The sequence below is a fragment of the Pinus tabuliformis genome, chromosome X (assembly GCF_031772625.1).
Source record: "Pinus tabuliformis cultivar Carrire ecotype Pingquan chromosome X, CPIR1, whole genome shotgun sequence".
Classification (NCBI taxonomy): Eukaryota; Viridiplantae; Streptophyta; class Pinopsida; order Pinales; family Pinaceae; genus Pinus; species Pinus tabuliformis.
In genome coordinates this window covers 1,520,511,292-1,520,583,380 of record NC_142308.1, presented here as the reverse complement: position 1 = coordinate 1,520,583,380, position 72,089 = coordinate 1,520,511,292, and the positions used below count along the sequence as shown (strand labels likewise).

Genomic DNA, 72,089 nt, shown 5'->3' with positions numbered 1-72,089 from the left:
CCCAACTTTAGGAATAACCCTAACACTGGAAAGAATGCTATACCTGATCAACAAATTAGACTCCCCTTCTAGGAGAACTATGTTGAGGGTCTATAGGACCAATAAGGAGAGTATGATACCCAGATAAACTTACTCGAAACCAAAGACGGAGATGTTGTTTTTCTTACTCAAGAAGAACATGAGTTATACATGTTGCAACGGTTTCAGTTAGAATATGGTGAATCCTTTTACTTTAAACAAGGATATGAGTCAGCTATATATGAGGTACACAAACAATATAGCTTAAGAAGTAAAAAGAACAATGAAGCTCCCATTAAGAAATCAATCCAGACCCAGACTAAGAAAATAACAGAAGCTCTTATTTCCAAAGTCTTACAAATCCTCACTAGGGGAACATTGAAGACTTCTACCCCAAAAATTGTAGATATAACCTCCACTGAAACTCAAACTGAAACAATCACTAAAAGCATTCCAAACAAGAGAAATCAAGGCAAAATATATGAAACACGGATTGAGATTCCTAGTATTGAAAAACAAGATGAAAACACACAGACTACATTTCTTAAGGAAGATCTCATCCAAACTAACAAAGCTCAGCTCCCTTTCAACATCAAGACTAAAATAGTAAAACTAAAGATATCAGTTCCTTTGACCGAAAGTAAAGAATGAATCCTATAGATCATAGATAACTGAAACTTTAAATATAGGAGAGGGAGAAGATGTTGTTAATTTGAGTGATGATCAACCTAAATTATTGTTTGGCCATGAGGTCAATGGTACTCATTAGCAAGGGGTAATCCCTCCTTTCTACATTAGCCTAAACATTCATGACAAAATATTACATAATGCTATGTTAGACTCAGGGGCATCACATAACTTGATGCCAAAAGCAATCATGGAGAGACTGAACTTAGACATTACCAGACCATATAAGGACTTGTTCTCCTTTCACTCTAGCCAAGTCAAATCCCTTGGTTTGATCAAGGATTTATGTGTGACTCTAGTCCAATGCCCAACAAAAGGTATAGTAATGGACATAGTAGTTGAACGCATCCCACCCAAATATGGAATGTTTGTATCTCGCTCATGGGGAGAAAAATTGCAAGGATCCTTGCAGTTAGATATGTCTTATGCCACCATATCTATTTTTGGCCAACAAAGGAAATTATATAGAGAGACCTTGATGAAATACATGGTGAGTAGTGCTGAAAAACCACAAAACTTTCCCCTATACTCCATGCATTCTGATATGGACTCTTTCATCTTGTACAATTCAGAACATGACAATAATCAAATCACAGCTAAAGAACTGAAATACAAAACAACTGATAGTGAGAACACTTTTCATGAGTCCCTATGGCATCTAGATTTTTATGGATCTGTGAATAGGTTAGGGGCTAGTGCAAGAGTGTGGATCCATAATATATAGAATAATCATTCTAAGGGACATGCATTCAGATTAAACTTCAAGTGTACCAATAACATGGCTAAATATGAAGCCCTAATATTAGGGCTACAAATTGTTAGAAAACTTGGAGCCAAAAGAGTTTCCATACTTGCATACTCAGAACCAATTATTAAACAAATTAATGGTGAATACTCTATAAACAATCCCAAAATTAGTCAATATAGGGAGACCATCCTAGATTCCATTAAAGACCTTCCGGAAACAAACTTTGTTGCCATTCCTAGAAAATAAAACATGCAAGCCCATAGTCTTGCCACTTTTGCTAGTACTTGCAAATTTCCCTTTCAACCCAACCATCGCTACACTGCAGAAGTGAGACATAGGCTTGTTATACAAAAAAACTTGAAGTATTGATAGATTTTCTCCCAGGATTCTCAAATTTATAACTTCATGAATGCTGAAGGTGAGTTTCAGAATTGTAAAATAGATACAGACTATACATTAGAAAATAATGTAGGTAGTGACATGATAGTGACATTGATGTAAATATTTTAGATATAACTAAACCTACTAATTTCACTAGATTAGAAGTAGATAACTTAGAAAATGTGGAGATACAGGAAATAATGAATGATGATCTTGAAATTCTTAATCTTAAAATTAATTTTTTTCCTAAGGGATTAGTCCCCTTAGAAGATTTGTTTGACTCAAATAATGTAGCTAGGGAACCAAAACTAGAGCCTTTGAGAGCAGACGTAGAAGAACGTAACGTAGGAATTGAGGAAGTACCAAAACTCATTAAAATATCAAAAACCTTACCTCTAGAGGAAAAGGTAAAATACATAAATCTGTTTAAGGATTTCCAAGATGTATTCGCATGGAGTTATGAAGACTTGAAGTCTTATGACACCGACATAATACAACACAAAATACATCTCAAAGAAGATCATAAACCTTTCAAACAGAAACTTAGAAGAATTAACCTAGTTCTTATGCCATCTATTCAAAAATAAGTTAAAAGAATGTTTGATGCCCAAATTATAGCTCCCATTAGATACTTAGATTGGATTTTAAACTTAGTCACTACCAGGAAAAAAACTGGAGAAATCAGACTTTGTGTGGATTTCATAAATTTAAACAAGGTCTCATTAAAAGACAACTATTGTCTACCAAAAATGGACCATATCCTTCAGAGGGTGGTAGGTTTATCCAATATTTCATTGCTTGATGGATTTTCTGGATATAACTAGATCATAGTTCAACCAGAGGACCAAGCCATAACTGCATTTACTACTCCTTGGGGTACATTCATGTATTTGAATATTCCTTTTGGATTAATGAGCACAAGAGCAACATTTTAGAGAGCTATGGATATAAATGTTTCCAAGGAAATCCATGATTTCCTAGAGGTATACCAAGATGACATCATTGTCTTTTCTAAATCTGATAATGAATACCTAGACCACTTGAGAAGAGTTTTCATCAATGTAGGAAATTTGGGATTTCATTAAATCTCAAAAAGACTCTCTTTGGTTTAGAAGAGGGAAATTCTTTGGGACATATCATATCTAAAGATGGAATTAGAATAGATCATTTTAGAATAGAGGCCATTTTGACCATTTCCCATCCTAGAAACATTAATGAGTTACAGTCATTTTTAGGCAAGATAAATTTTCTCAAGAGATTCATTTCAAATTTAGTAGAATTAATTAGAGGACTAAATAACATGTTAAGAAAGGACTTAAAACTTAATTGGACAGTGGAGGCCAAATGGTCCTTTCAAGCCATCAAAGGAATCCTTAACCAAAACTCCAGTCCTTATAAGTCTTGATTTTCAGAAAAACTTTATATTTTTTTCTTTTGCTTAAGAAAACACCATTGCAGTAGCCTTGCTCCACAAGAATGACCAAAGATATGAACAACCAATTGCATTTTTCAGTAAATACTTAAGATATGCCACACCCAAATACAATATTATGGGAAAACAAGAATTAGCTTTAGTATAGGCCATCTAAGATTTTAGAGTCCACATTATGTACTCTCACATCATTGCTTATGTTCCAAACTCTGTAGTTAAGGACATTTTGAGACAAAATGGGCGTGAAGGAAAGAGAGGCAAATGGATTGCCACAATATTGGAATATGAAATAGAGATAAAGCCTACTAACCTTATCAAAGGCCAAGGTTTAGCCAAACTCATGAATAAATTGAACTTTCAGGCCCTAGATATCAATTTCATTGGTGCCATGGATGATTAGGAAGAGATGGAAACTCCACAGATCAATGAACCTTTTACTAATTCACCCTGGTATGCAGATATTATATTTTCATTACTAAACTTACATGCTCCTCCTGGACTGACAAGGACTAAAGTTAGATTTTTGAAAATTAAGTCATTGAGATATTGTATTATAAATAATGCTTTGTTTTGGAAAGAAATTAGTGGTATTCTTTTGAACTATTTACTAAAAGATGAAGCTGATAAAATTATGCAAGAGTTTCATGCAGGGGATTGTGGAGGAAACTTATATTGGAAAACTACTACTGACAAAATTCTGAGGGTTGGTTTCTACTGGCCCACCTTTATTGCATATGTTAAGAAACATGTGACCTCCTGTCATAAGTGCCAAATATTTGAGGTAATGAGAAAACTATTACCCTTGCCTCTTAAACCAATCTCCACTAAAATACCATTTCAGCAATGGGGGTTATACTTCATTGGAGAAATACACCCACCCTCCTCAGCCTAGCATAAGTGGATTCTGACAGCTGCTAACTATTTTACCAAATGCATAGAATCCATCCCTTATAGACAAGCCACAAACACTGTCATTATCTCCTTTCTAGAGAATAATATCCTGTCAAGATTTCGATGCCCCCAAAAGCTCATTACTGATAATGCAACTCCCTTTAAATACAATAGAATGATAGATTTCTGTAACAAATACCACATCACCCTTGGCCACCCCACTGCATATTACCCTCAAGGTAATGGACTTGTAGAATCCTTTAACAAAATCCTGGTTAATATCATTAATAAATTACTAGAAAATAACAAAAATACATGGAACAAAAAGTTATTCAATGCCCTATGGGCAGAGAAACTAAATACCAAGAAGTCCATCGGCACATCTCCCTATCATTTAGTATATGGGATGGATGTTGTTTTCCCATCATCTTTTGGAGTTACAGTGATGAAGATCATCCAGATATTACAGGTCGGACCAAATGATATCCATAGAAGGATAAACTAGACCATACACCTTCAGTAGACCAAAGAAGAAGTATATGTAAAATCACAAGTAACCCGAGACAAAATAAAAAAGGTATTTGATAAAAAGAACTAAGAAGATGAGTTTTACATAGGTGATAAGGTTCTTAAGTGGGATTTAAGAAGAGAAGACAAAGGAAAACATGGCAAATTTTACTTTTTATGGAAAAGGCCTTATGTCATTTATGGTTACAGGGGTAACAATGCCTTTTTCTTGAGAGAGATAGATGGATCAGAACTACCAGGAGGACCTGTCAATGGCAGAATGTTCAAGCATTATTTTTCTACTGATTGACCATAATTCACCTTACTTTGCATCATTGTACATAACATTGTAGAGTGTTAGATTGGATTGGATGGTGATCTTTTGAAGTTGAAGCCTAAAGAGAAGGCCTTGAGCTTTAAAGGGTTCACCATCATAAGTAACAATAAAGTAGAAATCATAGAAGAACAATTTACAAGGTAACTTCAGTCCCAATTCAAAGGCTACTAATATTCAGAGTTAATGACATTTCACTAGGAAATGTCATCCCCATGTGGAGCCACTATTAGTGTCCTATATTAATAGGGTTCATAATTTTGAATTGGTTGCGATTAGTCTTGTAATATTGTACATACCTTTGCTTTTCTGCAAATGTTTTCCATATTAAAAATTAAAAAATGTAAAGAGGGTATGTCCTAAAAGAAATATCAAAGGAAAAAAATAATAAGAAAAGATAAAAAAAAATCAAAATATATGAACCCCAAAAAAAAAACAGATCATGAAAGTGTGCAAGTCTAAGTTCCACTACTTTTTACTTTACTATACAAAATAATGGTTGTGTGTAGTTTATCATAAATGCCACAACCCATGATAGTCAAACTGTTTAACCTTGACTACCTCATGCTTTAAGTTTCATGTTTATAGTTAGAGAATAAAAGATCTTGCCAAACTGTTTAATCTTGGTATATCAGTAGTTAGGTAGAGAAATAAAATGTTCTCATAAGCTTAATCTGAGCCATTGGAAGATATAAGGTTAGAATTAGATAGTTTACTTTTTAAAAGAAAAATGAAGGAGATGGTCTGCTAGCTTAAATGCACCCAATAAAGTGAAGAAAAAATGTTAGTGTAAGTAAAGGGTAAGTAGAAGAAAGGTTGCAAAAGTACAAAGTTCATTGAAACAAAAGCACATTTATCATGCTTAGTCATGTGTTTCAGTGTGCAGGAATAGTTTTGAAAGTCAAATAATGTTCACAAGCTGATTTGGCTAACTCCACCTCACTTCATTTCATCCCCCACTACATACTTAATAATTTCCCCTTTATCCCATCATTACTGGTTAGAATACCCTTTTCCCTTCATTTTCACCCTTGCCCCATGGTTCAACACTTTTCCCTAGCAAACTACCCTCCAAAATTCATTCCCATACCCAAAACCCCTTTTCCCTAGTGTGAAACCTATTCCCCTTTGAAAAGATCATTTTCCCCTTATTGGTTTCCCTTGAAAACCCATAAAACCCCCTTTATCCTAATTTTTATCCCTCCCCGCTCATTATTTAACTAACTACACAATTCACATTTTCTCCGACTATAAACCTTTTAACCCACCACCCTAGTGCAGTTAACAAGTGACCCTGCTGACTCATTAGTTAATTATGGTTTAGTGTAATTAATTCCCCCGGGCCCCGTAAATCTCCGCCCCTACTGCTGCCATGTAACTTCAACGTTTGACTACTGTTAGATCTATCAGCCCAAAATCTAATGGTGCACATCCATATAGCGTTCATTCACCTCTGGACCTTTACTCGCCTGAGAGTGTGCGAGATTTGTGGTTTTGCTTGGGCCCCTTTTGGCTACATGGAATCTCCTCATTAACTCCTGTGCTCTCAAGAAAATACGACCCCACTACCAAAAGTGGTGTGATGAGCAATGAAACCACCTCCCTACGTAAGCCCAAAACCATCACTATTCATTATGAAATTCCCCGCCAATTTCTAACCGTTGCCAGTTAAAAGGCAGATGCCCATTTTCACCCTTTTTCACTCATCTGCTCAGTGAAAGCCTCCTAAGCTTTCCTGTGCCACCCCGAGCCTCTGCAACTAGATTTAACTACCAACTGCCTCCCAAACATGCTCTGGAAGCCCAATTCAGCCCTTCGGTGCACAACTGCAGCCTACACCACCATTTACAGTTATTTTAACAAAAAACTAAGATAACCCTCTCAGTTTAAAAATGCATAATGAATTTAAGAAATAATTAATTTAATTTAATTAATTTCCCCTAAATTGAGAATATTTCCCTACTGAAATACCCAAACCCCTCTACTGCGAACTACCAATATCCTATCATTGTAGAGACTTATTCAAAGCTTCACTTATACAATCTGTACAAGCCTAATTGGCACATTTTATCTTCAAGATGGTTGCCTAGACCTCTCTAGATGTCAGACCTTGTTGCAACCCCTCACCTGGACATTGACCATTTGGACCTAGCAGACAAAGATTTCCAAATAAAAGGCACTGCTACTCTAGGCCACCTTCTGAAGCTCCAATGCTGGAGTAAAGATAGGTTCCTAAACCATGTTGATGACATCAACCATTGGGAATCCAATTTTCCCAAGTATATATTCCTAGAAGTTCACCCATTCCCAGACATTGTACATTTTTTTCATGCCTGTTATATCCCTAGCCAAAGGGCTATTGTTGCCCCAAACCATGAGTTATTATTCACCATTACACCTGAGTCAATCAACTAGATGCTTCAAATCTAATCTAGCCCCAGTCTAACCCCTCCATCCATTGGACACCTATTAGACTTATACATCACATTAGACTAGGTGAAAATCAAGAAAATCTTCCATAATTTTATCATTGAAGACAACCATGCTCCTACAGATACCCCACCCTATGTTGCCACTTTTTTCTCAGAGACTACCATGCACATAATCACCATTCTCTCATGCATCCTTGGATATACCACAAATGAACATGTCGATGAGTTCATCTTGGCCTTTTCTATTTTTACTCTAGGAAAGCCTCCTGCTATCATGTTTGATTATTCTCAGTTCATTGTAGATAGAATGCATGAACAATTCACTAGAATCCCCACTGAAAGAGTTTTCAAATACTCTTAAGTGTTGTTTCATATGTTCTTGTATTACCAGACAGATAAGTTGGTTTTGAGCATCCATAAATTGGATTACAAGGGAAAGGAGAGATGAGTCATCTACTGGACACACTTGGTCCACAAGTTTTCCATAGCATTCAACTACAAAGACTTCATAGACTCCTTTGCATACCCTGTCATGAACATGCTGACCTCCAAGACCTAGCATAGAATTAGCCCAGAGATCAAGAGAGTGCTACAATTGGCAAAGAACAACAAGGTGGGAGACTGGTACCTCTACCAGAACCACACTGAGATCAGAATCTATGGCTGTCAATTAGCCCCCTATAAGCTACCTAAATACTTCCCTATGAGGATTTTTGCTCTTGAATACTTTAGACAAATCATCAAATCTGATGAGGTCCACTTCCTAGCTTATAGGAAGAAAACACAGTTCAAAGTGAAAAACCAATTGGGCCCATTCATTTGCAACAATAGAGAGGTTGGACCAGAGGCTGACAGTTTACTGCAAAAGATGAAGTTCAAAATCAACTTCATATGGAAGTATGACCCTCAGGGGGTTATAACTAAACATAGAATCAGGGTAAAGTTAGGAGCATACATCCACCACCCATGATCTGACATTGAACAGTGGGTGGAGAACACCTTGATTGATATGGACAACACTGCTACGGATGTAGAGAACGCACTCATTTATCTTGAAAGACAATTTGATCACAACTCTTTCCTGCAGGTTCCAGAACAATGGGAGCCAATGAACATTCCTCCTATCCTCTAGACCCCAGCCAATCAAGAGAAGAATCCTAAGAGGAACAAGGAGGAGGCATCTACCTCTACCAAGGAGACTACTGATGAGATGTTTGAGCCAAACAAAAGGCCCAAGTTGAATCATGTCTTTTAACATGAGGAGAACATTGCTTCAGAGGAAATAACTGACACTGAGGCAGAGAAGTGAAAAAATAGCTGCATCTGTGGAAACACAACGACCATCAACCTCCAACACACATATGATAGAGAGAAAACAAAGTTTGGAGGTTTCTTCCTTTGTCAAGCTAGATGACAAGGAAAATGATATCAAAGATATATTCAAAGAGATAAAGATGAGGAATGAAAAATTGAAGGTAAAGACATATGCCCAATACCTCAAGCTTACACCACCAAACCAGACTAGACTGATGTAAGCCTTTGAAATCAAAGCAGGGAAAATGCAAGTATCATTTTTGCAGCCCATTGTACAATAACCAAAGACCTCAGTAGATTACAATAAGACAAATTTTGAGCTATTGGCTAGGGATGTTCATCCCATTTATCAGATAGAGTTCCACAAACGGGCTGGAGAAATGATTTACTCCACCCTCACAGGAAAGGCCATGGAAGCCTACAAACTTGCAGAGTCATTGGGAAATGTGACAACCCAGTACAAATTGGAGAAATCCTCCTCACAGGCCAAAGACACCAAGATAAAATCCTTGGAGGACTTGGTCATTGAACTGGGCCATCACCCAAGTGATATTAAGGCTGCAAAGAAACTAATAAAAAAGAACAATGATCACATAGTAGCCCTCAAGAAACAACTGAAGTTACCTCATTTACAACACACATAGACAAAGGAGGTCCTGGAAAGTCATAGCAATCATGAAGAGATGATGGACATAGTGTTGCAACTGAATGATTAGTTGAAAGAGATAGAGAAATAACTAGATAGCTTGATGCAACTCAAACACGCTAGTCTGAATGATGCTCCTAGAACAGTCGTTCCAACAGTTACTACTATGGTACCTTCTACATTGGCAACATCCTTAGCTCCCACTGCTCCAATAGCCACTGCACTATCGGAAACTACATCAGCAACAAGATCAACAACAATAGGCTCCACAGGAGATGAAGCAAACAAGCTAGTCAAAGCAATGGAAGAGATGTCCATTTAGACCACTGAGATAAAAAGATTTAAGGAGAAAGTCACCAGCCTGGAAACATATTAAAAATTGGCCCAAATCATGCATAGAGAAGAACATCAAAAGGCCACAAGGATGACTGAAAGAATCAAAAGCCTGGAGAAAGAGCTGCCACTGAATGAACCTCTAGGTCAGGCTAAGGAACAACTATGGGCCAATATCATTGACTCTGTCAATGATATTTGGCCATCCATTTAGGTTATATTTTAACAAATTGATTTGATAAAGTAGGTTGCATAAACCACTCAGAAAGTTAAAGAAGAAATTGGAGATATGCCAGAGGAGGCTGCAAGGATCATTCATTTCCTCAACTCTAAGAACAAGTATGAGATGAAAGAACTAGAGATATGTGATAGGACAGGTACAATTTTGGAAGTTAGAAGAGTCCTCACTAAGAGGAATTTGATGTTTAACTTGGAGGGCAAGTGTCAAAACATGCAATTGGCCGTTGACATGTTCATGGTTAAGTTCGAACTTTTGAGGCAAAATGGATTACCTAATCCCTTAGTTATAAATGATAAGTTAATGACACATTAGGATTACTATAAGAAGATTAGGGAAGTGTCCAGAGATCAGGTAAACACTTCATCCATGAGGGTATACCAATAGGAAAAGTATTATACCAAACGTCTGAAAACTTGTTTTAGCTCTAGCGTGAGGTAAAAAATCTTTTTGTCAATAAGCCAGTTTTTCCAAGTATACAGAGGCAGATGAGATATACCGAAAAATGCTCAATATCTAATTACCAGATGAGGAAATATGGGAAAAAATGAATGATTTATTGTAGTAAATACATAGTAAAAATATAAATGTATAGTAAAAAGTAAAATATCACAGTAAAAGGATATTGACAGGTCAACAAGGTCAAAGTATATCAGGTCAAAGTGTATCAGATGAAAGATCATTAGTAAAAGTGACATCCAGTGTGAAGACCAAACAACCAAGCAACTTAAAGGGGCAAGATAAATGAATAAAATACATCATTTAACCCAAATAAAAGGGAAAACAAACATCAGTTCAATAACTATCTCTATCTTCTTGCATGAAGATATTTCTTTTTCTTAGATTAGTTCTCAATGTAGTTTGAGATATTTTGTAAATTATTTTTGCATAAATACTTCAAAATTCGAAGTATTGGGAATGGATTGCTATAAATTTGTAGAGTTATTTTGATCTTAAACCTAAGGGTGATTGTACCAATTTTCAAGTCAACAGACTGGAGCAAGTAATAAAAAGATTGCACTAGAGGATTCATGAGATGAGCTATTGTAGTGAAGTATCTTCTTTGTCTGATTTTGTTACCTTCTTATATGTTTCATAAAATTAATTATTTTGTAAATTTGAATGAATTAACTGGAAATATCATTCAGAATTTTTTTAAGTACACTCTTTTTTGCACAGTTAGTGATTTATATGTTTTCCTCCGATACCCGGATTTGAGAACCATTAATTTCTCTCACATCTTGGTTGACCTCTTTCATTCTCTTCATGATCCGGCCTAGGGAACCCTTAATTTCTACTTGGATCCAACTGGAAACCATTTCACCTTCAAGCCTTTGAGATCTGTTGTAACTCTTCTATCTTGCCCTCTAGACACTGTTTTTAGAACTTAATCTAGTCTTGTTTGTCTGACATTTGACCCCATAGCCCAATGGTAAAATACAACCCTCTTCGTCTAAGTAAGTGATCCCACCACCCAAATTCAAATAAAAAACCCAAGCACAATCACAACTAGCCTAAAATTAATTAACTAAAACAAAGTTAAATCACAAAGAGAGAGCCCTCTCTCCGATTAAGAAGGCTAGGTCTTGATCTCCAAAAGTGGTTAGTGGTTACCTCTATCATTTTTTTTCTAAAACTTTGAACAAAATTTGGAGTGATAAAAACTACCATGATTGGGTTGGTATATATCATGTATTTAAATTTTATGTGGGTTTTGGGTGTCATTGCATGTAATATCATGTTTTTCTTATGGGACATTATTTAAGTCATTTGAGTGATGTTCATGCATGAGAGAGAGCATGTGTTGGCATGCATCATAGTAAGTTTATTTCTTTAGCCATGCATGAAATCATGTGTGCAAGATCGACGTTGCAATTAATATCATTAGTGCATTGGTTGAGTGGTCCATGCATTCGTGAGAGTCATGTTTTGGCCATGGAGTCATCTTGGTAATAAGCATGCGTTGAGGAGAGTCTTGAGAGATGGTTCAACCATGTGAGGGCTTATTGATGTATTGTATCGACATTGTATCTCATTCACATAGGCATGTATTAGGCCGATGAAGCCTTGTAATCATTTCATAACTTTTGGTCTATTAGAAGAAAGCCTTTTATATATGACAAGAAGGAATTAGCAGTAGGTGATAGCATGTATAGCAACATAGTGATATTGTTTTCATCCCCATTACATGCTTAGGGGGAATTTGTTCACCCTAGCAATAGAAGGAAGAACATGGTGTTGGCATAGAATAATGTTCTATTGGCATGGTGTTGGCATGTTGAAATGAGGAATTAATGAATTTTCATCCATTTATCAGTTCATATCAGCATACTTGTCCTACTTTTACCATTGATGTCAAAGAGAAAGAGTGGCACCCATGGGAGGATAATGATATCAATTAGGCTGAGGAGTTCATGGAGACTAGTGTGGTGTTGTGGTTGTAGGTTGACATCAGTGCAAAAGCTGGATAATGTTGGGAATGTTGTCTCATGGATTTGGCATCGATATCAACCTATGATGTCAACCTAGGATGTTTTCCGAAGGAGTTAGTGGTGGAGACAATTGTTGTTGGATTTCAACCTAGGATGTCTACATGAGGATTCAACTAAGGATCATTTGTGTTGGAATTGATGTCAACTAGTTTGGAGTAATTTTCTTGGTGATTACAAGATAAGAGGTTAATGACATGCTAATGAGAATTTCCTAAGGCTTACAAAAGATCCACAAGCTAGGGAAATGCTTATAACGAATATTGGAAAACTTATAGATTGCCTAAGCAATTTGAATGAGATTTTTGTAGAAAAACAGGGTAACATGGATCATAAGAGGACAACAAGCATTGTAACTCACCCTAGTATGATTTTCACCTAAATTAAAATGCACTTCCAAAGTGCAAAGGGTCCGTTATTGCTTCTTAGTAAGTGGATTTCCTAGATTTTGTGTGCATTCCAGTGAATTCTAAGGGCACTTGTTGTGGTTTTTGCATGTGGTATTTGGTTAGACATATTCAGGAAGTTTTCTCCACACTTTAGAAGGTGATCAAGTGAAATATAATTAGGATTAGTGCATCCAATTGATTTCATATTTATTCATTAATAAAGGTTTAAAGTTTTAATAAGATGGGGTTGGAGAAAGATAAAACATGAGCGAATATTGTGCAGAGATAATGTGCATATCAGAGCTCAGATTTGGAACATATGTTAGAGGATGACACGGTTATGCATTTTTGGGTCTAATATGTTTTTGGTGCATATTGTTTTATGTCAGTTGCTTTTGATATGGAGATTGGGTTATTGTTTTAGTTATTATTGTAGAGATAAAAAATCATATTTCAAATTATTGATATGTTTTTGTTACAGGGGTTTTGTTGGGGAACTTATTATAGTAGACTTTATGTGTTGTTATGCAGATTCTGATCCATGTGTGTTGCAATAGTTTTGAGTGATGGTTTTGTATGATGTTGTGTATGTGGCCAAGTTGATTATATGAGGATTGATTCATTCGATTATGGAGTTTTATATGGATATTGGTTGTTGTGTTGTAGATTGTGTTCAATTCCTTGAGAATAGAGGATATTGTTAGTCCATTATGAAAATGAATGGAATGAGGCTCATAAGTGCTTGATGTCAATGATTGTGGATCCAATATGAAACATTACTAAATGTGATCCACAAAGGAGCTCGAAAGTTGAGGTATTTAGTGAGGTAAGTAGTGGCCTCTTGTGATAATTTGTAGCCACATCCTTCAGAAAATAAACTGAGAAATTGGGAGTGGTGGCTATATATTCTAATGCTGGTTGGGAAGAATTATTAGGAGTAGTGGCTTCTAGTAGGTGGTGCCCTATAAAATAGAGGGAGTGGTGTCTTCCTATAGGTGGTGTCCAGTGATCTTATGTAAATAAATATTTACAGATTAATAACAAAAGACAAAGACAAAGACTATAAGTTGATGGTGGTTTTTACCCTATGGGTTTCCACCTTATATCTTGTGCCTTCTCTATCTCTGATTATATTGATAGTTATTCCTATATTTAACTTCTTTGTTTCTCTCATGGTTATGTTTTTAGATATGTTTCTTATATTATCATGTTTATTCAATGTGATTCTTATATATTGTAATGTGTTGTTGGTAAACTAATGCAAAAAGGTGAAAATTGTTAATAAGACACAATGTTGAGTCACTTCCCACCAATTATTGATCTACATTACCAACAAAAATTTGAAAAGTTTCTAAAGGGACATAGGGATGTGTCTCAAGACCGTAAAGGATTACCACCTATGAGGGAAGTGGAGAATGAGATCCAACTATTGCTGGACACCACATTGCCAAACATTTGGTTGTAAAGGAAGTTTGTAATATAAGCAATTAAGGTGAAAAAATAGTTGTAGTACCTACTGAAACAAGGTGTCATTCTTCCAGGTACATGACCTGTGGGCCACCTATCATCATTTTTCCAAGGATGGGACTCTATGTATGTGTATATAGTACAAGTTTAATGCCTATGATACTGTGACTTGAAAACTCTTCGACCAAGGTGTGTTAGATGTTATGTTTTGGAAAAATTTAATTCTAAGAATTTTATATCATGGAATTAATTAGAACGTTTGACATTAATATGTTATGTTAATTAGAAATTATGTCTCCCTAAGAAGGCATTCAATGTTTAATAAATAATTGAAATAGTTGGAAAAGATAAGTGTGTTAAAACTTTTTGGAAGAGTAACTATTTCCTGAGTCCAAAGAAAATAATTAATTAGTTATTCTCCCCGAGATGGAAATAACGAAATTGGGATCCCCAGTATAGGAAAGAAAAAAAGGAAAATAAAAGGTCTCTCTTAGCTTCACAAAGATGCGAGGGAGATAAAAAAATATATCGAAAATACAACTAGGCAAAAGAACAGCAGGAGAGAAATGTTGTTCATCTAGTATTCTGATAGAATTCATTACGCGAGAGAAAAGCAATGAATTCCCTACACTGGTTGGAGATAGATGCTAGTGAAATGCCAATTTGTGTGGAAGCTTTTATCCTACAAGAAAATATTGAATAATTATTGTTGATATTGACTAAGGGATAGTGGTTCAGAGGAAGCTAAGAGGAAGCTAAGAGGAAGAGTTAGCTTATGGTTGGGTGGTCAAATAACTTTAATATATTTTCTGGTAAGTTCTGAGATAAGTATTTAACGCCTAAAAATAACTTGTGGATTTGTAGAACTATTCGTTGTTAGGTAACATGTTGGGAAAAGTGTCAAAAACTAAAAAATAATAAAAAACAGTGAATATGAATGATGAATACCAAGTTGTTGCGTATAATTAAACTAATGATAAGCTCTCAAAAATTTTATAGAAATGAAAGGAAACAAATTTGTAGTTATTAAATATGTATTGGTTTCGAGTATTATATTGAATTATGTGTGCAATACATACAACTTTGTTGTATAACAAGTGTAAATCATACTCTGTCAAATCAAGGAATGGGATGGAAGGGTTTGGGAAGAAGGAAATGTAGTTGTATGAAGAAAAGTCGTGTTCATTTTCCTTTACGAAAGAGTTATGAATAATTGTTATCTTTGTGGTCATAATGTTACAACTACCATAAAAAAATAGGATTTTATTACTCCTTGTAGAGTATTAGGGTCCTGTAATTTTTTATAAAATCATTTGATTATAGCTAACCATTATTATGTTTGAGATGTTGTAAATAATATTTCATCCTGCAAACTATTTCCAAAGCGACACCAAGTGCTAAGATTTAAGGAGTTTTTTTGCATGACAATGTTTGGATCATATTAGACTGCAAGTGTTTTCATCAAAAAGGGCTCATAAGAAGCTTTCCAACAGTATATCCCGCACTTAAATCTGATTCCTAGATTAAAAGATAAGCCATAACGAAGTTTTCACTTTAGAAAATAGATAACGGCCTAAAGATTATTTTAAATTCTACAATTTTAAATTGTATATGCATGCATCCTTTGTTAAAATATAATTTCCCCCATTTGAATATGAAATATGATTTTTAATTCTAACTGGGACCGACATAACCACAACCTCATTTCCATGATTTATTGTAAACTCTAGTCGAAATGCATTTGATATGCGAACCATACCAACTCTAGCCACATTTCCATTTCCATTTGAAACATTTTAAAAATATTCACAAACCATGGCCACAAGTTCATTTTATTATATATATTACATTATATATAAACCACCATTCTCGATATAATAAACTAGCCCTGCAAGCCACGTGTCGCCATATTGCATGATCACACTATCGCGTGTCATATGAAACAATAAAAAATCTACCCATCTCCCCTTCCTGATTATGATGAATCCTCCCCTGTTGATTGTGATATCGCAATCATGGATCACACCATTCTTAAGTCCCTCCCCCACAAATTCTTTCTACCGATTGCGATTGCGATGTGGTAAGACCCCTCTCGACATGATATTTTTTATCTTGCAATTTGTTACAGCTTCAGGTCCAGTCCATTCACAATGTAATATGGAATAGGGTAAATATCCCTCTCCTCGATGTGATTTTGATCAATGGAAAGCCCTTGTAGATGCAATAATTTATATAATGGATTTGAAAGAATTTTCAGGTCTGGGTTTATAGTTCCACTTCTATGTACCCTGTTCGATTGCGATGTGATAAATTCAGAGAGATGGGATAGTTCAAACAAAGGATTTAAGTAGTTTTCAAGATTACTCCTTTTCAAAGGCCCATGAATTAAAAATAAGCACCTCCGCTTACGTGGTAAATTCCTATGTAAATAGGATTTACCCACCTCCATATAATGTGATAAAGGACGGGTCGTGTGCCTAATTAAAACCCAACGATTGTAAATTCATGACCCTATTGTGATTGAGATATTTAAAAGCAGCCACTAGCTCCTCGTTTTTGAACAACCTAGTTTAACTCTGCCTAGATCGACAACTACCAAGCCTTCCCCCCCCACCTTGTTTCCTTTTATCGATAAAGGCCGGGGGGCAGTTCCGAAAAGAGTTTTCCTCACCTCCAGTCCCACCACTACGTGTTGCCACTGTAGCATATCGCACCCCCTCCTTTCAATATTGTATACCACTCCTACCCCCCTTTGAAAGTATTTTTTCATCGCTCCTGCTTGATCCCACCCCCACTTACCATTCCATTCTCCCAACCTCCATTCCTGCAGCTATTATAACTCGCTATCCCAACTGTATTCTTTTCCCCCAATCTCCTGCTGGCACGTGGCCCATCTTGCTTGAATGATTTCTAGAGAAGTGACCCTCCTGGTTTCCTTCATAAATGCAAACCACAATGAGATTTCCAAAAGAATTGGCCCGCTTTTCTACGGATATATTATGATTAAAAATTATTTCCATAAATTTCCCAATAGTCTATAAATGGATAAATTCATGTAAAAGGGGAAAATGATTAAACTAAAATAACAACAAAAGGAGAAAAGGAAAAGAAGACAATGAGAACCTTTCTAGCACATTTTAAGCAGTAAACAACAAAAGGATAGATGACAACATTACACATTCATGAGAACAGTCATAAAAAAAGAATGTAGTGAAAAGTGGGACAACACAACATATCTCATTTAAAGCCCAAAAAACAATACCAACACACAAGCGACTAATATTTTTTAAATAATTTAGTCTATTTTTATACATTTTGTAATAAAATCTTGAATTCTATTCCAAGATATTTGTAATAAATCTTGATATTTTTTCAAGATATTTTAGTTTAGAATTTGTATAAATACTTCACATTTTCAAGTATGAATGGTTGGTTTTTATATAGAAGAAAGCTAATCTATATTTTTCAAGCCTTAACGGGTTGATCAGTAATAAAAAGGACATTCTTCAGAAGATTCATGTGTTGGACTATTTGGTGAAGTGCTTCTCTCACTGTCTATGAGTTTATTTCTTTGTTTCCGTACTTATGTGTTCTTAAATTTGAATTATTTTACATAAAGTTGATGAAAAAAATTTGTTGAAAAAGACACCCTAATTCTGGTTGTAAATACTTTAAATATTTTCTTCTGATAACATGTTAAACAATTCTTAACTACTCTTTAATTTCAATTGAACATATATCTTTTCTTCTATTACATTTCATTTAACTCTAATATTTTCAATTAGTTCAGCGACATTTCCCTATGAAACATCTTTGAAAATATGAGACAAATCTTTGTTAGGCTGTAGAATCCATAGCCCAATGGAAATTTTAGGCATTTAATCAACCAAACCACTTTGAAAATCAAAACCTAAACCTAATAGCTAGCCTAATATTTTTCAGAAGAACATAGCTAAATCAGATAGAGAGATCCCTCTCTAGAGTTGGAAGGGCTAGATTCCCAACTCCCAAAGTGTTTTTGTGGCTATCTTTGTGTTTTTCTTCACAACCTCAAAAATTACAGAGTGCTAAAATAGAGACAATTTATTTGGGTAGGGAGGTCCTTGGGAGAAAACTCTTTTGTGTTGGGCTAGTACCGAACTAGGAAGCATGTAAGTGTAGTGGTTCGATACAATCCCAAGGTAGCGTAGACATCGTAAGTAGTAAGAACATTATGAAAGAAAACAATTCTAGAATGAGTATTGAAGTTATAGAATAGAGTAACGGTAGGTACAGGAAAACATAAGAATCTTGCAATTATAAGAAAAATGAGAGACAACCACTATTTTATGTATAATACGAAACAAAAAAATACAATATTTTCTTATAACCCAAAATAGAGAAATCACAGAGAGGCCAATCGAATAAAGAAACAACTTTAAGACACATTTTTAGCATAATAGTAGTAAATTATGTACCCATTAAACGGAACAATAATCTAAATTAAATTCTTCAAGGAAAATTTTATACACATATACATCGTTAAAATATTCAAGAAACCAATCATCGGGTTTGTGCCCAAAAAATTATATTAAATTATTACATTCACCAAATAGAGTCTGGACATAAGAGGTCATGTCTATTGTCCAACCTCATGATTTCCATATCTACCTTTGGAGGTTGAGGCCTACAGTTCAGCTACATAAGATTTTATTTATAAAATTTGAATCTCGCAATGGGAATCCAGAATAATTTATTAATTAGGCATGAAACAAAATGAAGAAAAGCGGTTTGGAAAATTCCATTCCGAAGGCCATATCAACAGCAAGCCTAGAATAGTAATATATAGAGATAGCAAATGAAAATTAGTAGCTGGAAAATCCGTTCAGGGTAACCAAAAATCAGAAACCAAAATTGAAGTGTACATATCACTTACTCGAGAACGGCTTGTCCTACATGAGGAAAATGAGAGAAAAGCCTCTTAGTGTCGAGTAAAGTATGAAAAGAGTAAACAAGAAAAAAAAGAAGAAACAAGAACTTACAAACATTATTATCAATCAAACGAGAACATTATTGATTACCCATTTTTCTGAGGTAGCAAGAAGATTAGCCTATTTTGAAAAGTGGTTATTTAGAATACACATTTTTTTTGGAGCATATTTTTTGACAATTTAAATCTTTTTATGTATCAAGAATGAACTTTTTTTTCAATGTTGATGATTTTCGTGTTAATTTTGAAAAGTGTTGATGCATAATCAACCAATTTTTCTAGAGGGCCTATTTTTGACACTTCAATTTATTTTATGTATCAAGTATGAACATTTTTTTTATATGTTAGTGATTTGCATGCTGATTTTGAAAAATATTGATGTCCCATTAACCCTTTTTGTTTAGAGGACTTATTTTTTACACTTTAATTTTTCTAATGTATTAAGTGTGGATAATGTTTTTCTGGATGTTAGGGATTTTCATGTTGGTAATAAAACATTTAAAAAATAATAATAAAATAAAACATGACCCTAAATATATATATATATATATATATATGTATTTATTTTATAATTTTTAGTTTATATATATATTTCAAAAAAACATATAAGTTATGGAAAAAAAACATTAAAAAAATTGTTTTTAAGTTTAAAAGGAAAAAACAAATAAACAATTAAAATAAACCATACAATTAAAAAATTAAACAAAAAACAAAAACTTAAAAAATAATTTAAATTTAAATAAAATAAAAAATTAAATTTGTCCCTCGGCATGCGAGGTCAATTACCGGAAAGGACCTGGCCACTTAGGGTCATGGCCCCATGGGCCTGGGCGGTCATGGTCATGCGAGGATGAGCCTTGGCCACCCAGAGCCGCAGGGCGTCAAGGCTTGGTGAGGTGATGCTTCACAGTGCTGCCTCACCTAGGTCAAATTCCATGTTGCCGTAGGTGGCAGATAGATTGTCGAAATCGACCTCAATCCCCAGGACCACGACCCTAAGCAACCAAGTCAATTCCAAGGATTGACCTCGAGTACACGAGGCCCAATTTTTTATTTTTTTAATCATTTAATCATTTTTATTTTATTTATTTAATTTTTTAATTTGTTTTAAATGTGTTTTTTTTTTTCATTTCTCAACTTCAAAAAAAATGTTTTAATGTTCCTTTATTTTGGGTTAATTTAATAAAAAAAAATTAATAATCTTAAATTATGTGTTATATATATATATATATATTTCACAAGTTAATTTTTGGTTTTTTTTTACATTTTTATGTTTTTTTTTAATATCTTTTTTATTTATTCTTTTATATTTGATTATTTTTGGGTCATGTTAAAAAAAAATAAAAAAAATTAATGCTTTCATACTTGTTATTGTTTTTTAAAACTTTGTGCTTTTATTTTTTTTTCAATAGTTGAATTTTTGTTTTCCTATGTATTTTTCATTTTTATTTATTTATTTATTAATTTGTTTAGTTTTTTATTTTTTCTACAGGCCTGTGTTCATGCTCTAGCTATGTAGGATTTGATAGTTTATTTTAAATTTTTCGTTATAATGAATCTAATATGCACCCACAATGTGTCAATTTCATTGTTTGTCTTTAATTTTTCATTAGAATGGGTCGAGTTCACCTACACTATGTGTCAATTTGATGGTTGATTTTCAAATTTTTGTTGCAATGTGTCAGGTTGTTTTAGGCTAATATTGTAAAATCGTTATACATTTAGCATTTAAAGAAGAAAATACTCTTGGTATAATGACTCTTTCATTCACTTGTTCATTTTTAAAGTTTTTTAGTCATATATGTTTTCCATAATGTCATGCTTGAAATATTTAGAAAACTTGTGGTTTCTTTCTAGTAATAATCTTTGGTTTTAATTCCATGGTTGAAAAATTGTGAATATTTTAATGTTTTTTAAGTCGTGATATTTTATCTTTAATGCTAGGGTTGGAAACAATTATAAGTATTTTTTATTTAGCACCATGACTAGAAATTATTGGAATTCTAAGATTCTTAATAGATGTGATATTTCATATAAAATGTCTTACCTAAAACCATTGGAATTTTACGGCTTTTCAAAAATGTGAGATTTTATCTTTAATGTCATGCTCGAAAATCGTTGGAACTTTAAAGTTTTGTGGAGTCATGATATTTTATCTTTAACGTCATTATTAGAAAATGTTGAAAATTTACCTTGGAAAATAAAACAACCATTCCAACATCAACACTTTTCATTTTCAGGATGACTTTTGAACAAAAAAATGGTTTTTATTGGATTTTACTTCCATTTTTAAAAAATGTTGAAATTTACCTGCAAATTATATATATATATATATATATATATATATATATTTGTTGATGCTCTTTTAGGGTTTTTTCACTGGAGTTCTTGTTTTAAGGTAATATTTTTCATTTGATCAGTAACTTTGTTTACAACCTAAGAACCTTCGAAGAAAAAAAATTAATATGATGCGTATACATGACAACAGGGTTCCTGAGAAAAGCAACCCTCACCTACACACCATTGATGTTGATGTGGCTGTTTCGCTAAGGAACAACTCAAATTTATTTCATGTCAAACACTAGAATAGATGAATGACCAAGGATTCAGAAAAAATTATGTTCAAAGGGATAGGAAGAGCAAGATTTCAACATAGAAATAGAGTTTAACTCGTCCAAATGGTGGAGACACCAAAAATATTTAAATGAAAACCTATTCCCCTCATTCAGTTAGCAAAACCTAACTAGAAGGAAGGACTACCATTCGATGGAGTCAGTCGTGGTAGAAGGGTCGAGATTAATAAAGCCATCTATTCCTAGATAATTGTGCATGTAAGGCTTAATAGCTCATGGGTCCAGGAAATTTGAAAATAAAGATTTCATACCTATAAACAATTCCCATGGTTGTCAGGAAAATATAGATTATGACTTCTATTGATGCCAATAAATACCTGTTGTAACGGCTACAACCACCATCCAAAATTTTTCCTAAGCTTTGTTTTAGAGCCTCCCTACCAACAATCGTAGCAGCACGTCTTGCACATTCAAGTACATAGGCTTCATCGGTTTTTCTGTGGCCTGCCAACCTGTGCATGCCAGTTTTCTTCACTCCTTTCACAGGGTGTCATTCGTGACTTAAGCTAGTTGCTGGTTGAGCAACTCAGAAAATTGCGCAATTTTGGAGGGGAACTAGCCTTCCCTCTAGAAATTGCACAAATCTGCAAGGCAGTCTGCTAGGCTCAGAAATTGCACAATGCAGTCAAACATGCTTCATTGAGAAAACTGCGTAATCTGGCCCAGCACTGCAGCTTAGCCCAGAAATTGCGCAATTCTAGGTAGCAATCACTTACTGACCCTAGAAATTATGTAATCCCTCTGAGATAACTAGCCCAACTCCTCACAGAAATTGCGCAAAACCCTCTCTCAGTCTTGTAGGCTATTGCATGTGCCTTCAAGTTGAGAAGTTCTACCCGAGATCCAGCAAACCTAATTTACATGCATGGATTGTTGTTCCTGCAATAGCAAAAGAAACATGCAAAAAAATCCCTATGTTTTAGGGATTTATTTTTGGTAGCTAGAGGTGACATGCAAAGATCATTTTAGAAACTTTCCTCCAAGTGTCGATTTTTCCTAGATTTGTGGCATGCATGTCATAAGCCTAAAATTTGTTTATTCGACGCTTCAGATATCATTCTTCACATCGATATTAGAGCTTTGACATCCTATAATACATATAGGAGTCTTCGACACGTCCAGCTCAACTATTTATGGGTCAGTACGCTTTACTTGTCTTTTACAGCGTTTCTGTCACCTTTTTTGCTTTAGCTTGTGTGAGTGTTGTGTGCTTGATTTCAATGAATGCTTTCTGTCATTTGCATGCATGTTATCCTATACAAGCACCGTTTCAGTTTTCGTTTGCATCTCACTGTTGTCACATGCATGACATTGTTTTGCATGGACGGTCACCGATTTGGCAACTCATTTAATGCACATCCCATTTTATGAATCTTTCATTCAATGTTTGCATGCATGACCATTCACTTTTGCCTACACTCAGTTTCACCATGCATTCAGATCTTCATATGTTTTCAGTCGCTCGTTGGCAGGTTTGGGAAACCTTGGCCCGAGCCCTGCCTTGCCTCGAGAGCATTGGGCATTTCTGAGAGGGAAGGCTCTACCTTCCTCCCACAAAATGCGCAAACCTATCCATTCACCATCCTCTAGACTTTCTTTGTGCAATTCTAAGAGGCAGTGTCTATTGGCCCATAAAATTTCACAATGCAGTCCCTGGGCTTGCATGGCTTACTCACTGAAATTGTGCATTATGAAATCTCAACACCCAGTAGTTGAATTTGGATTGCCCATTGTACAATTCCAGGAGTCAACCGACCTCCTGATAGTCCAGACTACCTTTTGTGTAGTTCCGACAGTGAGTCTCCCGACCTCAGAGTGAAAATTATGCAATCGTTTCCATCAGTCTCTCGAGTATGTTACATGTCAGTCTTCAAGTTTTCTATTGTTTCAACAAATAGATTATTTTCCATGCATGTCATGTATCTCCAAGTATATCAAGTGTTCATCCATCGCACAATAGTTCAAGTTCAATGGCCTGCAAGAGAGAAGGGTCAAAGTACACCAACGGAAGCACAACAGGAGATATAGTTGACTGAGTGCCTATGGTTTTGTTGATTTATGAAGACACAAAGATGATGACAAACAAAGACATTAAGCTCAAATGACAATATGTCAATGATTCATTCACTGGAACATTTGAGGAATATTTGAAGACCACAGGGCCTATGTGAACATTCACAAGTCTAGCATGAACCCGATTGCATGTAGGTATCCCATGTTCCCATGCATATACTTAATGTATTGGATTATCAGGCACATTGATCTTGAGATGATGGCACTAAGTAGTGTCAACGGGACAAAGATTGCTACCTTCAGGGCACAGACTATCAGTAGATGTACCACTTGTCAAAGCCATTGATCACACTAGAGACACGCTTCAGCATACCCAGTAGCAATGAAAACTCCAGGGATATCTTGAAGTGTTGGCTGAAGCGGCTATCCAAGTTTAGGAGGACACCCAAACATGTTTACAAGATGAAGATACTAAGGAAGCCATACGAGTACTTGGTCATCTTTGCATGCTACTTGTATGGCTAAGAGAGCCCAGAGACTTTCTCGCAGAGTTGGGTGATCGTGTTGGACCAACTTTCCAGTCAAGGCAAGGCATGCAAATAGTCTAACATGTTGGCTCAAAGGTTGAAGGAAAAGGTAGTAGGAGCTCGGAAACCACCCAAAGGCCAGCAAGAAGAAATCTACTTGTGCGCATACATCATTTATGCAATTCGTGCTCGTCAAGAGTTCTCAGGTTTGAAGTGGGAAGGGACATCAACAGAAACCCCTGTGAACACTTATTGCAAACTATTTTTCAAATGCAGCTTCCGCGGAGCCATCACATAGTTGTGAGACCATTTTTTAACCCTGGTGTACAAGATAATATTTGAGAATGATCTACCTTGAATGTCGAAGGCAACAATGGAGGCACTAATCGATATACTAGATTGGTATTCCTCACCTTTTGGCACCTTCATATAGATGAGAGCACAGAGAAGCCTCTGCATTGTTAGCTAGACTGCATCAAAAGAAGAAGGCACGCTGACCCCCTCTTCCATTGCGGATTGGGTTGTATGAGATACAAAATATCAAGCATGCTGATGCCGATATAGAAGAGTTCAAAATATTTACTTTTGGCACCAAAAGCTTCAGTTCATATCACCTGCATTTCTTTCTGAAGGATCATTGTGCGAGAGTTAAATTTCCATGGATCCACGTGGTGCGTTGTTGGGCCGAGGAAGACCCGTGGAGATATTTTCATAGCTTCTTTAGGCCTAATGAACCGGTTGGCATCACTATAGAATGATTACAAAAGTAGCGTGAAGCAACATGTAGGAGAGCACCAGTAGCAAAGGGTAACATACCTGTGCATGACAAAGGCAAGAGAAAGATTCTTGACTACACCGAGGCAAAACAATGCTACAAGTTCAGATCAAACCCACCTATGGATAAAGCAACTTTGGAAATAGAGGCTAATAGGTGACAGCACAACAAGAGGTGTGTGCAAAGGTAGAGGGATAAACAGAGGATGGAAGAAAGAATGAAGGAGTTGCAAGAATTGAAGGGGCAACTCCAGAAATAACAGGAGTTGCGTAGACAGGAGAAGGAACCACAATAGGGATAGAAACAACAAGGGGTGAAACATGCACATAATGATGAAGTTGTGCCTATACAAGTAGTAGACTCATCGGAGCAGCTACCACAAAGTCGACACAATGAGAAATTGCAGGAGAATGACTTTTCTCAAGAGATTAAATGAGTACTTGAGCAGATGGACATGGAGATGGAGTAGCCAGAGTTAGACCAACACATCGGCCTCATGACTTAACACCAAGAGTTCGATGCACTGGCTTCACCAGATCTCAAAGCAGAACAATTCATAAGTGACCAAGGATATACTAAGATCCTTGGAGACAATTTGGAAGAAGGGATGCACAACATATCAATGACAAGTCACATCATAGAGTTGTGCAATGACGCAAAGTGTCTACTCCAAATGTCCACACATCTCCTGCACAATCTGAGGAATGAGTGATCATATCCTATGTGCGTAAGCATCCAACAACATTGGTCGATGCTACCGACGCATATGTCAAAGCCACTAGCTGAAGTGTTCTCTTCTTGTTAGTAAAGAACAAGTGAATGGCTAAGGAGTTACAGACAACAAAGTAGGGAGAAGAACAAGTTAAAACATCTGCCTAAGTAGAGCTGAAGAAGGTGATACTGGATGAAGTATCGTCCCTTGAGACACTCATGCAAATGTTGTATTCTAGATTTGGTACCGTGCATAAGGAAGTTGTCTGTCTCAACGGTTGGTAGCAGCGTTGTGCCAGGGAGCATGTATCTTGTCAAAATTTCATATTGTTGTCAACTGACTGCAGACATGGACAATGAGATACAAGGGATCCCAATTACACTTGCCTAAGGTGATAAATCCCATGGTGGTTGAGTTGAAGGCACGCATCCAAAGTCAGATCTGGAACTATGAGGAATTCTTGCAACTCAAGACTAGTTTGCAAGCTTCCCATGTATGGGTGTTTAGAAGAATGGATGTTGTTCCACATGCACATGTGATCCCATCTATTGGGACACTCACCAAGAAAAGACAAAGAATCAATTCCAATGGGAGCTAGACTTGTCCTTTGACGAGTTGATGTGCATAGCCACTAACACAGAGTTGGCGATCAATGCAAACACTATGCGTCAATATGCCACTGGTCCGACCACACTCAAGACAATGATGCACATGTTATCAGAAAAGTTAGATAGAGGAGCCAAACCAATTTACCTGGATGCAACAGAGGCAAGAGTTCATTTCCAGAAAGATGTCACCGCAGAGTACATGGACACCATTGCGGACTACAAAGCTTGGCATCAGTTCACCACCATTGACCATCATGAGGATGTCGAAGAATTGGTCTTCCCACAGTTGTTTGAGTCTTAGTGATGTCTTGCATGGCTTGCTCAAGCCTATTCTGCCTCACATGGGTTACACGTCCAAATTGTATGTAACATCTTGTAAAGTGGAAGTCCACGTATAGATAGTTGAATGTAATAGTCATAGAGTAGTTGAAGAGTCATGAGGGTAGGTGAACAATCACAAAGGGGAATGTCAAGGGTCACTCCACGCTTTGCTATTTATAGTACCTCAGAACTAATTATAGAGGCTTTTGGTCAGCCAAGCTTCCGATAGGGGTATCTTCGAGAAATACCAGAGAGTATTATAATGAGCACTGGCTTCTCCACAGTGTAGAGATAGTACATCTCTTTGGAGGAGCAAGCGACAGTGACTGTAACATTCCGTTATCGGGACTACTGCTTTGTCATGGTTGTACTGTACGATCAAAAATTTTACTTCTCAATATAATAGAGCTATCATGTTTCATGCATATGTTGTTATTGTATTTTAGTTAAATTTTTTACTCTAATGATATATGTATCTGTTTTCTTATGCATGTATGTATAGAATCTTTCTGTATATTTATGTATGAATCTTACTAAAATGTGATGTTGGTTTAACCATCAGTTTGGATTGTTGGTTCACCTTCCTTCTATTTTGTGATGCATATTTTCTCATGTGTTCCCTTCCAAGCTATGTGTTTACACAGGCTTCCAAGGGGCACACTCATTCCACCTTCTGTGTGTTAGAGCCATTCATGAAACTTCCTTGGCTTGTTGCACATTTCACACCCTTTCTACCAACAAGGACATCTCACTTTCCTCTACAAGCAACCATGGTCAAGGTGATACTGTACGACCCACTGCTAGGACTCCTACACTAAACAGTCTAAGGTTTAGTTGGAACTTCTAAAGGTGGAGATTCCCTGACATTTTGGCAGGTCTAGCACCATCAAAAATACCATAACAAAAAACATCAAAACGTAATCACCAATGTAATATAGCAAGACTAGAAATTTTGTATAATAAGCATTAACATATAATATGCCAAGTTTTATCTCAAAGTGGTAGGTTGAATACAACTATACAAAAACATCTATGGGGCACTTGAAAAGGACCATTAATTAGAATAATAATGGTATCAACCCCATAAATAATCATGAAACCTTATGGTACGAGCCTCTTTAGAAAGAAAGTGAGTGGGATATGACTGATTTTTATTATTTGTCAATAGAGAAAAAAATATAAATTGCATTTCTAAGAATTAGCAATTTGGTAATGTTCTTGTTACATGGTTTTGCTTTTGATAAAAAGAATGTATTTGATTGCTAGTCAACTATCATTGAAGTTTCAAAAATATTGCTCGAATTACATTGAAAACCCTTATTACTTTGTCTTCCTTAATCATTAAATTTGGGAAGTAGTGAATCACTTTTATATATCTCATGAATGGTAAAAAGGAAAAACAAATCATAGGGTGTAAAGGAGGAGAGATTAGAAATGGTATTCGAGCTAAGTTTCAAAACTAGAGACCTTGGCAAACCATCAAATCCCTTGTGAGTAACTATTATTTTCTTTCTCTTTACACACAAGAAAGAAGGAAGGGAGGGAAATTATTTAACATGGTAGAAAACCCAAAGGGAAATCTTATTGGAGAGGAAGAAATATATGTGCACTTGGGACAACAAGATCAAGTCCCTATCAAGGTTCATAAACATGATGAGGTAACCTCATAATGAGGTATTTAACCTTCGAATAGATCAAGAGAGGCTATGAAAGCCTAATGCAAATCAAGAATAAGTGACAAGAAATTTGTCAAATAGACTCCACTCTAATACTATAGAAGGAGACAAAGGTGCAAGAAACATAGAAGCATTTATTCGAAGAAGGAACATGGAATAGGAAAATATTAGGTGAGGATGGAGAAAATCTCCCATCTAATGCTATAAATCAACTAGAAAAGAAACCAAAGGTGGAGCTGTATGATGAATTTAAGAAACTCCATCCCCAATGTATGATGGCGAGTCACATGAGGTATCATATGCCTGAATACTGAATATAAATTGATATTTCTAGGTATTTTATTATTCAATGGAACGTATAGATAAATTGGCTACTTATCAACTTCAAGGAAAGGCATTGTTATGGCAGGAGGAAGTCCGTAGAGTACATAATTTAGAAGGAAAAAATGTATGAAGGGACGAGTTATAGTGACTGTTTATGTACTTGAAAAAACACTACTTTGATGATCTTGCTAAAGAATTTCATGATCCAAAGTTGGGGAAAATGGTTATGGATGAATTAATAACAAAATTTACACATTTTCTATGATACATGCCATACTTTAAGGAAAAAAAGGTGAAAGTCAAGTGATTTATAAGTTGCCTCACACCCTCCTTCAAAGAGCAAATAGAATATGATAATCCCATTTCTATGTACAAAGTTATTCGCAAAGCAAGGATCTAGTATGAGGAAGCAAGGAAATGGAATGAGAATTAAAAATCCAGGAGTAGAAAAATGAAAAATCATGTTTAGACAAATAACAGGGGGATAAGGAATGGCCACGACAAACAAAACAATAAAGGAGGGTCTAATAAAAAAATTTCACAAGAATAATTCCATAGAAAGGTCAAGCTCAGATGCAAGCAAGGTCAAAGAAAACAAAGAATAATAAAGAGGAAAATACAAAGGATAAAGATCCCTTGAAGTGTTGGGGATGTGGGGAACACCACTTATTACATCATTGTCCCTACAACTAAAGGTTTGTGAAAAATATTCAAAAGATTCAAGAACCCTTTACCATAAAATATGTAGCCATCAATGTTCCCCATATTAGTGTCATGTTGCAAGATTGATAAGAGGAGCACTAGTCCACCATAATAGAGGTCAATGAAAAAAATCATGAAAAACATGATATAATATTAGTTGACATGGGTGTTAGTCTGAGTTATATTAACGTAAAAATTGTACACAATTATAAGTTAGTGTTTACAAAATTTAAGACACAATGGTTGGTTCAATTAGCAACCAAAGCAAGAAAAGGGTCACAAGTTTAATCAAGGATTGCTTGGTTGAGATCAATGGAAAGCCAAACTTATTTAATTTAAATGTATTACCTCTGGGCTCGTATGATGTATTGATTGCCATGGACTGGCTGGATAAATAGAAGGTTGTTGCAAACTTCTTTGAAAAAATATTACTTGTGCCACTGATAATGGAGGAATTTGGAGTATCCAAAATATTTTTAGACTCATCTCCTTGATGTTAAAATAGAAGACCCCACGAAGGATAAAACAAGAGAACTCAAAGATATAGAAGTGGTAAAGAATTTCCCTAATGTTTTTTCAAAAGAAATTATGGGGATACCACCAAAAATAGATATAGGTTCTATATACAATTGGTGCCCAAAGTTGCCCCAGTTTCTAAAGCCCTTTATAGAAAGATGGTGCCTGAATTAATTGAAAATAAAATCTGGTTACAAGAGTTTCTAGAAAAAGGGTATATTAGACCCAGCGTGTCCCAAATGGAGGCATCAGTTCTGTTCTTTAAAAAGAAAGGCAAAACTCTCAGACTTTGCATTTCTCATAGATGGTTAAATAAATTAACTATGAAAAACAAATACCATTTTCCCAGTGTCGGTGATCTTTTTGATCAAGTAAATGGAGAATTTGTATTTTCAAAGATAGATCTCAGATTGTGTTACCATCAACTGAGGATCCAAGAAGCGGATATACAAAAAGCAACATTTATAACTCATTGTGCTCATTATCAATTCAATATTTTTCCTTCTGATTTTACCAATGTGTCATTTGTATTTATGTGCCTAATGAATGGTGTCTTTAGTAAATTCCTAGATAAATTTGTATTAATTTTCATTGAGGATATATTGGTTTTGTGTGTGACCCATTACCATGATGAACCAATATTCAATGATAGAGATATGTTGTAATTCTTGTGGGTGAGTTTTGATGTTGATAGTGTATGAACTAGTAGATGGAGTTCGATGGAAAGGGTTTTTTGTATTGACCCATAACCTTGGGCTTTTTGGTCACAGATAACCATGTTGAACAAGGGGTTGAGGAGAGAGATGCCCTGTAATACTTGTGGGCCAACTATGAGACTAATGGTGTATGGCCTACAAAATGGACCTCAAGATATTTCACTCACCATTCTACTTGGGAGGAACCTTATGTCTTATCCAATCGTTTATCTTTGTAAATTCTCACTATCTAATGAGGTGTTTTATATGCTTCCCCCATGTAATCAAGTTTCATATTTGTGGCCCCCATTGTTATAATTTGATAGTCCCACTATGATATTACCTTGTCATCATGAGGTTTGTTCTTTTATAGTCGGGAGGAAGATTCAAGATAGTCAAAAAATATAGCCCAATCATCGTGGGAACCCTTAGCTACAAAATGAATAGCTAGAAATGTAGAAAACAAAGCTTCGACATTCTCGGTCTCGCTTGAAAAAAATAATGTATCAAGAAATATGATATTGGAAAGATGCTAAATGTTATTGGCCAGCTTAAGGGCAATGATTTAAGTGAATGTGAAATGTTTGTAAATTTTGAGCTTCACATCCCACAAGCACCATATAGCTCTTATGTATGATTTCCATTATATCCATTTCCATCATCAACATCCAAACTGAAACCTAGAAGAGAAACTTTGACCATCACCAAGATGACCAACTTGTTGTAATGGTACAACTAAATGTTGCCACTTTATCATAGTAGTATCTGGGGGACACATATGATTGTTACATATTGATCTAAAGGATATCTCTTGAAGTAGCCCATTGTACTCATCAAAAACATGTCATTGCTCCAACATAATGTCTATATCATTAAGCTCAACATGACATTGATGGGTAAGCATAGAATCATTATTCAAGAGCTTGTTGACAAAATGTTTTGTTGTACATGACAAAACCTCTTTAGTGATTGTAGGAACCAAAACATCATCCTTAATGAAAGGTTATAATGTTTTATAAATGTCTCTAAGTGTCGTGTCATCTTGGGTGGATTCCATCAACTCATTGGCTTTATAAAAAATCCTTAATTGTGCTACTATATGCACATAAATCACCATTTTCTATTTCGCTCTCGATAGTTTTGTGCACAAATGATTGCATTTCAAAAAATATGCAAAATTGTATTTATCCCTTCCACATGTACTTGATAATAGAGTTACTCCTTGGATCCTAGCATCAACCCAGACAATTATAGTGATTGAAGGGTAATGAATTCATGTTCACCTTTCTTAATCTCTTCAATGCCTTCAAATGGTGAAATCACCTTCATCATCTTAGAAAAGGCATCTGAGTTAAAGAAAATGTGCCATGTTGAGACATACATTTTCTCATGATCTAAGACAGATATGAATAATTGTGTGTAAAGATCTCATCTGGTCGTAGATTAAAAATTGTTTGGAAAGGCCCAATTTTTTGGTGGATTATAGTGGGCCTTTGTTTATCCTTAGGCGTCCTTCATTGTGTCACAACTCCTACAAACCCATTGATACTTCCTGAAGAACTAGTAGGAAACAATGTTGTACTTGTTTGCAGGAAAACACGGCCTGATGAATTATTCAATGAGTTCCAAATAGCCTCATTTTGATCCTCATCTTCCATTAGGAGTGTCATTGAGCCGATAAATGTACTTTTTGAAGCAATATCTCAATCATATAATTTTAAATTAATCTGTACAAGAAGCTCATCAGCATAAAAATCAAATTATTCTCCAGATATTGGATTCCTTGAACCATGAAATATGGAACGAAAAGGTTTATATGAGCCACAAGTGATGAAAACATAAGGATCTGGTGTGTCATTTGCATTTGCACCAGTTAGAGTTTTTGCTCCTGGTAGTTCTAGTAGAAATGACCTATGCCATTATACTTTGCTTTAAACAATCTCATCATTGTGTAGGAGAAGATATAATGCTTGGTAAGATGGATAAATTTCTTATAAAGGAAAAAGTTTGATCCCGATGTTTGAAGAAAATTAATTAAACAGAGTAAGTAGAAATGTGTTTTCCAGCCATGTCAAATCAATGCCACTTAAAATACTACAAAGTGTACTTGCATTGATTTGATGGATATTGGTCACCTCAATATCATATTAAATCCAAGGTAATAGGCTAGATAAGAGGGAAAATCTTAGCAAACAACCACCTCGGTCATCCACTTCATTGTTGTGTAGGTGCAACCCTTACATACTGCTATAATGGGTTGCGATGATTGGGAGATCGTTGTTGTTAAATCCTTCATAAGTGTTGAGAAAGGGAGCACAATACTTTGGGATGGAATGTGCTATGAGCTTAAGGATATCATCCAAAATGATCATGCACTTAAGCCTAAAAATACTAAATTCATCTCATTATTGCTTTGGGCATCCATGATGACATTGGATTGCTCCTCTAGAGTGAAATTTTTCAAAGTATAGATTAGATTGATGTAGTCCTTGTACATCTGCAGGATCTCATTATGGCTAATAGTGTCACACCTTTGGTTCTCTTATAGTACTAAATGAACTTCATTTTTTTATTCTTCACCAATGCACCATATTAAGAGTATCGACTTTACGAACTATTATAAGAGTACCATAATATACTTATCTGAATATCTACTTATAAATATTCTTCTACTTTTTTTTTGGTGAACTTGTCTCCAATTAGGTATTCCTACATTTCCCTTTCGAGGAACCATTTGCCCTAACTCCGCACTTATGAAATACGTTTCATTTTTGGGTTCAAGGTACTAAGCGTAGATATAAGAGTTGTACTTCATGTATATAGTTTAAAGTTAGGGATTAATTATTTATGTTTCTATATATTGAATGCATGTTGTTGCACAAATAATTTTTGGCAAGTTTGACACCATTACTCACACCATCATACCTAGACCCCTTGGGAGCGTAACCAAGCCATTTGTTTCTTGCACATTCCCTTTAGCACTTGAAGGCCATGTGATATCCATATGGTATGGAGGGACAGTGCATTAACATCTGGACTGTTTCAATGTGGTCAAGTCCATTAGACAATCCAACTTTCACTTGGTAACCCTACGTCATTTTTTGAGCCCTAAGGCTTGACTCTCACTACATTTTTGTTGTGTTTCCCAAGAAAATTGGTTTAGATACACTTCTACTCAATTTATGGCTTCCTTTGTCTAGTTTCTGCCCTGATCCACTTGCGACGTCCACCTGTTACCCCTACTGGTCGTTGTGGCATGTTACAAGTATGATAACACTATACAAAGTCTTCGGCATTGCTATTTCTTTATAATCCTTTTCTCTCCTTTCTGTATCATTCGTAAAAAATTCCAACCTTCTCACCTCCAACTCTTGTTATTTTTTTTCTTTTTATTTTGTTTTATTCAGAGCAGATAACTGGTTGGTTGTTGCCCGGCTTCTGGCGTAAATCTCTGAGGTGAAAATTCGCATGGCATGAAGCATTTCTCGTGATACTAAAGGCGATTTACTGTGGTTTCGCTATACTGAATGATTTTGTTCCACTTTTGAGTTTCTCTTGCTCAATCCTCTCGATTTTCTCTAGTTCCATTTGCATACTATGCACACCCTCTTATGGTGGATCCAGCACCTGGTGGAAAAAGATTAAGGTAAGCCTCAAAAGATTAAGCAGTATATTCACTTGTCTGATCTATTGTTTGCATTTGTGGAGTTTTTTCATTATTTCAACCTCTTACTTCCTAAATTCAGTTCTCATCCGCAGAGTTAAAACTGTATAGAGTATGCGGCCCGAATCGTCGAAAGGGTTTACACACACCCTATCAGGTAATTGCTAATTTTTTTTTCCTCTTTTGAATTTTACGGGTTCCCTCCAATATATGTGGTTTATTTTTTATGTCTGAAGGATTTACTTTAGATCTCTTGAGATGGTTAAATCTGTTGTTGGAAAAAGGAATGTCTACTAGAAGCAAGTCTAGCAAATATTTCCACCGTAAAGCTTAACAAGGTTCTCCACCATCATCTACCTAACATTCCGAAACAAATAAGGGTTAAAAAGGTTTATTAGTGATATATATATATCACAAGCATTTCAATTTTACCACTTGCTCTACCTCTGTGTTACATATGAAAACGGTTTATGATCACAATTCCATTTGTCAACGCAACATCATTTTGTTTAAAATCGATACCATGGTGATGCTCAAGTTGGTTAACAATTTCGTATTCATGGAATCAAATTCTTGCAGTGTTCTAGTTCTTTTCCTTAGTGTGGGATATGCCCTCTCCTAGATGTACTCCACATTGTGTACCATTTGTAATTATTTTACTATTTTGTAAATATCAGATTCCAAGACTATTTATTCTTGCCTCTTGTTTTTTTTTCAGGCTTAAATATGTGGCATCACTCCCTGCATAAGGCGTAACCCTTGTACAACTATTTTAATATTTATTTCCTTAAGGGTGCCAATGTAATATAGTTCAGGAATTCTCATTTTCCATTTCAGTGGATGCTTACAGTGAAATTCTAGGTTTAGACAAAGTCCTTTGCTTAAGTGGTATATTATGTTTAATGTTAATGTACAGCTTGATTATCGATTTACTGATAATTGTACTCTAGGATAGTTTTGCGTACATATATATATATATACATTTATTTCTCATTGATTGCATCCTATTTTTAAGTGTTGGGGTTTCCCCGTAATTATAATTTCATAACAGTAGTACTCAATATTGTTAATGCAGAGGTGATTCGAATCAATGCTACAACAATAAATGTTTGTCTGTTTATAATTATAAACTCCTGAATAATTGTTTCAGCCATAGCACCACTGTGTCTGTCGATATGTATCATTTCTAATTCTGTCCGTTAAGTGTTTGTGTCACTTCTCTTGCTTAATTTACTAGATGTACCCAAAATAAATACACCAGTTCTTTCTTTGTAATTTCCATGTATATTAAGGTTACAAGGATTCTGCTATACTTGCATATACTCCAGTTCTCTCAGAAAGGAAACACAAACAAGGATAGTTCAAAAATCTCAACCATCATCCCCTAGTTACACTTTTCAATTCCCCTGCTTGGAGGCCTAGTTATCCTATACACAACTAGTGGTTTCAACTATGCTCAAAGGTGAATCTGTACTTACTACATGAATAAGAAATTTCTTCAGGCATTCAGTGAAATCATGCATTAAGAAGTTCCTTAATTTTTCTGAATTTATATTCTTGATGAATAAATTGGGACAACTATTTTCAAACTTTGGATTTTGATATCTGTTGTACTGATTTCCTTTTATATGTAAAGATCATTTGTAATCATGGCACATCTACCACAGAATACAGGAAATTTACATTTTTGTCGATACTACTATCTAGCTTACTCAACTATAGGTTTATTTTTTCTAAACCTCTTCTCGATTCTCTAAAAGTAAATCATACCAGGTTTTCTAATTGTCCCATCTATTTTTTGTTAACACTCTTTCAGATTACCAGGATTATTTTATGCGTTACAAACAAGTAGTTCCCAAAGTTATTATAACAATCTGATTATACTAATAAGCTTATGCAACATTTCGAAATAATAACACTTATTACCCGCCACCTTCTCTACTATATTTCCAGTTATATGCAGTTCTTAACTAAATTAAGGATTTCCATAGTTAAGTAGCTAATTATATTATCATTCAATATACGCATTTAACAAAGAACAACATTCCCATCGAAATAATTCTATTAAGATGATAAATCCAGGGGAAATATATTAAATGAAATCAAATAGCATATTAAAGATATGCCAAGTGAATTATTGATGGAAGACCACTTGGGAATCTCACACTGTTTGCTACCCAACCTTGAACTGTAATATTGTAGTTCATCCCTCAAGATGAGAAGTTTTCGCCATGGTATCAATAATCCCTCTATTGATACCTCCATAGGTATTTAATACATTCCTCTCATGATTACTTTGTTTCAGCGATGACCCTCTTTTATGGTTGTTTCCAACCCCTAACCTATGCTTTTTGATAAAATCTCGCCTTTCTCTCCCGCAGTGTTTTCTCCAGCTAACAAACTTAATGGATTTTTCTTTCTCATCTATTAAGTTGATCTAGAACCTTATCTAGAGTCATTATCATGAGAGGATTATCCAAATATCATTTACCAATGAGAATTTTGTTTTGTTTCACTTGGAAAGTATCTCTTATTGTTGGGAATTTCTTCTAATTCCAGAACAAAAAGGAACAGAGAACAATGCTCTGTTTTAACCCAGGAAACCAAAAAAAAATTGTTTACTGAAGACAGAGATTTACACATGCAAAAAGAACATTTGTATTCATTAAAAATAACTGTTGTTACAAAAAGCTTCCTCTCTCAGAGGGATTACAACCAGAGACTGCTTTAAATGCAGTTCCAAAACCTTCACTGTCTCTTCTTTAAAATTTACTCTCTCTCTACAACAAAACAAATACTCTGTTTCTTCTGAAAATAAAAACACTGTTGTTCATAAAAGGCTCTGTCTCTGCTTGTACATTTCACACTGCTGTGTGTAAAAAGATTTTCATTCACTGCGGCATATTACATTTCATATTCAACAACCAAAACTATCTCTGCACTGTTGTGCATTACAAAGAGAGAAATTACTTTTTCACTGCTGTGTATTTTGCATTTCATATATGCAACGAACAACAAAAAAAACTCTTCTTTCGTGCTGCTGCGAGTTTCACATTACATTCCTTAACAACAAAAAAATTACATATATGCTGCTGCACATTCTCTTTTGTTTTAACAAACTTCCTACTTTCACTCACGTTGTTGCGTGCTCCATTACAGGTTCAACAACAAAACTAAAACAAAAATAACAATACATACTTCCTATGCAATACAACCGTGAATAAAAAACATTAAAATTAAAATTTTACCTATGTTCTACCAATCACATTAAATCCTATTAATTTCTTTTATGACAGAGCTGGTGGTCAAACAAAATTTACTTCACGCAATGTCAGCTCCATGTGTAGGCTTGTACGCAGCTTTAGTTTCAATCGACGATGGACAGCCTTGATTTCAATCGAACGGATATCGCTCGGTCAAGTCAAACGAACATTACGCTCCGATGAAAATCACTTTGGTAAAACTGCCAGCCACGTGTCAAGCGATGGATATTATCACTGCCCTTCGGAGGAAAACCACTACTCGGTGAAAAGTGGTGCGATGGGAGTACTGGCGGTTTTGCAAAAATTTTATGGTCGTTGTTTTAATAGTGTTGCACGACAGTTGAAATTACAATTTCAACACTCCCCTTTAATTTCAACTGCTGGGTTATCAGTCATACCCAGACATTTCCTCAAAACTTCAAAACTTTTCTATCCCAATGGCTTGGTCAGAATGTCTGCAACCTACTCCTGAGTTTTGCAATGTTTTAAAACAATTTCTCCAATTTTTACCAATTCCCTGATGTAATGAAACTTTGTGTCAGTGTGTTTCATTCTCTTATGAAACACATAATTCTTGGATAATGCAATAGCTGAGTTATTGTTACAAAAAATCATAGTTCCTTTTACCTGCTCTTGGCATAAGTGCCTTAACATCCTTCTCATCCAAATTGCTTGACATGCTACTGCTGTAGCTGCCACATATTCTGTCTCTACTATATATAATGCTACAATAGGTTGTTTTTTAGAAGTCCATGAAACAGCTCCTGAACCCATGTGAAAAACATAACCGGATGTACTTTTCTGATCATCTACACTTCCAGCCCAATCACTATCAATGTATCCAACTAAATCTAAACATTTTGAAGTAGTATATAAAATTCCAAACCTTTTAGTACCTTTAACATACCTCAGAATCCTTTTTACTGCCTGCCAATGTGCTTTTTCCCTCTCCATGAATCTTGAAATCAAACTAACAGCATACATTATATCCGACCTAGTTGCAATCAAATACATGAGGCTGCCAACTATGCTCTTATACAAACTAGGATCAAAATCCTTGCTGCTGTCCTCTTTGCTGAGTTTTAATCTCATCACTATGGGAGTGATTGTTGCCTTGCTCTCCTGCATGTTAAATCTTTCCAACAATTCCTTAATATATTTCCCCTGTGAGATAAAAATCCCATTTTCATTTCGTTCTACTTCTATTCCTAAGAAGTATCTCAGCAAACCCATGTCAGTCATTTCAAATTCTTCTTTCATGACTATTTTGAAATTTTTAATAAGGTAATCATCATTTCCTATGAAAATAACATCATCAACATAGAACACAACAATTAGCAATTTACCATCCTTTTCTTCGATGTAGAGTGTGGACTCTCCCTTACATTTTTCAAATCCATTTTCCAGTAGATAGGAATCTATCCTACTGTACCATGCTCTTGGTGCTTTCTTTAGCCCATAAAGAGCTTTCTTCAATCTGCACACTCTATGCTCTTGGCCTTTCTTTTCATAGCCTAGAGATTGTTCAATGTAAACCTCCTCCATTAACACTCCATTTAGGAATGCTAACTTCACGTCCATTTGATAAACTTTCCACTTGTTTTGTGCTGCTATGGACAACACTACTCTCACTGTTTCCATTCTAGCAACCACTGCAAAAGTTTCATCATAGTCTCTCCCATACTGCTGCTTATATCCTTTTACAACTAGTCTAGCCTTGTGTCTTTCTATTTTTCCTTCAGCATTACTCTTGGTCTTGTAGACCCATTTGACTCCAATGACTTCCTTTCCCTTTGGTAATTCAACTAAATCCCATGTCTTGTTTCTTTCTATGGCATTGATTTCCTCATTCATAGCTTCTATCCATTTCTTATCCTTAATTGCCTCTTTGAAATGAACAGTGTCATCAACATGACAATATAAAGCAAGAAAAGAGTTCATACCTTCATTTGCTACCTCTTGTTCATAAATTTCACTTAAATTTCTGAACTTCTTACCTCTTTCATTTGGTGTACAAGTGCTTAAAGAAGCACTTGAATTTCCTCCTTGTGGTGTGCTTGGAGAAGCACTTTCATTTCTCCTCAAGGGTGTCCCTTGCTATCCTTGTGTTGGTGCTACTGTTTGGGGATGTATTTCAGCCATTTCCTCATCATCTTCATCATGTGACAGAGTTTTTAACATTCACTGTTTTCTCCATGCTTCCATCCCAAGCTTCCTCCTCAATGAACAGAACATATCTACTCACAATAAGCTTCTCGGTGGATGGGTTATACAACCTATAAGCTTTGGATTCCTTACTGTATCCAATGAAAATACATTTCTCCCCTTTGTTGTCCAACTTCTTCCTTAGCTGATCTGGAATGTGTGCATAAGCCACACATCCAAAAACTTTCATGTGGGTGACTTCTTGCTTTGTCCCACTCCATGCTTCTTCAGGCACTCTATTCATGACTGCTTTTGTAGGGCATCTATTCAAAATGTATGCTGCATAGTGTACAACTTCAGACCAATAATCATTTGGCAAATGCTTTGCCTTTAACATACTTCTCGCCATATCAATGATTGTCCTATTCTTCCTTTCGGCAACTCCATTTTGCTACGGAGTGTACCTAGCTATAAACTGCTTATGAATTCCATTTTCTCTACAAAAACGTAGAAATTCTTTGGAGATATACTCACCTCCTCTATCAGTTCTTAAAACTTTGATATGCAGCCCACTTTGGTTTTCCACAAGTGCTTTGAAATTGCAAAATCTTTCAAACACTTCACTTTTGTTCTTCAGGAAATAAACCCAAGCTTTTCTTGTAAAATCATCAATGAATGTTAGTATGTAGTGGCTTCCTACAAGTGATAGAGTTTGCATCGGTCCACATAAATCTGAGTGGACAATCTCTAAGGGTGCTTTTGCCCTTATGCTTTTCCCTGATGGAAAACTTTCTCTGCGTTGTTTCCCTAAGATGCAACATTCACAAAGGCTGTCTGGTTTCTCTATCAATGGTAATACTCTTACCATTCATTTTCTACTCAACAAATTAAGACCTCCAAAGTTGAGAGGTCCAAATCTCAAGTGCCACAACCAATTTTCATCATTTGGTTCGCTTTAGAAAGCCTCTTGTATCACTGCAGCAATTTCTTTATTTTTAAAATCTACTTTCATCCTGAGAGGGAACATCCTGTTCCTTGTCATCTTCACTTTAGCAACACAGCATTTGTGGGGTGATCTATCCATGATGGTGCATACATCATTCACAAATAAAACATTGTAACGCTTTTGAACAAGCTGTCCAATACTTAAGAGGTTACATTTCATTCCAGGAACATAATAAACATCTGCTATGGTTTTCATTTCACCTTTCTTGGTTAAAACTTTTACTTCTCCTTTTCCTATAACATAAACTTTATTATCAGTCCCTAGTGTGACTTGTGAATTGACATTCTGATCTAACATCTAAAACAGGGCTATGTTTACTGTCATATGGTTACTGCAACTGGAGTCTAGGAACCATACATCTTCACTCTTTTCTTCAGCCATATTACAAGTTAAAAACAAATTATTTTGCCTGATATTTTCTCTAGTGAAATTTGCACTAGTTCTATTGTTCATATCATGTTTTATCTTCCTACATTCATTTGCATAATGGCCATATTTTTTACAGTATTAACATTGGACATTGGATTTTTCATACCTTTGTTCTTGAGCATGATGTTGTCCACTTTGTTTGCTGTTGCCTTGGCCTTGGTTCTGATTTGGATTGTTGCCTCTTCCTTAAGCATTTGTTGGACTGTTTCTTCGACCTCTGTTTTGGCTTTTGCCTCTTCCTCTCTTGTTTCCTCTACCTTGACCTCTTCCTCTTCCAAAGGACATTTGGGTCTTGAAGGCATGCTCTAGAGATGAGTTTTCATTTCTACTCAATCTCTGCTCATGTGTTATCAGTGATGCATGTAGTTCATCAACTGTGAAGTTTGTGAGATCCTTTGTCTCTTCTATGGTGGTGACAATCACATCGAAATTTGAGGGTAAGATCCTCAATAGTTTCTCCAAAATCCTCCTCTCTTCAAAAATCTCTCCATGAGACCTTATATGTGTTACCAGACCAATCACATGTGAAGAATGAGTCAATATTATCTTACTCCTTCATGCATAGATTCGCAAAATCTCTCCTCAGCAACTCTAGTTTTGCTGTCTTCACTTTCTCCATGCCTTGATAGGCTATCTTGAGAGTTTGTCATGCTTCTTTGGATGTCTTTGCTGCTACTATCCTTGGAAACACACTCTCATGCACTGCTTGATACAAAAATAAGAGGGCTTTAGAATCCTTCTTCTCATAGCTCCTCAACAGATCTTTCTCTGCCTGTGTCAAGTTATTAAACTCATCTTCATCTGCTGGATCTTCAAATCCATCCTCAACAAATTCCCATAAGTCTTGTGAGGCAAGCAAAGCTCTCATAGTTATTGCCCAATAGTCATAGTTTTTCACATTAAACTGTGGGAGCTGAGTATTAAAAATACCCATGTAAGTGCTGGCTCCAGCCATTCTTGTACTCTTCAAAATACTTGACTGTGTGTTTAAAATCATTGACTGTCTTCAACACAAAAAAAATCTTGAGAAATACCTTGAATTTTTTACTGAGTCTTCACTCTGCTGGAGAAGCTCCTACAGCAATAAACCCTTCCTTTAGCTTCTTTAACACCTTCAAAGAGCCTGGACAAGCTCTGATACCATGTTGGGAATTTCTGCTAATTCCAAAACAAAAAGGAACAGAGAACAATGCTCTGTTTTAACCTAGGAAACCAAAAAAAAATTGTTTACTAAAGACAAAGATTTACACATGCACAAAGAACACTTGTATTGATTAAAAATAACTGCTATTACAAAATCTTCTTCTCTCATATGGATTACAACCAGAGACTGCTTTAAATGCAGTTCCAAAACCTTCATTGTCTCTTCTTTAAAATTTACTCTGTCTCTGCAACAAAACAAATATTCCAATTCTTATGAAAATAAAAAGACTGTTGTTCATAAAAGTCTCTGTCTCTGCTTGTACATTTCACACTTCTCTGTGTAAAAATATTTTTGTTCACTGCGGCGTATTACATTTCATATTCAACAACCAAAACTATCTCTACAGTACTGTGTATTACAAAGAGAGAAATTACTTTTTCACTGCTGTGTATTTTTCATTTCATATATGCAACAAAAAACAAAAAAAACTTTTCTTTCGTGTTGCTGCGAGTTTCACATTACATTCCTTAACAACAAAAGAAATTACATATATGCTGCTGCACATTCTCTTTTGTTTCAACGAACTTCTTACTTTCACTCATATTGTTGTGTGCTCCATTACAGGTTCAACAACAAAACTAAAACAAAAATAACAATACATATTTCCTATGCAATACACCCGTGAATAAAAAACATTAAAATTAAAATTTTACCTACGTTCTACCAATCACATTAAATTCTATTAATTTCTTTTATGACAGAGCTGGTGGTCGAATAAAATTTACTTCACGCAATGTCAGCTCCATGTGCAGCCCTGTACGCATCTTTAGTTTCAATTGACGATGGACAACCTTGATTTCAATCGAATGGATATCGGTCGGTAAAGTCAAATGAACATTACACTCCGATGAAAACCACTTTGGTAAAACTACCATCTGCGTGTCAAGCGATGGATATTATCACTGCCCTTCGGAGGAAAGCCACCGCTCGGTGAAAAGTGGTGTGATGGGAGTACTGGAGGTTTTGCAAAAAGCTTATGGTCATTGTTTTAATAGTGATGCACGACAGCTGAAATTACAATTTCAACACTCCCCTTTAATTTCAACTGCTAGGTTATTAGTCATACCCAGACATTTCCTCAAAGATTCAAAACTTTTCTGTCCCAATGGCTTGGTCAGAATGTCTGCAACCTGCTCCAGAGTTTTGCAATGTTTTAAAACAATTTCTCCACTGTTTACCAATTCCCTGATGTAATCAAACTTTGTTTCAATGTGTTTCGTTCTCTTATGAAACACATAATTCTTGGATAATGCAATAGCTGAGCTATTGTCACAAAAAATCACAGTTCCTTTTACCTGCTCTTGGCATAAGCTCCTTAACATCCTTTTCATCCAAACTAATTGACATGGTGTTGCTGTAGCTACCACATATTCTGCTTCTTCTGTAGACAATGCTACAATAGGCTGTTTTTTAGAAGCCCATGAAACGGCTCCTGAACCCATGTGAAAAACATAACTGGATGTGCTTTTCCAATCATCTACACTTCCAGCCCAATCACTGTCAGTGTATCTGACTAAATTTGAACATTCTGAAGTAGTACATAAAATTACAAACGTTTTAGTATCTTTAACATACCTTAGAATCCTTTTTGCTGCCTGCCAATGTGCTTCTTTTGGCCTCTCCATGAATCTGGAAATCAAAAAAACAGCATACATTTATCCGGCCTAGTTGCAGTCAAATACATGAGGCTGCCAACTATTCTCTTGTACAAACTAGGATCAAAATCCTTGTTGTTGTCCTCTTTGCCGAGTTTTAATCCCATCACTGTGGGAGTGATTGCTGCCTTGCTCTCCTGCATGTTAAATCTTTCCAACACTTCCTTAATATATTTCCCCTGTGAGATAAAAATCCCATTTTCATTTTGTTGTACTTCTATTCCTAAGAATTATCTAAGCAAACCCATGTCAGTCATTTCAAATTCTTCTTTCATGACTGTTTTGAAATTTTTAATAAGGTAATCATCATTTCCTGTGAAAATAACATCATCAACATATAAAAAAACAATTAGTAATTTACCATCCTTTCTTCGATGCAGAGGGTGGGTTCTCCCTCACATTTTTCAAATCTATTTTCTAGTAGATAGGAATCTATCCTACTGTACCATGCTATTGGTGCTTGCTTTAGCCCATAAAGAGATTTCTTCAATCTGCACACTTTGTGATCTTGGCCTTTCTTTTGATAGCTTGGAGGTTGTTCAATGTAAACCTCTTCCATTAACACTGCATTTAGGAATGTTGACTTCACGTCTATTTAATAAACTTTCCACTTGTTTTGTGCTACTATGGATAGCACTACTCTCACTGTTTCCATTCTAGCAACCGGATGCAAAAGTTTCATCATAGTCTCTCCCATACTGCTGCTTATATCCTTTGACAACTAGTCTAGCCTTGTGTCTTTCTATTTTTCCTTCATCATTACTCTTGGTCTTGTAGACCCATTTAACTCCAATGACTTCCTTTCCCTTTGGTAGTTCAACTAAATCCCATGCCTTGTTTCTTTCTATGACATTGATTTTCTCATCCATAGATTCTATCCATTTCTTATCCTTAATTGCCTCTTCGAAATGAATAGGGTCATCAACATGACAATATCAGGCAAACAAAGAGTTCATACCTTCATTTGATGCCTCTTGTTCATAAATGTCACTTAAATTTATGAACTTCTTACCTCTTTCATTTGGTGTACAAAGTGCTTGAAGAAGCACTTGAATTCCCTCCTTGTGGTGTGCTTGGAGAAGCATATTCATTTCTCCTCAAGGGTGTCCCTTGCTGTCCTTGTGTTGGTGCTGCTGTTTGGGGATGTATTTCAGCCATCTCCTCATCATCTTCATCATGTGACAAAGAGTTTTTAACATTCACTATTTTCTCTATGCTTCCATCCCAAGCTTCCTCCTCAATGAACTAAACATCTCTACTCACAATAAGATTCTTGGTGGATGGGTTATACAACCTATAAGCTTTCAATTCCTCACTATATCCAATGAAAATACATTTCTCCCCTTTGTTGTCCAGCTTCTTCCTTAGCTGATCTAGAATTTGTGGATAAGCCACACATCCAAACACTTTCATGTGGGTGACTCCTTGCTTTGTCCCACCCCATGCTTCTTTCGGCACTTTGTTCATGACTGTTTTTGTAGGGCATCTATTAAAAATGTATGCTCCACATTGTACAGCTTCATCCCAAAAATCATTTGGCAAATGCTTTGCCTTTATCATACTCCTCGCCATATCCATGATTGTCCTATTCTTCCTTTCGACAACTCCATTTTGCTGCGGAGTGTACCTAGCTGTAAACTTCTTATGAATTCCATTTTCTCTACAAAAACGTAGAAATTTTTTGGAGATATACTCACCTCCTCTATTAGTTCTTAAAACTTTGATATGCAACCTGCTTTGGTTTTCCATAAGTGCTTTGAAATTGCAAAATCTTTCAAACACTTCACTTTTGTTTTTCAGGAAATAAACCCAAGTTTTTCTTGTAAAATCATCAATGAATGTTAGTGTGTAGTGGTTGCCTGCAAGTGATGGAGTTTGCATCGGTCCACATAAATCTGAGTGGACAATCTCTAAGGGTGATTTTGCCCTCATGCTTTTCCCTGATGGAAAACTTTCTCTATGTTGTTTCCCTAGGATGCAACCTTCACAAAGGCTCTCTGGTTTCTCTATCAATGGTAATCCTCTTACAATTCCTTTTCTACTAAACAAATTAAGACCTCCAAAGTTGAGATTTCCAAATCTCAAGTGCCACAACCAATTTTCATCCTTTGGTTCACTTTGGAAAGCCTCTTGTATCACTACTGCAATTTCTTTATTTTTCAAATCTGCTTTCATCCTGAGAGGGAACATCTTGTTCCTTGTCATCTTCACTTCAACAATATAACGTTTGCTGGGTGCTCTATCGATGATGGTGCATACATCATCCATAAAGAAAACATTGTAACCCTTTTGAACAAGCTGTCCAATACTTAAGAGGTTACATTTCATTCCAGGAACATATTAAACATCTGCTATGGTTTTCTTTTCACCTTTATTTGTTAAAACTTTTACTTCTCCTTTTCCAATAACAAAAACTTTATTATCAGTCCCTAGTGTGACTTGTGACTTCACATTCTGATCTAACATAGAAAACAGGGCTATGTTTCCTATCATATGTTTACTGCAACTGGAGTCTAGGAACCATACATCTTCACTCTTTTCTTCAGCCATATTACAATCTAAAAACAAATTATTTTGGCTGATATTTTCTCTAGTGAAATTTTCACTAGTTCTACTCTTCATATCATGTTATTTCTTCCTACATTCATTTGCATAATGCCCATATTTTTTAGAGTAGTAACATTGGACATTGGATTTTTCATACCTTTGTCCTTGAGCATGACGTTGTCCACTTTGTTGGCTGCTGCCTTGGCCTTGGTTCTGATTTGGATTGCTGCCTCTTCCTTGAGCATTTGCTGGACTGTTTCTTCCACCTCTATTTTGGCTTCTACCTCTCCCTCTTCCAAAGGACATTTGGGTCTTGAAGGCATCCTCTAGAGATGAGTTTTCATTTCTACTCAATCTCTGCTCATGTGTTATCAGTGATGGATGTACTTCATCAACTGTGAAGTTTTTGAGATCCTTTGTCTCTTCTATGGTGGTGACAATCACATCGAACTTTGAGGGTAAGATCCTCAATAGTTTCTCCACAATCCTCCTCTCTTCAAGAATCTCTCCATGAGACCTTATCTATGTGACCAAACCAATCACATGTGTGAAGAATGAGTCAATATTATTTGACTGCTTCATGAATAGATTCTCAAAATCTCTCCTCAGCAACTTGTTGTCTTCACTTTCTCCATGCCTTGATAGGCTATCTTGAGAGTTTGGCATGCTTATTTGGATGTCTTTGCTACTGCTATCCTTGGAAACACACTCTCATGCACTTCTTGTTACAAAAATAAGAGGGCTTTAGAATCCTTCTTCTTATAGCTCTTCAACAAATCTTTCTCTGCCTGTGTTAAGTTATTAAGCTCATCTTCATCTGTTGGCTCTTCAAATTCATCCTCAACAAATTCCCATAAGTCTTGTGAGGCAAGCAAAGCTCTCATAGTTATTTCCCAATAGTCATAGTTTTTCCCATTAAACTGTGGGAGCTGAGTATTAAGGATACCCATGCTAGTGCTGGCTCCAACCATTCTTGCACTCTTCAAACTACTTGATTCTGTGTTTAAAATCACTGACCGTCTTCAACACAAAAAAAATCTTGAGAAATACCTTGGATTTTTGACTGAGTCTTCACTCTGCTGGAGAAGCTGCTGCAGCAGGAAACCCTTCCTTCAGCTTCTTTGACACCTTCAAAGAGCCTGGACAAGCTCTGATACCATGTTGGGAATTTCTGCAAATTCCAGAACAAAAAGGAATAGAGAACAATGTTCTGTTTTAACCCAGGAAACCAAAAAAACATTGTTTACTGAAGACAGAGATTTACACATGCACAAAGAACACTTGTATTCATTAAAAATAACTGTTGTTACAAAAATCTTCCTCTCTCAGAGGGATTACAACCAGAGACTGCTTCAAATGCAGTTCCAAAACCTTCACTGTCTCTTCTTTAAAATTTACTCTGTCTCTGCAACAAAACAAATACTCTGTTTCTTCTGAAAATAAAAACACTGTTGTTCATAAAAGGCTCTATCTTTGCTTGTACATTTCACATTGCTGTGTGTAAAAAGATTTTCATTGATTGCGGCGTATTACATTTCATATTGAACAACCAAAACTATCTTTGCACTACTGTGCATTGCAAAGAGAGAAATTACCTTTTCACTGCTATGTATTTTGCATTTCATATATGCAATGAACAAAAAAAAAACTTTTCTTTCGCACTGCTGCGTGTTTCACATTACATTCCTTAACAACAACAAAAAAATACATATACGCTGTTGCACACTCTCTTTTTTTGCAACAAACTTCTTACTTTCACTCATGCTGCTGCGTGCTCCATTAGAGGTTCAACAACAAAACTAAAAAAAAAATAACAATACATATTTCCTATGCAATACAACTGTGAACAAAAAACATTAAAATTGAAATTTTACCGACGTTCTACCAATCAAATTAAATTCTATTAATTTCTTTTATGACAGAGCTGGTGGTCAAACAAAATTTACTTCATGCAATGTCAGCTCCATATGCAGGCCTGTACGCAGCTTTAGTTTCAATCGACGATGGACAACCTTGATTTCAATCGAACAAATATCACTCGATCAAGTCAAACAAGCATTACGCTCCGATGAAAACCGCTTTGGTAAAACTGCCAGCCACGTGTCAAGCGATGGATATTATCACTACCCTTCGGAGGAAAACCACCGCTCGGTGAAAAGTGGTGCGATGGGAGTAGTGGTGGTTTTGCAAAAGGTTTATGGTCGTTGTTTTAATAGTGTTGCATGACACTTGAAATCGCAATTTCAACACTCCCCTTTAATTTCAACTACTGGGTTATTAGTCATAACCAGACATTTCCTCAAAGATTCAAAACTTTTCTGTCCCAATGGCTTGGTCAGAATCTCTGCAACCTGCTCCTGAGTTTTGCAATGTTTTAAAACAATTTCTCCACTGTTTACTAGTTCCATGATGTAATGAAACTTTGTGTCGATGTGTTTCGTTCTCTTATGAAACATAGAATTCTTGGATAATGCAATAGCTGAGCTATTGTCACAAAAAATCACAGTTCCTTTTACCTGCTCTTGGCATAAGCTCCTTAACATCCTTCTCATCCAAAATTCTTGACATGCTGCTGCTGTAGCGGCCACATATTCTGCCTCTGTTGTAGACAATGTTACAATAGGTTGTTTTTTAGAAGCCCATGAAATGGCTCTTGAACCCATGTGGAAAACATAACCGGATGTGCTTTTCTGATCATCTACACTTCCAGCCCAATCACTATCAGTGTATCCAACTAAATATGAACATTCTGAAGTAGTATATAAAATTCCAAACCTTTTGGTACCTTTAACATACCTCAGAATCCTTTTTGCTGCCTGCAAATGTGCTTCTTTTGTCCTCTCCATGAATCTGGAAATCAAACTAATATCATACATTATATCCGGCCTAGTTGCAGTCAAATACATGAGGCTGCCAACTATGCTCTTGTGCAAACTAGGATCAAAATCCTTGTTGTTGTCCTCTTTGCTGAGTTTTAATCCCATCACCGTGGGAGTGATTGCTGCCTTGCTCTCCTGCATGTTAAATCTTTCTAACACTTCCTTAATATATTTCCCCTATGAGATAAAAATCCCATTTTCATTTTTTTCTACTTCTATTCTTAAGAAGTATCTCAGCAAACCCATGTCAGTCATTTCAAATTCTTCTTTCATGACTGTTTTGAAATTTTTAATAAGGTAATCATGATTTCTTGTGAAAATAACATCATCAACATATAACACAACAATTAGTAATTTACCATCCTTTTCTTCGATGTAGAGGGTGGGTTCTCCCTCACATTTTTCAAATCCATTTTCCAGTAGATAGGAATCTATCCTATTGTACCATGCTCTTGGTGCTTGCTTTAGCCCATAAAGAGCTTTCTTCAATCTGCACACTTTGTGCTCTTGGCCTTTCTTTTCATAGCCTGAAGGTTGTTCTATGTAAACCTGTTCCATTAACACTACATTTAGGAATGCTGACTTCACGTCCATTTGATAAACTTTCGACTTGTTTTGTGCTGCTATGGACAACACTGCTCTCGCTTTTTCCATTCTAGCAACCGGTACAACAATTTCATCATAGTCTGTCCCATACTGCTGCTTATATCCTTTGACAACTAGTCTAACCTTGTGTCTTTCTATTTTGCCTTCAGCATTACTCTTGGTTTTGTAGACCCAGTTAACTCCAATGACTTCCTTTCCCTTTGGTAGTTCAACTAAATCCCATGTCTTGTTTCTTTCTATGGCATTCATTTCCTCATCCATAGCTTTTATCCATTTCTTATCCTTAATTGCCTCTTCGAAATGAACAAGGTAATTAACATGAAAATATAAAGCAAACAAAGAGTTCATACCTTCATTTGCTGACTCTTGTTCATAAATGTCACTTAAACTTTTGAACTTCTTACCTCTTTCATTTGGTGTACAAGTGCTTGAAGAAGCACTTGAATTTTTTCCTTGTGGTGTGCTTGGAGAAGCACGTTCATTTCTCCTCAAGGGTGTCCCTTGCTGTCCTTGTGTTGGTGCTGCTATTTGGGGATCTATTTCAGCCATCTCCTCATCATCTTCATCATGTGACAAAGATTTTTTAACATTCACTGTTTTTTCTATGCTTCCATCCCAAGCTTCCTCCTCAAAGAATTGAACATATCTAGTCACATTAAGCTTCTTGGTGGATGGGTTATACAACCTGTAAGCTTTGGATTCCTCACTGTATCCAATGAAAATACATTTCTCCCCTTTTCTTTCCATCTTCTTCCTTAGCTGATCTGGAATGTGTGCATAAGCCACACATCCAAAAACTTTCATGTGGGTGACTCCTTCTTTTGTCCCACTCCATTCTTCTTCCGGCACTTTGTTCATGACTGCTTTTGTAGGGAATCTATTCAAAATGTATGCTGCACAGTGTATAGCTTCAACCCAATAGTCATTTGGAAAATTCTTTGCCTTTAACATACTCCTCGCCATATCCATGATTGTCCTATTCTTCCTTTCGGCAACTCCATTTTGCTGCGGACTGTACCTAGCTGTAAACTGCTTATGAATTCCATTTTCTCTACAAAAACGTAGAAATTCTTTGGAGATATATTCACCTCCTCTATCAGTTCTTAAAACTTTGATATGCAGCCCGCTTTGGTTTTCCACAAGTGCTTTGAAGTTGCAAAATCTTTCAAACACTTCACTTTTGTTCTTCAGGAAATAAACCCAAGTTTTTCTTGTAAGATCATCAATGAATGTTAGTATGTAGTGGCTGCCTGCAAGTGACGGAGTTTGCATTGGTCCACATAAATCTGAGTCGACAATATCTAAGGGTTCTTTTGCCCTTATGCTTTTCCCTGATGGAAAAGTTTCTCTGTGTTGTTTCCGCAAGATGCAACATGCATAAAGGCTATCTGGTTTCTCTATAAATGGTAATCCTCTTACCACTCCTTTTCTACTCAATAAATTAAGACCTCCAAAGTTGAGATGTCCAAATCTCAAGTGCCACAACCAATTTTCATCCTTTGGTTCGCTTTGGAAAGCCTCTTGTATCACTGCTGCAATTTCTTTATTTTTAAAATCTGCTTTCATCCCAAAAGGGAACATCCTGTTCCATGTCATCTTCACTTCAACAATACAATGTTTGTTGGGTGCTCTATCCATGATGGTGCACACATCATTCACAAAGAAAACATTGTAACCCTTTTGAGCAAGTTGTTCAATACTTAGAGCTTACATGTCATTCCAGGAACATAATAAACATCTGCTATGGTTTTCTTTTCACCCCTCTTTGTTAAAACTTTTGCTTCTCCTTTTCCCATAACAGAAACTTTATTATAATTCCCTAGTGTGACTTGTGACTTCACATTCTAATCTAGCATAGAAAGCAGGGCTATGTTTTCTGCCATATCGTTACTGCAACCAGAGTCTACGAACCATACATCTTCACTCTTTTCTTTAGCCATATTACAATCTAAAAACCAAATTATTTTGGCTGATATTTTCTCTAGTGAAATTTTCACTAGTTCTATTGTTCATATCATGTTTTTTCTTCCTACATTCATTTGGATAATGCCCATATTTTTTACAGTAGTAACATTGGACATTGGATTTTTCATACCTTTGTCCCTGAGCATGATGTTGTCAACTTTGTTGGCTGCTGCCTTGGCCTTGGTTCTGATTTGGATTGTTGCCTCCTCCTTAAGCATTTTTTGGACTGTTTCTTCCACCTCTGTTTTGGCTTCTACCTCTTCCTCTCTTGTTTCCTCTGCCTTGACCTCTTCCTCTTCCAAAGGACATCTTGGTCTTGAAGGCATGCTCTAGAGATGAGTTTTCATTTCTACTCAATCTCTGCTCATGTGTTATCAGTGATGCATGTAGTTCATCAACTATGAAGTTTGTGAGATCCTTTGTCTCTTCTATGGTGGTGACAATCACATCTAACTTTGAGGGTAAGATCCTCAATAGTTTATCCACAATCCTCCTCTCTTCAAGAATCTTTCCATGAGACCTTATATGTGTGACTAGACCAATCACATGTGTGAAGAATGAGTCAAAATTATCTAACTCCTTCATGCATAGATTCTCAAAATCTCTCCTCAGCAACTGTAGTTTTGCTGTCTTCACTTTCTCCATGCCTTGATAGGCTATCTTGAGAGTTTTCCATGCTTATTTGGATGTCTTTGCTGCTGCTATCCATGTAGTTCATCAACTATGAAGTTTGTGAGATCCTTTGTCTCTTCTATGGTGGTGACAATCACATCTAACTTTGAGGGTAAGATCCTCAATAGTTTATCCACAATCCTCCTCTCTTCAAGAATCTTTCCATGAGACCTTATATGTGTGACTAGACCAATCACATGTGTGAAGAATGAGTCAAAATTATCTAACTCCTTCATGCATAGATTCTCAAAATCTCTCCTCAGCAACTGTAGTTTTGCTGTCTTCACTTTCTCCATGCCTTGATAGGCTATCTTGAGAGTTTTCCATGCTTATTTGGATGTCTTTGCTGCTGCTATCCTTGGAAACACACTCTCATGCACTGCTTGATACAAAAATAAGAGGGTTTTAGAATCCTTCTTCTTATAGCTCTTCAACAGATCTTTCTCTACCTGTGTCAAGTTATTCAACTCATCTTCATCTACTGGCTCTTCAAATCCATCCTCAACAAATTCCCATAAGTCTTGTGAGGAAATCAAAGCTCTCATAGTTACTGCCCAATAGTCATAGTTTTTCCCATTAAACTGTGGGAGCTGAGTATTAAAGATACCCATGCTAGTGCTGGCTCCAGCCATTCTTGCACTCTCCAAGTACTTGACTGCGTGTTTAAAATCACTGACTGTCTTCAACACAAAAAAAATCTTGATAAATGCCTTGGATTTTTGACTGAGTCTTCACTCTACTGGAGAAGCTGCTGCAGCAAGAAACACTTCCTTCAGCTTCTTTAACACCTTTAAAGAGCCTGGAAAAGCTCTGATACCATGTTGGGAATTTCTTCTAATTCCAGAACAAAAAGCAACAGAGAACAATGCTCTGTTTTAACCTAGGAAACCAGAAAAAAATTGTTTACTGAAGACAGAGATTTACACATGCACAAAGAACACTTATATTCATTAAAAATAACTGATGTTACAAAAATATTCCTCTCTTGGAGGGATTACAACCAGAGACTGCTTTAAATGCAGTTCCAAAACCTTCACTGTCTCTTCTTTAAAATTTACTCTATCTCTACAACAAAGCAAATACTCTCTTTCTTCTGAAAATAAAAACAATGTTGTTCATAAAAGGCTCTGTCTCTGCTTGTACATTTCACACTGCTGTGTGTAAAATGATTTTCATTCACTGCGGCGTATTACATTTCATATTCAATTGCCAAAACTATCTCTACACTGCTGTGCATTACAAAGAGAGAAATTACTTTTTCACTGCTGTGTATTTTGCATTTCATATATGTAACGGACAACAAAAAAAATTGTTCTTTCGCGTTGCTGCGAGTTTCACATTACATTCCTTAACAACAAAAACAATTACATATACGCTGATGCACATTCTCTTTTGTTTCAACGAACTTCTTACTTTCACTCACACTACTGCGTGGTCCATTACAGGTTCAACAAAAAAACTAAAACAAAAATAACAATACATATTTCCTATGCAATACACCCGTGAATAAAAAACATTAAAATTAAAATTTTACCTACGTTCTAACAATCACATTAAATTCTATTAATTTCTTTTATGACAGAGCTAGTGGTCAAAAAAAATTTACTTCATGCAATGTCAGCTCCATGTGAAGGCATGTATGCAGTTTTAGTTTCAATCAACGGTGGATAGCCTTGATTTCAATCGAACGGATATCGCTCGGTCAAGTCAAACGAACATTACACTTCAATGAAAACCACTTTGGTAACACTACCAGCCACATGTCAAGCGATGGATATTATCAATTCCCTTCAGAGGAAAGCCACAGCTCGGTGAAAAGCGGTGCGATGGGAGTACTGGCGGTTTTGCAAAAAGTTTATGGTCATTGTTTTAATAGTGCTGCACGACAGTTGAAATTACAATTTCAGTACTTATTCCACTGTTTCATTCCAAAGTGCTTCTAACCTTTTCTATTTATTTATTAATAAAATTATTTACTTACATGAGCATATCAATGTTATTCATGGCCTTTACACACCATGCCTACTGACATTGTTCCATAAAAAAAACATTTCATCCACGGAGGGATATTACAAACAGCTCGAGGGTGTGTGAAATTCTAAACTTCAGCTATGTTTTTCTTCACCATCTTTATCGAAACTAGTAGAATCTTGTCAAGAATGGTAACGGAATTAGGAGTGTTGAAAACATTTTCATAGAAGGAGATCTTAGTAATCAAACTGCGAGGGTTCGATAGATATGAAGAAATGTATCTGCACTCGCAAAGTGCACACATTTTCAATTTTGTTCAAGAGATCTTAAAATAAAAAGATCCCTTGAAATTAGGCATTTCATCTTCCTTGAATCTGTTGCCATTACCTAATGAGTGCTTCTTTTCATACTTGAAAATTCAATTTATGGAATAATTAATGTGAATGAGGTTGTGATGATTGAAAATATTGGCTAGGTTGAGACTTGCACAAGCAACATTTGGGTACCTAGTGACACTTGCAACATTGAAATCATGTGCCTTCAGAGATTCAACATCTTCCTGAAGCTGAGATCATTTTTCTAGGTTCCCCTTTACAAAATCAAAGGTGATTCCATATGCTTCATAACTTCCCAATATCTCCCCTGATCTAACCCATGCACCCATATATTGCAAAACTAAAATTACTTCCCATCCTGTCCTTAGCAAAAGCCACCATTGATGAAGGTGAATGTGGAGGGGGTAGGGTGGAATGAGCTTGCAACTCTCAAGTGGATTGTTTTTCCCACCAAGAAGATGGATTTGTCCTTAATAAAGACCCTAAGCTTTTGAGGAAACCATTGATAAGAGAGCGGAATGTGGTTTTTTTACCCATGCATATCTCTAGTCTTGAAGGACTCGAAGTTATGAAATGTAGGCATAGAAAGCTAGGGTTTTTTGGCAATTATCTTTGAAAAGGGAGGTTCAAACAACATTAAACACCAGAACCCATTGTGCATCTGAGTGAGAAGCAATTTTGTTGTATCCTTTACTTGATATGGCATCATGGTTGAGGGTGAGACATAATGGCTACCAACAAATAGTTTATTGAATAACACTTATCAAGATGTGGGGTGTGCCAATGTCTGAAAAAATTGAATACCTAGAAACAAAGAAAACAAAAAAAGAATTTTTATATTAAAATAAAGCAAATAGTGACAACTAAATTATGATGGACCAATCTCTCCTTTTACAAAGTGAGGCCCATTATTTATACCCATACTAAGTTACAATACCATGGGTAGATATCATTGGTAAATAACATCGCTGGATGCCACTTCCCATTAAAACTATTTCGTTGAAGAGTTTTGCTCGATTTTGTTTTATTTTAGTTGTCTTCCTGATTTTGATCTATTGTGGTTGTGTAAATGTGGACTCAAGAGGTTTGGTTCAGTGTTTTAGATCTATTCATCTTATCATATTTAAACAATTCTATTTGGTTTCCATTCCTTTCTCATCTTTTCCTTTAATTAGTTGACCATTGTAGATCATTATTTAGGTTTTCTTTCGCTATTCATTGAACTATAGTTGTGATACTTGTTTTGCACTTTTTTTTCTTATTTACCAACTTTCTTTTGATTACTTTTTAGTGATATCCTGTTTTGCAAACCCAAGTTTGATATTTTGAGTACTTGGTGTTCTTGCTTGGTCTCTCTCTTGAGATATTTTCAATGATTTTCTTGGATTTCTTTTGGCTTTGTTTTACTATAATATTAGCGAATTTCACAAGAGCGATAATTGAGATTGTGTGAGGTTGTTATTTTCATTAGAAAATGAAAAGGCTCTCTTTACTTCTATAGCTAGATTTTATTGAATAGAAAAATAAAATTTTGCATTTTCATATAGTTTTCATTAGGGTTGTGTCAATATCCTATTCACATCATTTCAGTTTCACGTCATATCTATTTAAGTAAACAACAGCCTTAAATATTAATGCTTAATAAAATAAATTCGAAGTGTCTTTTCTTTTTCACTAGTACCAGATGAAGAGCAACTTAGGATAGGTATTGGAATATGGGAGTGAGATTAACTTCTCCAAGATGACAAAAACAAACTTAACATCTCATGGTAGGGAAGAAAAATCCACTTATCATTGCATGTTTCATGGGAAGCCTTTCTAATGAAAGGTGATGCATGAGGTCACACTGGGGCCAAAAACATGATCTACTATGCTCAATTGATCTTGGTGACAATTTTTACATATATTAGTGGGCACTATTATACTTTTATAGATATAACAACTAGGGACTCACCTCTAGGAGTATACCTAAATTTGAGGAATCCCTTAGGGGGTTTTGGGCATATTTTCTATTTCCTTCACCTTTTTTGCCTTTTCATTTATAAAAGTAATTCTATTTATCAATACCATTGGACTTTTTTGTGTGGTTAATCCATCTTAAAAAATGGTATTTGATCGAATCCATTCAAATATATGAAATGATCTTAATCATTCTACCTTATTGTTAATTTAATCATTTAAATAACTATACATAATAAATAAATGTTGAAAATATCTTTGATTCCGTATACATCTACACATAGTAATCTTCATATTGAAAATCACTGCAAAAAAGGTGTCAATTTTTTTTCCACTAACATGTAACCTATGATATCCCGATACTAGCCCCTTCCCTCCTCTATTATCTATGTGATGAAGGCTTTATGAGCCAATCTAACTCTATCAACTTGAAAATTTTAGTAATTTTTTGTTCTATAGTATCCATCATCAAGGATACCACCTTCAAACTCCATGTATACCCATTTTATAAACATTCCACCTTCAAACTCGACGTATACCCATTTTAGAAACATTCCATTTTATTTTCTTAGTTGTTTCTAATTTCACCATTTGTACTAGCTGAGAATTGATTGCAGAAATCCTCTACTACCCTCCCACCATATGTGTGGGCTTCAGCCATTTATTGATGTGTTTGGGTATGGCAAGTGTACTTGGAAACGATTTTACTACCTCTAGCAATCATTATTCGGCTACTTTAGGGGGCAAGATATTTGCATCTAGAAAACATGTTTGTAGGTTTTGACTTAATAGCCAAGGTAGGCTACAACCCCATTAGCATGTGACGAAACAAGGAATTCCAAATTATCCCACGAGTATATCTTCAATGTTTGCATGGTACATTCTAATGAGGCGACGGGAAATCGTATATGCCAAGGGGAAATTGCAATTATGAAGGTAGACAAGGAAATTGTAATCATAATTGTAATTATGAGGTTGAAGTTAATAGAGCTAGAAATCACCAAAGACGAGAATAAGAGTTTACCCATGAGATTGGCTTTCATAGAGTCATAATTGTTTTACGAGAGATTGAATTAAGGAAGGTATATAGAGCTAAACATGATAAATAGAATAGAGCAATTAGCTTTCTACACCATTCCAACTTAATTGAAAAACCAGTTCCGCATAGATTTTTCCTCATTTCAATAATTATAACCTAGGTTAATCATAGAAAACCAAAGGCAACTAGATAGTAAGCTAGGCTAATCAATGAAACCAGAGATTATCTCTCTAAGAAAGCTTGAGATACCAACCAATAAAATTTGACATGAGTTAAATGCGTTATGACTTGAACATTAAAATTATTTTAATGATAAATATAATAAAATATGTTAATGATTGAAAAAACAAGTAATTAAAAGTAAAAAAATTAATTACCTTACAATATTAGTAACCAGAGGGGAATATGTATTTTAGGGGATATGTATTTCATTAGATTTTAATATAAATTTCAATGTTGCATTTAAAAATATTATTAGTAATAAAAAAATTAAGGTTAGTAAATAAAATATTCCAATATTTAATGTTTAGTATTTAAAAATGTATTAATAATAAAAAATATTTTAATATAGATAATGTAATTTATAAATAAAATATTTGAATGTCAAATAAATATATGAGTAAAAAGAATAATGAATATATTATATAAAGCAAGTGCAAAAATTTAATTCCTTGAGTTCCATAATTCTACATTCTAGTCTTTTTCATGGTATGGTTTTAGGTAATTTTTTCTTAAAATCCAATAAATGTTTGTTGGAATTACAAACTTAAGCTATGTATTCTATATAATAGAAATGTCCAGAAATGTGTTAGAGAAATTGAATCTATTTATGTCTTTAAAAATGTGATTTAAACACTGAAAAATTACATTGTAGATATATAAAACTAATATAGATAAATATTAGCCTCATTTCTCCAAAGCTGAGAGAGATTAAAACTCTCTAGATATATAGAAAACTTTATTTTAAATTTTAGATTTCAAAATAAAAATTATATCTAAAATAATCATTAAAAACCATGGCTAATCCCTCATTAAAATGGATCTTTATCTAAACAAATAATAAATTATACAGAAACTAGAATAATAAGATGAACATGTAAATATAATAAACTATTATAATGATATAATAAATATAATGAAATCATTAAATGCAAATTTTCAATTTTATAGAAGGGATATATTTATAAAACTATAGCGAGTTTCGTGAATGTGACTCTTTGGATTAAAAGGATACAACATTTACTTCATAAATTAAAACATATCAGCGATTGATAGTAAGCCTTTATTGAAATCGTTCTTTCAATTGATAAAGGGATCTCTATCTCTCCTTTTGGACTAAATGATGCTTTCGATTTCATCGAGCACGACAATTTTACGTTAAATATTTTCCTTTTGTTTGTCATACTCCGAGAGAGATTCCAAATGAGGTAACGTGTTTATTTTTAAGGCTTTGTTTGACCATAATTTTTCAAACCAATCATGTCAGATGTGCCTGGTGAACGTATTCATTGTGAAAATCTATGTGACATCATGCAACTCTCAATGGTACTTCATACTTTTGTCCCTGGTCCTTGTTGCAAATGATGAGATATACTTGACCAATTAAAAAACAAGACACATGACTTCCATATATCTGTCAGCAGCTAATCACTGCCATGAACTCGAACTCAAAAGATCTTCTGCTACACTTGGTGGGAGAGTAAAGCCCATAGAAAGGCGAAATGATCCTTACATTATCAAAAGATAACAACAGTTATCCAAAAATTTAAACCAAAGTTTTATGCCATTATCGTACTAAGAGCATAGAATGCAAATTATCACTTACATAATACGATTTCAGAGCATAATAGTTTAATTAATGAGTACGTCGGTTACGTCGGTTCCCACCTCAAGACTTGTTGATACAATATAATTAGCATAACAGTAATGTTTCTTGCGATCCTCGCATAACTTAACACAAAGGAAAAACCAAAGATTAGCGAGACCCTGATTACAATATACCTATCACGAAAGTCATTGATCCCTAATTAACAGAGCACGAGCTAAGTTTCCAAATCTGGCGAATTATATGGAAACTGCATAATAACACACGGATGCAATGATAAAGATTCTTAATTACAAGAAAATTTCAGTCTACATAAGAAATTCTTAATTACTTGAAGTTTCCAGAGTACATGAATGGGATGAAACCTTTTTCACATTGACATAAAGAGAGGATTAATAATATGAAACTTAACGTCTTACATAATAACGTAAAGATAAATACTGAGTCCAGTTAAACAATTTTCAGCAACCGTCCGTACATCCGGAATGATATCCTATGGTAGTCCTGACGGATAACCTTTCTAATTAAACATGTAATATGATAATTAACATTGTGAAGCACGCCTTCGGCTGCATATCATAGACTGGTCTTCAAGAACGGAAGTCAAGAGAGGTGACATAGCTAAGTATTGCCCTCACCATCATGCTAAAAAAGAATATCAGAGAGGCAGTTAAAGCCAACATAAACTTATCAACACGCCCATATCTCCGCAAATCGACAACGACTATTGCCAGTAAAACACCGCCCATTGAACCGAGCACGACGGTCATCATTAAACCTCTCTCCAACAGACGTTCTCTTTCACTGGAATCCATGGGAATGTTCCATCGTGAAGGCATCCTGATTCGTTCTACTTTTCCTTAGTCCTCTGTTTTAAAATGTACCTTATACTCAACCGGCACTGCTTGAACAGCCTCGTCAGATTAAAAACTGCGTGTCCTGCGTAACGATGAAATTCTGTATTAGAATTAAATGTCTAAGCTATACTATAAAAAAGTTTAATGCATGGAATGATAAATTGACAGAGACGATTCTAACGTGCATCTTACCGATACCCAAAAACTCTGTTCCGGAATGAAAGCGGATTCTGGATGAATAGCTTTTACCAAGATTTGCTTTCTGAATCCCCAGCATGCAACTTAATATGTGCTTATCTTTAACCGAACAACGGCTATATTTTAATATAGATCTTTCGAATTAAATTTGTAGCGGACCGAGTTTGGACCAAGATCGCGGACGCAACTGTACTTCTTAAGATATATATTTTTTCGATTTGCATACCGAAATAGATATTTCTTGCCTTCAATCGAAATGTTATGTATAAATTTGTAAAAGTTATTTTTAATGTTTATGTTTATTAATGTTTTAAATTCTGAGTGAAATCTTGTTTTGTAAATATTATCAGCGACTAAAAAAATTGTTTTAATTAAATTGAGAAAATTAGAGTGTTTCACGAACGTTAAAAATGAAACAAAGCGGAACATATTCCGTTTCTCTTAAATATACATTTCATTTAAACAAAACGGAACATATTGCATTTCTCTTAAATATACATTTCATTTAAACAAAACGGAACATATCGTGCTTCTCTTGTGTTGAAAATATTATTTTCAACTGCAGGGCCACTCTTTTGCCACACCCCTATACTGTTGAATCAACTGTCATACCTCTGCATTGATGAATTTACAATTAAACAACGGCAGCTCCACTCTTTTCTTGAATCAACTATTACACAGCAATTTATTACGGAATGGTGGTCACTCACGGAATGATGGTAATTTATTGCTGTAGTTGGTTGTTGGTAAATGTAGATAGGATTTTTATTTTTTATTTTTTTTATATAGTTTCGTTTTTACGGCAAAAAGAAAAATGTGATGTTCAGTTGTTTTTTTGGATCTGAAAAATGTAATGTGTACACAGCAGTGTGTGTAAAAATTTTTGAACAGAGACAAAGCTCTCTTTGTAATGCACAGCAGTGCAGAAGTTTTTTTTTTTATGTACGCAGCAGCGTGAATGTATGAATGAAATTTACACACAGCAGTGTAAAATGTTTTCAAGGAAGAAACAGAGTGTTACAGCAGCGTTCTGAACAGAAACAGAGTATTTTGTAGATGCACAAGAGTGCACACACAACAGTGCAAAGTGCAGACACAGCAGTGAAAAACAGCGTGTTGATTTTTCAGAGGAGACAGAGTATTTTGTTTTCTGTAATGTACAGCAGTACAGACACAGTAATGTAATTTCTATTTACAGCGTGAAGTTTTTTTTTAAGTTTTGAACTGTCTTTAAAGTAGTCTTGTAGAAATCCCTCTGTTAGAGGAAGTATTGTAAATGAATACAATTTCCCTTTTGTTGTGCACTGTTGAAATTCAGTTTTCAGAAAATATTTTTTTTGTGTTGCTGAAACACCAGTTTCAGCGTTGCTGCAACACCAAACTGTGTTGCTGAAACACCGTTTCCAGCAAACGATTTTCAGTTTTCTGAGTTTAAAAAAAAAACAGTGTTAAAACAGAGCATTTTTTTTTTACTGTCTGTTATGGAATTTTCATAAATTCCCAACATGGTATCAGAGCTAGTCCAGGCTCTTTGAAGTGTCAAAGAAGCTGAAGGAAGGGTTTATTGCTGTAGCAGCTTCACCAGCAGAGTGAAGACAGTCAGTGAATTTTTTTTTACACAGTCAAGTATTGAAAGAATGGCCAGCACCAGCGTGGGTATGTTTAATACCCAGCTCCCACAGTTCAATGGGAAAAACTATGACTATTGGGCCATAACCATGAAGGCTGTATTTGCCTCACAAGATTTATGGGAATTTGTTGAATATGGATTTGAAGAGCCAGCAAATGAAGAAGAGTTTAATGGATTAACTCAGGCAGAAAAAGAGCTGTTGAAGAGCAATAAGAAGAAGGATTCAAAAGCCCTTGTATTCTTATATCAAGCAGTGCATGAGAGTGTGTTTCCAAGGATAGCAGCAGCCAAGACATCCAGAGAAGCATGGCAAACTCTCAAGACAGCCTATCAAGGCATGGAGAGAGTGAAAACAACAAAACTACAGTTGCTGAGGAAAGATTTTGAGAACCTGCGCATGAAGGAGTCAGACAATATTGACTCATTCTTCACACAAGCAATTGGATTGATCACACAGATAAGGTCTCATGGAGAAACTCTTGAAGAAAGGAGGATTGTGGAGAAAATATTGAGGGTCCTACCCTCAAAGTTTGATGTGATTGTCACCACCATAGAAGAGACAAAGGATCTCTCAAATTTTTCAGTTGATGAATTCCATGCATCACTGATAACACATGAGCAGAGGTTGAGTAGAAATGAAAACTCATCTCTAGAGCAAGCTTTCAAGACCTAGATGTCCTTTGGAAGAGGAAGAGGACAAGGCAGAGGAAACAAGAGAGGAAGAGGCAGAAGTCAAAACAGAGGTGGAAAGAATAGCCTAGCAAATGCTCAAGGAAGAGGAAGCAATCCAAATCAGAACCAAGGCCATGGCAGCAGCCACCAAAGTGGACACCATCGTGCTCAAGGACAAAGGTATGAAAAATCCAATGTCCAATGTTATTATTGTAAAAAATATGGGCACTATGCTAGTGAATGTAGGAAGAAACAACGTGATATGAACAATAGATATAATGCAAATATTACTAGAGAAAATATCAGCCAAGATAATGTATTGTTAGCTTGTAATATGGCTGAAACAAACAGTGAAGATATATGGTTTCTAGATTCCGGTTGTAGTAACCATATGACAGGAAACTTAGCCATGTTTTCTGCTTTAGATCAAAGTGTGAAATCACAAGTCACACTTGGGACTGATAGCAAAATCTCTGTTATGGGAAAAGGAGAAGTTAAAATATTTACAAAGAAAGGAGAAAAGAAAACCATAGCAGATGTCTATTATGTTCCTGGAATGAGGTGTAACCTCTTGAGTATTAGACAGCTTGTCCATAAGGGGTACAATGTTTTCTTTGAGAATGATGTATGCACCATCATGGACAGAGCACCCAGCAAGCGATGCATTGCTAAAGTGAAGATCGCAAAGAACAAAATGTTCCCTCTTAGAATAAGATCAGATTTGAAAAATAAAGAAGAAATTGCAACAGTGACACAAGAGGCTTTCCAAAGCGTACCAAAGGATGAAAATTGGTTGTGGCATTTGAGATTTGGACATCTCAACTTTGGAGGTCTTAATTTATTAAGTAGAAAAGGAATGGTAAGAGGATTACCATTGATAGAGAAACCGGACAGCCTTTGTGAAGGCTGCATATTGGGGAAACAACACAGAGAAAGTTTTCCAACCAGGAAAAGCATAAGGGCAAAGACACCCTTAGAAATTGTCCACTCAGATTTATGTGGACCGATGCAAGCTCCATCACTTGCAGGCAGCCAATATTTTCTAACATTTATTGATGACTTTACCAGAAAGACTTGGGTTTATTTCCTGAAGAATAAAAGCGAAGTGTTTGAAAAATTTCAAAATTTCAAAGCACTTGTGGAAAATCAGAGTGGGTTGCGCATCAAAGTTTTGAGAACAGACAGAGGAGGTGAGTATATCTCCAAAGAATTCCTGCGGTTTTGCAGAGAAAATGGAATTCACAAGCAATTTACAGCCAGCTATACCCCGCAGCAAAATGGAGTTGCTGAAAGGAAAAACAGAACAATCATGGATATGGCGAGGAGCATGTTGAAGGCAAAGCATTTGCCAAATGATTATTGGGCTGAAGCTGTACACTGTGCAGTATATATTTTAAATAGGTGTCCTACAAAAGCAGTGATGAACAAAGTGCTAGAAGAAGCATGGAGTGGGAGAAAGCAAGGAGTCACCCACATGAAAATTTTTGGATGTGTGTCCTATGCACACATTCCAGATCAGCTAAGGAGGAAGTTGGACAACAAAGGGGAGAAATGTATTTTCATTGGATACAGTGAGGAATCCAAAGCTTACAGGTTTTATATCCCATCCACCAAGAAGATTTTTGTGAGCAGAGATGTTCAATTTATTGAGGAGGAAGCTTGGGATGGAAGCATAGAGAAAACAATTAATGTTAAAAACTATTTTCCACATGATGATGATGATGAGGAGTTGGTTGAAACACATCCCCAAACAGCAGTGCCAACAACAGAACAACAAGAGACACCCTTGAGAAGAAATGAAAGTGCTTCTCCAAGCACACCACAAGGAGGAAATTCAAGTGCTTCTTCAAGCACTTATACACCAAATGAAAGAGGTAAGAAGTTCAGAAATTTAAATGAAATTTATGAACAAGAAGCAGCAAATGAAGGTATGAATTCTTTATTTGCTTTATATTGTCATGTTGAAGACCCTATTCATTTCGAAGATGCAATTAAGGATAGGAAATGGATAGAAGCTATGGATGAGGAGATTAATGCCATAGAAAGAAACAAAACATGGGATTTAGTTGACCTACCAAAAGGTAAAGAAGTCATTGGAGTTAAATGGGTTTACAAGACCAAGAGTAATGCTGAAGGCAAAATAGAAAGACACAAGGCAAGGCTAGTTGTCAAAGGATACAAACAGCAGTATGGGAGAGATTATGAGGAAACTTTTGCACCGGTTGCTAGAATGGAAACCGTGAGAGCAGTGCTGTCCATAGCAGCACAAAACAAGTGGAAAGTTTACCAAATGGACGTGAAGTCAGCATTCCTAAATGGAGTGTTAATGGAAGAGGTTTACATTGAACAACCTCTAGGCTATGAGAAGAAAGGTGAAGAGCACAAAGTGTGCAGATTGAAGAAAGCTCTTTATGGGCTGAAGCAAGCGCCAAGAGCATGGTACAGTAGGATAGATTCCTATCTACTGGAGAATGGATTTGAAAAATGTGAAGGAGAACCCACCGTCTACATCAAAGAAAAGGATGGTAAGATTTTAATTGTAGTGTTGTATGTTGATGATGTGATTTTTACAGGTAATGATGACTACCTCATTGAAAACTTTAAATCAGTCATGAAAGAAGAATTTGAGATGACTGACATGGGTTTGCTGAGATACTTCTTAGGAATAGAAGTAGATCAAAATGAAAATGGAATTTTCATCTCACAAGCAAAATATGTAAATGAAGTGTTGGGCAGATTTAATATGCAAGAGTGCAAGGCAGCAATCACTCCCACAGTAATGGGATTAAAACTCAGCAAAGAGGACAGCAACAAGGATTTTGATCCTAGGTTGTACAAGAGCATAGTTGGCAGCCTCATGTATTTGACTGCAACTAGGCCAGACATAATGTATGCTGTTAGTCTAATTTCCAGATTCATGGAGAGACCAAAAGAAGCACATTGGCAGGCAGCAAAAAGGATTCTGAGGTATGTTAAAGGTACTAAAAGGTTTGGGATTTTATATACTGTCTCAGAATGTTCAGATTTAGTTGGATACACAGACAGTGATTGGGCTGGAAGTGTAGATGATCGGAAAAGCACTTCCGGTTATGTTTTTCACATGAGTTCAGGAGCCATTTCATGGGCTTCCAAGAAACAACCAATTGTGGCATTGTCTACAGCAGAAGCAGAGTACGTGGCAGCTACAGCAGCAGCATGTCAAGTAGTTTGGATGAGAAGGATGTTAAGGAGCTTAGGCCAAGAACAGGAAAAAGGAACTGTGATTTATTATGACAACAGTTCTGTTATTGCATTATCAATAAATTTTGTGTTTCATAAGAGAACGAAACACATTGACACAAGGTTTCATTATATTACAGAGTTGGTAAATAATGGAGAAATTGTCTTAGTACATTGCAAAACTGAGGAGCAGGTTGCAGACGTTCTAACCAAGCCTTTGGGACAGAAAAGTTTTGAATTTTTGAGGAAATGTTTGGGTATGACTTATAACCCAGTAGTTGAAACTAAAGGGGAGTGTTGAAATATTATTTTCAACTGCAGGGCCAGTCCTTTGCCATACCCCTGTACTGTTGAATCAACTGCCATATCTCTGCATTGATGAATCTGCCAACAGCTGCAGCTCTAGTCCTTTCCTGAATCAGCCATTACACAACAATTTATTACGGAATGGTGGTCACTCACGGAATGATGGTAATTTATTGCTGTAGTTGGTAAATGTAGGTAGGATTTTTAATTTTTTTTTTTTTAATTCACAGGTATAGTTTTGTTTTTACGGCAAAAAGAAAAATGTGATGTTCAGTTGTTTTTTTTGAATCTGAAAAATGTAATGAAAACACAGCAGTGTGTGTAAAATTTTTTGAACAGAGACAGAGCTCTCTTTGTAATGCACAGCAGTGCAGAAGTTTTTTTTTTTATGTACGCAGCAACGTGAATGTATGAATGAAATTTACACACAGTAGTGTAAAATGTTTTCAAGGAAGAAACATGGTGTTACAGCAGCGTTCTGAACAGAAATAGAGTGTTTTGTAGATGCACAGGAGTGCAGACACAACAGTGCAAAGTGCAGACACAACAATGAAAAATAGCTTGTTGATTTTTCAGAGGAGACAGAGTATGTTGTTTTCTGTAATGTACAACAGTGCAGACACAGTAATGTATTTTTTGTTTACAGCGTGAAGTTTTTTTTTAAGTTTTGAACTGTCTTTAAAGTAGTCTTGTAGAAATCCCTCTGTTAGAGGAAATATTGTAAATGAATACAATTTCCCTTTTGTTGTGCACTGTTGAAATTCAGTGTTCAAAAAATATTTTTTTTGTGTTGCTGACACACCAGTTTCAGCGTTGCTGGAACACCAAACTACGTTGCTGCAACACCAAACTGTTGCTGAAAGACTGTTTCCAACAAACATTTTTCAGCTTTCTGAGTTTAAAAAAAAAACAGTGTTAAAACAAAGCATTTTTTTTTTACTGTCTGTTATGGAATTTTCATAAATTCCCAACATCTTGAATATAAATTACACGAGATAACAAAAGTTTCGCTCTCTTGACCGGTCTTAACCATAGTATTAAGATTTTATGCGTGCGATAATTTATTTCATTGTAATTTATTTATATACCTTGCAATGGCTGTCTGCACACTTGCAATATGTTAATAAATTTATGGATCACATTGGTTAAGACGATACCAACTGAGATCTAGTGTAACTTCAGATCTACCTGTTTCGATGTAAATATTTTTATTTTAGTTGTGATGGTTTGAAAGCCATAGTGAACTCAATTGGAAATAAAATACGATGATGTAATAAATAAATTATATAAATGGAAAATGAAAATTTTTGGGAAAGAAACACATGGTTATTAAGAGATAAATAGGATGATGTTATAAATAAATTATATAAATGGAAAATGGAAATTTTTGGGAAAGAAACACCTAGTTATTAAGAGATTATTGTCATGATCCGGAAACTAATTTGGATGGATAAGATTAATACAGATTTCCGCAAAATTATTCTCAAAATCCCGAAGGGTTGCTTCATAAGATTTAATAGAATTGAAGAAAAAAATATATTAAATCACTAACCACTCATTAGGCGTGAATAAAGCGCCACGAGGGCTTTAAAGAAAAAAGGGAATATACCTTTCTCGAAATATAGAAACTAATCTAGGCTATTGGGGCTGGAAGGCCCCACAAAGCTAGATGTTGATTAAGGAAAAATCTGCTACTGAAGTAAGACATAAAACATCTTGATTGGAATCAAATGAGATTGTCGATTCAAAGACAATGGGATCCGGGAACAGTGGTAATGTTTCATGGTGGGGTGGCAAAGTGACTTTCCCAAGTTTATTCCGGCGGAATTTACAATACTAACTATGATTATGTTGTTCATGTGAAAATTTGTTTTTAACAAACTATTTTATTTTATATATATAAGCGCTGTAAGATGATGAGTTGAGTTTAGATTGCATAAAAGAATCTAACTAGTATCTGTTTAGCTATTACTTTTATTTCGAATATATTTTTCTGGTTTTCAGATCTAGTTTGTGGTTATAATTTAGGCTTACTTTTGTGATTATTCAAGCCTGTCTAGTGTTATATTATCACGGTAGATTGATTATATATGTTATTTTCCATGTTTTCTTTTTATTTGTATTTCTTACTAGTATATTGGGTAATTTGTTGTGTATGTATAAAAAAACAAGAATAAAATTGGGAAGTCTGTAAAGATTAAGGGGTTGGTCAACTTATTGTTGAAGGTGATGATTAGTGAAGGAATACGTTTTTTTTTTCTACGAACGATATGGACAGGGTTAGAGAGAAAAATATCAGTCAAGATAATGGCAGAGTCTCCCAAGCCCATACCACTAGAACCTATACAATGAATAAGTCCAGATAGTTATAGGAGCAAATCCTAGAGGAAATGGGAAACAAGAGAGGAGTTTGCACTGTCGAACACAAAATTCCCTTTTTAGTAATATAAAGTTGATTAATTCAATAGAAATAACCTTCACAACGATCTATAAACATTTCATGTAAGTATATTAAACTAAGCATAACGAGGTGGGCAAATACATGAAAACCTATATTACTGTTCAGAAGTGGGGGGCGGAAGTAATTTCTGTTCCACAAGAACATTACACTTCGCCTTATCACCAAATCATGGTATAGGAAATAATGATAGCAAGATATACGGTGAGCCACATGGAATTAATAGAAACCAAAAGCACATCAAATTAAGTATGTATTCAATATCTACAAAACTCATGAAGGAACTTAAGTATTTTTACACACTCTCTAGTCAATTTATAGAGTACAAATAATTGCATAAAAATATAATGAGAATAAAATGGTTGATCGTAAAAAGGAGGAACAATTATTTAGACTCAATGCATAGGAACTGATTTCGTATCTATTACTAGAATTAGATTTAACCTCGACCAAGCGCTATATGCTTTACAAATGAATAAATAAAAGGAGAAATAACATATCGAAGACAAAAAAAGCCACATAATTTTGTTCCTCTTTAGTAGCAGGAAACCCCACCCTTCTTTTACAGAACTGAAAAGAAACTAGAGAAATTACACTTTAACATTCCATGGTCATTTTCATTTGAAATGGGGTGAGCAAAGAAAAAAAAGGAAATCAATATAGACGCTTAAAATTTAGGGAAAACCCTACACCTTGAACACACAGGAAAGTGTTAAATGTAGAGTAATATAACCCGCGTATCTAAACAAGTAAAAATTATGTGGAAAACGTGTCTTCTTGAGTACTTGTACCAATCGGTGCGTGGAGGAACGAAAAGAAAACAAGAAAATAGAAACTCGATACTTGATAACTTCCCTCTCCAGTACTTATATACATTCGTTAAAGAGAATAATTTAACCTCCATAATAACACGGCCCTAAGCTTGGTTATACTAGAAGGAACTCAACGAGAAAACGAAAGAAGCCAATTATATCCCTAATATGGAAGAGCTTATACTAGAACACAACATTAATTTCTTCCTTCGAATGACTGAGGTGCATGGGACAACCGAACTGAGCGTAATTACATATGAACAATCATATGGAGTTGGACTTTCCGTTACTGTTGTTGTGAAAGAAAGGATTAGCAAATTCAAACTTGTTGTGAAAGAAAGCTTGAAGCCAAACCATTGAAACCTTCTAGAAATAACAGAAACACAACCAAAACAAGAAGAAAATTATCACCTTTCCCATTTGCAATATGGTGGAAGTATAAGTAGGGGTACCTTAAAACAGAATTTGATCACTAACCAGAGTTCAGAAGGTGTTGGTTATCTCGAAGCCAAACCCACTTGCCATGAATGGTACTGTGGATTTTACCTAATAAAGAAAAAAAAAACAAAAACAGAGGAAGTATTTAGAGAAAACCCATAAAACCTAAAATTGAGTGTGTTTCTTGTACAGTCGTTGTTAGAATATTACCAGCCGGAAACCGGGAGCTAGACCGATCCAGACGTAGTGGAATGTAAATCGTAAAGGACCCGTACATTGAAGCTTTATGTTTCCATACATGTCATATTAAGAGTTCGAGAGCACATGAAGACAAAAGAAAATAATCGTTAAAGAAGTGGGAGTATAAAACTTGCTTGCAACCAATTTTGGATTGAAGATAAGGCGATGAGGTGAATGCCACCACAATGAAAAAAATGAACCAGGTATTGGATGGTCTTATCCTTCCATGGAAGCACTGCATAATAGAACCCACCAACATGGCAGAGGAGAATGTTCCCTAACGACACCTTCGTTCTCCCTGGTCGCTAGGGTAAGAATAGTAAAAAGCGCATTGGTCATTGGATGATCTGCAACCCAAGCCCACCGTCGATGAAGAGAGGATACTACAGGCCATGTGATTTTCGTATGCACCTGTGGTACGTGAAATTCGATTACTTGGTGTAAGTTTCATGGAAATGACCAACGCGCTAACAACTGGGGGTGGGTTAGATTAAACACTAATCAACAAACAATGTCGAGCGTTATAAATCAATGTGAATTAAATGAATGAATATCTTCCAAAAACCTTGGAGAAATACACAGGTGTATATCTAATGTCACCATGCGCATGTGGTACGTGGAATTCAACCACTTGGTGTAAGTTTCATGGAAATGATCAACGCGCTAACAACTGGGGGTGGGTTAGATTAAACATTAATCAACAAACAATTCGAGGGTTATAAATCAATGTGAATTAAATGAATAAATATCTTCCAAAATCCTTGGAGAAATACACAAGTGTATATCTAATGTCACCATACCATTTTAATTAACCCATATAGATATACAACATATCATTCATCATATACATCTCAAGCATTCAAAGTAGGGCCATTGTGCAAAAGAAATTATAAGTGTGCCATAACATGAAGGGATGTGTTATTAATGCGGCATAGCATAAATATTGTAAATAACATAAGGTTATCCGTCTTAACTCGTATCAATGTTAAAGTTGAAGGCACACAAGCTATACTATAGTCACCATATATGCACCAAAAGGTTGTTAAGGAAACATTTTAGTAGGTTAAAAAAAACATGGTTAGGAAATAGGGATATGTTACAAATGGTATCAGAGCTAAATTTTAACAATGGGCTTGCAGCGATTAATCATAATAATTTAAAATGTGTTTAAATATTTAAATGGAATTACAAGGAGAGTTTAAGAAGATCAAACCCTTACTTTTGACGGGGAAAAAGAGGAAGATGCATAAGCTTGGTTTCTGAATATAATAAAATAATTTCAGGCATATGAATATGCAATCAATATGAAGGCCTGACT

General features: G+C 35.5%; 2 pseudogenes; both read right to left on the bottom strand.

The window, feature by feature from the left end:
• Positions 1–31,897: 31,897 nt before the first annotated feature.
• LOC149145836 (BAG-associated GRAM protein 1 pseudogene) lies at positions 31,898–33,149 on the bottom strand (annotated as a pseudogene).
• On the bottom strand, positions 33,146–60,780 carry LOC149145835 (bifunctional dTDP-4-dehydrorhamnose 3,5-epimerase/dTDP-4-dehydrorhamnose reductase pseudogene; annotated as a pseudogene).
• Between the last annotated feature and the right edge of the window lie 11,309 nt (positions 60,781–72,089).